General features: G+C 43.5%; 1 protein-coding gene across 1 annotated transcript; it reads right to left on the reverse strand.

Annotated features, from left to right (window-relative positions):
* Positions 1-16,048: 16,048 nt before the first annotated feature.
* ATP6V0C (ATPase H+ transporting V0 subunit c) lies at positions 16,049-48,871 on the reverse strand. Its single transcript, XM_089682978.1, has 3 exons — positions 48,541-48,871; positions 19,170-19,353; positions 16,049-17,035 (listed from the first exon to the last, which is right to left on the reverse strand). The coding sequence occupies exons 1-3, from the start codon at positions 48,617-48,619 to the stop codon at positions 16,831-16,833; spliced, it is 468 nt and encodes a 155-aa protein (XP_089539104.1). The 5' UTR covers positions 48,620-48,871; the 3' UTR covers positions 16,049-16,830.
* Between the last annotated feature and the right edge of the window lie 23,218 nt (positions 48,872-72,089).

Consider the following 72,089-nt stretch of genomic DNA (forward strand, 5'->3'; position numbering starts at 1 on the left):
GCAACACGCATTCTCCACACTTTCATCCAAAGTCAATAAAACAGTCCTTGTGCTTGTTTTTTTTTGTTTTATTGGGGGGTTAACAACGTGGATGGGGTCTAGGGGTATATGGTATGCCCAATGGAACTGTACAACTTTGGAGGACAATCTTCTTAGCAAAAAGGAAAAAAATCAGCAGCACACAGTCTTTGCAAGGAGCACTTGGTCCCCTTAGTGAACCTCCTCAGACTCCAGATGAAATCTCCTCCTCCACCTGGCTGTCTTGAGAGTGTCCTTGAGCAAGGAATTCCAAGATCTATAGATGAAGTAGTCCCAGGGAGAACTAGTAGGGTATTGCACCTGACCGCCCTCTGCATTCTTTGGCCCAGGGGGTGTAGGAGTATGCACACTGTCCTGTTCCTGTAGCTTAATGGGTTGCAGCTGCTTTCAGGCCTTATGCAGGGCTGGCTCCTTCCCTGCTGACAGGCTGTGTCTCCTAAGTAGACTACGGGACAGTGGAGGTCCTTCTGCACAGCTGCAGTCTATGGGCAGGCCCCACTCCTCTGGGGCCACCTCCCAGGCTCCACGCCAGCAACTCCTTCCTCACTCCATCTTCCATCCGACTCCAACTACCTCTTACTGATTAGGATCTCTCACATTTAAGGGTCGTCCTAGCCATCATGCCAGGCCCCCTGCCTGGGGATTGTCCAGGTTCCCTCAAACATGCAAATCTAGGCCTCCTCCTCCCCTCCTCCGCCCTGCTGAAAGTGCCAGAAGTTTCTAGAAGAGTGGAAGGGCTCCAGAAGCCCTTATCTGTACAGCCTCCCAGCCTAACCTGAAGTGACCTTGCTGACTCACTCCCAGGCTGACTTATACCCAGGTTTCTAGCAAGCCTCAAACTAACCATAAAAAACCCTACCTAAGCTAGAGGGCGCTACCCTACTATTACTGATATTTTTATTCTCATGTTAATTTAACATGATAAAAGGACTGTGGAATCTGAACACACACGTTATTATTAATATTAGTAATATTATTAATAGCATCCCTAAAAAAAGGGCAGTGGAATATGCACATACATTATTGAATGTACTAAGTAGAGAAAAACAAACAGAGGGTGCACCGACCTAGTGCATTACCTTAAAAATGTATTTAATAAATGATAAAAGTAGGTATTGTACTCACAAAATGACAATACAGTCAAAGGCACTTCATAAAAGAACAGCTCTGTCCAATCCCCACTACGTGTCTGTCCACAATGGGAATTCTGGACTTCCAACAGCTAACGCGCTTCAAGGAGTTGCCTCTTCCTCAAGGCTCTTTTATGATGTGCCTTTGACTGTATTGTCATTTTGTGAGTACAATACATGAGGAGCGAATGCTGAATTGTGTAGTCTGATCCTGCAACTCCAATTGCTGAAAAGGTAATGCTGGTACTGATAGAAAGGTATCAGAGCACGCAGTGCATCGCAGTTTGTTGTGTATGGGGCTGTGCAGATGCCGACTGGTCAGGGTGCCCATGCTCACCGCCAAAAGCACCTACATGTGACTACGTGAACATCAGAACTGGACCACGGAGCAATAGAAGAAGGTGGCCTGGTCTGATGAATCACATTTACATCATGTGGATGGTCGGGTGCGAATTTGCTTTCCATATCAGAAGGACGGCACCATCGCTGCTCAGCCATTATCCAGGGTCAACATCCACTTTTTAACTTGAGGTGGTGGTGCGGAAATGACACAGTCATGTGGTGCCTGTGTTCACAATTTTTTTTACACAAATCAACCCCCTGTGGCAGCCTCTCACCTTGTGGCTTGATAAGAAGTTACAATGGTGTAGAGCAGCCTTTCTCAACCAGGGTGCCCAGGCACTCTGGGATGCCTTTAGGCTTCTTCAGGGGTGCCTTCAGGCTTCGTCAGGAGTGTCATAGCAAAATGCCCACAAATTGTACACAACGCCACAGGTTTTCATTGTGCACGTTTATGACCTTCTAGCTGCCAGCATCCTAGCAACCAATGACATCATCAGTTGATAAGGAGGATGTCGGATGCATGTACATCATCATTGTTCAGCCCTCCCCTGCCCCTCTCCATCAGCACTGGGGTCACATTAGCAGAGTAAGGGAGAGAAAATGAGACACACTGGAACACTAGTCAGTACCAGTGTGCAAAGGTGTATTTGCTTTGGAAGAATAAATCACCTCTAATGTTGGGTGTACTGGATGTGTGTAGAATAGTTTTTTACATTTTAGTTTGGGGTGCCTTGAGATTGTGCAGAATTTTAAAGGGTGCCTTGAGATTATCCATAATTTTATAGGGTGCCTTGACTGAAAAAAGGTTGAGAAACACTGGTGTAGGGATCACTGGAGGAGAGGAGACTGAGGAAATGCTTGCTACTGATTTAGCAAGTTGATGACATTATCTCATTCCAATGAAAGGTGCAGTTTGTTTGTTTTTTGTTTTTGTTTTTTTTACAAATGATACTGTTGCTGAATATTTTGATATGTCAGGAATTTAATTGTGCAGTTTTGTTAAAGTGTTACTAAACCCAAGACCTTAAATTCACTCATGTAATCGATGCAACTAGAGTTGCATCTGAAATCGCACTAGCTTGAATGGAGCCTTATGTAGGAGGATTTGTTTCATCTGTGTATCACCTGAGGCCAGTCACTTCAGTAGTTATGTGTAAGGCTTTACAACCACTTTAAAGCATCCTCTATAGAAAATTGTGTACCAAAGTTTGTTGCAGTTTAATGAGCATGCACAATTAAAGTGTTACTAAACCCAGGACCCTGCATTCACTATCTGGTCTCCCGCAGTACACAACATGGAAATGCAATTATTTTAGTAAATATAAACTGCTAAATACCTTTACTCATCATCAGTATATAGCAGTCTTGTGACTTCTATCAGTGACCAGCAGAGCACATGTTAAAGCTTGTAGGAGGAGTTTTCTTTGTGCTCTAGGAGGATGCAGAACCCCAGGATTGTGACCTGGAATAAGAAAACAACTGCTGCAAAAGTGACTGAGCTCTGCAGTCCCTTTTGCAGTTTTTCCCTATTCCAGGTCACTATCCTGTGCAAACAACTACTGCAAAAGTGACTGTAGAGCTCAATCTCAGTCTTCATGGGACTGAGATTGAACTCTGCAGTTACTTTTGCAGCAGTTGTTTTCTTATCCCAGTCCTGTGCAAAGTCCTTGTTTCTTTTGGCAAGTTGACCGTGCTTATGCTTCTCAGATGGTTTCCTGGAAACTGTATATGCTGTCATAACCTTTGACTGTACCTCGCCACACGGCAAATAAATTGGCAACTTCAGTCACAGAAGCATGAACTATGCAGCACCAGTAAGCTCAGACATGACTCTGTATTACTAGAAGCGCGCGCAGTGAATGAGGAAAATGAGGGTTCCCACCTGTTAGCTAGGTGTCTCATCACACAGCAGAAGCAAAAGAATATTAGATCTCATCTGCGTTCAACAGGAAACATGTCGTCACTTTCACACCTGCACATCATGTAGTGTTTCCATTTTTTGTCTAACCCCTGTATGTGTACGAAAAAAAGAACATGAGTTTTTTTCCAAGCGTAGACAGACATTTTTGGCTCCACAGACTTCAATGTAAATGGCTTTAACGCAGCTACCCATGTTTTCATGCCTAAAGAATGTCTCTCCTTCTATAGAACTGCTGCTCTCCTCCCTTTACCCAGCCCAGGAGATACATTCTTGAAGGCTGATACATGTGCAAAAAGAACTCTAATATTCCTAAAAGTGCCTGCAAAATCTCCAGGAATACAAAAGTAGAAGATATAAAGCATGGAAAGGACATACCTTGGCAAGTAAAGCCCAAACCCCCAAATTGCAGCTTACCAACCATATGGGTGGTTGCATTTGTTTTCTTCCTTTTTTTTAGATTATTTCCCCTCTGTTTTCACCTGGTGATTTGGACAGTAACACCTCCTGTATTAGAGTGCCTCCACTTTGGATGAAGGAGCACAGGGGGCACCTTTGGACAGCAGCATTGTCAGTTTGGGGAGGAGTGTTAGATGTAGTAGCATAAAAGCTGATCATTGTAAGCACCCCCATCAGATCAGTGGTAAATGGTTTGTTGCACCTCTCTAAATGCTACATTTGCAAGAGAGCTTGTTCTTTATGAGAAACAAGACTTTCTGGTCAGATCACCAGGTGAAAAGGGAAAGAAAGCCTATTGGTGACATCACTGTAAAAAATGGCAGTGTGGGACTAAACACTGCCAGAAGAGAAGTTCTCGGCTGGATCAGCTCAGTGGTGGGTATCTGAAATATGCTACACACACCACCAAGTAAACAAGTGTTAGGAAAAAAAATGAACAATGTTATCAGTAATATGTAGCGTGAAGAGGCGACACAGTGGCTTAGTGGGGTGACACAGTGGCTTAGTGGTTAGCACTTCCACCTGGCAGCACTAGGGTCATTGGTTCAAATCCCAACCACGGCACCACCTGCCTAGAGTTTGCATGTAACTCCCTGTGCCTGTGTGGGTTTCCTCTGGGTGCTCTGGTTTCCTCCCACACAAAGACATGCTGGTAGGTTAATTGGATCCTGTCTAAATTGTCCCTAGTATATGGATGTGAGTTAGGGACCTTAGATTGTACACCCCTTGAGGGTTAGGGACTGATGTGAATGTACAATATATATGTAAAGTGCTGCATAAATTGACAGTGCTGTATAAGTACCTGAAATAAATAAATGTGCTGCAACTGGTCACTGATGCAATAGTGACCAGTGGCAGTTAATTAACCCCTTGTACTGTATTAGTGGCACCAGTGTCTGTGTTTATTAACGCCATCATGCTGCAGCAAAAAGGGGTTAATTAACACTGCGGTGGTTACACAGGTTCAGCCAGGCTGAAGCAATACTTTAGCAGCACTGTGAGTGCCCCCCCAAAGTTGTTGCATCGAGGGCTTCTGCCCCTTCTGACCCCTCCCTAGGGTCATCTTGCAAATGAACAGATAGGTAACAATGCTTGCTGCAGGTTGCTACCACTCAGTCTTCTGGGTCTCCCAAGTATAGGATATTGTATCACTTCTCACTGGTGAATCAAGCAGACAGCTGTTCATTTAAAAAAAAAAAACCAACTTTAACAAATGTAATTAGATTGTAGATTTTCCAGAAACCAGTATGTACAGTATTCTCCTACCAATAACTGGCCAGTGTCCTCAAACTCAATTTACGGGGCAGGGGTTGGCTAACTGAATTAACAGCATGGCTACCTAGTACCAGTACAATATTTGACCCCGGAGGACCACAGATAGACCCCTCAAAATAAAAAAAAAAGAAATATAGGTGTATGCTCTGTACATTATGGCAGATGTCCTGAACAGGCATTAAAGACTGTACATGAGCCAGATTTTATAACAAAGTTTTACAATTGTTGTAGATCTTTTCCAACACGTCATTGACGAGACTCTAAGCATATAGGAACAGTTACCGGTGACTTATTTTCTTTAAGCAGGATGTTTCAAGGTGTTCAAATTTATTCATGTTTCTTTGTGAAGCGCCTCCTTAGGTTGGCTAAACCCAGCCCATGTTTTCCTTTCCTTTCCTTTTGGTAGAAATGATATTTCTACATGGCAAATAATTTACTAGCAGGTGTAGTAGAGTAATAGAAATCCAACAGACCCAACAGTTATGACATGCATGCTGCTGATTCTGTGTCATTGAATCACTCATTGAAAGGGGCATGTTCAAAATAATAGCAGTGTGGAGTTCTATTAGTGAGGTCATTCATTCTTTGAAAAACAGGTGGCAATTATTGCCCTTATTTAAGGAAGGAAGGCAGCAAATGTCGTACATGCTGGTTACAGTGCATTTCTCTCTGAAATTCTGAGGAAAATGGGTCGTTCCAGACATTGTTCAGAAGAACAGCGTACCTTGATTAAAAAGTTGATTGGAGAGGGGAAAACATATAAAGAAGTGCAGAAAATGATAGGCTGCTCAGCTAAAATGATCGCAAATGCTTTAAAATGGCAACCAAAACCTGAAAGACGTGGAAGAAAGCGAAAAACTACCATTCGAATGGATAGAAGAATAGCCAAAATGGCAAGGACTCAGCCAACAATCAGCTCCAGGAAGATGAAAGAAGGTCTAAAGTTCCCTGTGAGTACTGTTACAATTAGAAGACGCCTATGTGAAGCCAAGCTATCTGCAAGAAGCCCCCGCAAAGTCCCACTGTTGAAAAAAAGACGTGCTAAAGAGGTTACAATTTGCCAAAGAGCACATTGACTGGCCTAAAGAGAAATGGCGCAACATTTTGTGGACTGATGAAAGTAAGATTGTTCTTTTTGGGTCTAGTGGCCGGAGACAGTTTGTCAGATGACCCCCAAACACTGAATTCAAGCCACAGTACACTGTGAAGACAGTGAAGCATGGTGGTGCAAGCATCATGATATGGGGATGTTTCTCATACTACGGTGTTGGGCCTATTTATCGCATACCAGGGATCATGGATCAGTTTGAATACATCAGAATACTTGAAGAGGTCATGCTGCCTTATGCTGAAGAGGAAATGCCCTTGAAATGGGTGTTCCAACAAGACAACGACCCCAAACACACCAGTAAACGTGCAACATCTTGGTTCCAGACCAACAAGATGGACGTTATGGAGCGGCCAGCCCAATCCCCGGATCTTAATCCGATAGAAAACTTGTGGGGTGACATCAAAAATGCAGTTTCTGAGGCAAAACCAAGAAATAGAGAAGAACTGTGGAATGTAGTCCAATCATCCTGGGCTGGAATACCTGATCACAGGTGCCAGAAGTTGGTTGACTCCATGCAACACAGATGTACAGCAGTTCTCAGAAACAGTGCTTATACAACCAAATATTCATTAAGTGATTCAAAGGAAAGCAAAATCTTCAAACATTTTTCAGTTTATATAGTGAATGTTTGAGTTTGTAAAGAAGAATACAAACACAATTTTTTTGAACAGTCTAATATTCATTTTTCTTCCATTTTTTTAGAGGAACAACACAAATGTGATATATTTTTCTTCATGTTTTGATTTGGAATAGAATGTGTAGTGTTCCCAATGCATTTGTGTGTATGGAAATAAAAGCTATTAGAAGGATTTTGAGCTTTATTCACTTTTTTCAACACACTGCTATTATTTTGAACACAACTGTGTGTGTATATTATACACACACTCACATACATACATACACACAGTTAGGTCCATATATATTTGGAACACAGTAAAAAAAAATTGGCCAAAACATATTCAAGTTATAGTTATACAATGGATATGGGCTGAAAGTGCACACTCTCATGTTTAATTTTGAGGGTATGTACATCCAAATTGGAGGAAGGGTTTAGGAATTACAGCTCTTAAGAATAGCCATCCCCCTTTTTCAAGGGACCAAATGTAATTGGACAATTTAATATAATCATAAATAAAATTTTCATTTTTAATATTTTGTTGAGAATCCTTTACTGGCAGTGATTGCCTGAAGTCTGGATCCCATGGACATTACCAAAGACTGGGTTTCCTCCTTTTTGATGCTTTGCCAGGCCAGGTGATTGACTCGGCCATTGCAGAATATTCCACTTCTTTTCCTTCAAAAGCGCCTGGGTTGCTTTTGCGGTGTGTTTTGGATCATTGTCCATCTGTACTGTGAAGAGTCATCCAATCACCTTTGCTGCATTTGGCTGAATCTGGGCTGACAGTTTATCTCTATAAACACTGCAGAATTCATCCGGCTGCTTCTGTGACATCATCAATAAACACCAATGACCCAGTGCCACTGGAAGCCATGCATACCCATGCCATCACACTGCCTCCACCATGTTTTACAGATGATGTTGTGTGCTTTGGCTCATGAGCTGTTCCAAGCCTTCTCCACACTTTTTTCTTGCCGTCCTTCTGGTACAGATTAATTTTAGTTTCATACATCCAAAGAATGCTTTTCCAGAACTGGTCTGGCTTTTTTAAATCTTTTTTGGCAAAGTCTAATCTGGATTTTCTATTTTCCAGGCTTATGAATGGTTTGCACCTTGTAGTGAATCCTCTGTATATGCTCTCGTGAAGTCTTCTCTTGATTAGACTTTGACAATGATACGCCCACCTCCTGCAGAGTGTCCTTCACTTGTCTGGATGTTGTGAATGGGTTTTTTTTTTACCATAGAGAGGATCCTGCAATCATCCACCACTGTTGTCTTCCATGGACGTCCATGCCTTTTTATGTTGCTGAGGTCACCAGTTGCGTTCTTCTTTCCTCAGAATGTACCAAACTGTTTTTGTGGCCACTCCTAATGTTGCTGCTATCTCTCTGATGGATTTGTTTAGTTTTTGAAGCCTTACAATGGCCTGTTTCACTTGCATGGACAGCTTCTTTGAACACGATATAGATTCACAGCAATAGATTCCAAATGCAAATATCACACGTAGAATCAACTCCAGACCTCTTACCTGCTTTATTGATGAAGAAATAACAAAGGAGTACCCACACCTGGCCATGAAACAGCTTTTGATTAAATTCTCCAATTACATTTGGTCCCTTGAAAAAGGGGGGATGGTTACTCTTAAGAGCTGTAATTCCTAAACCCTTCCTCCAATTTGGATGTACATACCCTCAAATTAAACCTGAGAGTGTGCACTTTCATCCCATATCCATTATAGAACTATAGCTTGAATATGTTTTGGTCAATACCTGAAAAAAACACAAAACATGTGCCTGTGTCCAAATATATATGGACCTAAATGTGTGTGTGTGTATATATATATAGATATATATATATATATATATATATATATATATATATACACACACACACACACACACATGCATACAGTTGTGTTCAAAATAATAGCAGTGTGTTGAAAAAAGTGAATAAAGCTCAAAATCCTTCTAATAGCTTTTATTTCCACACACACAAATGCATTGGGAACACTACACATTCTATTCCAAATCAAAACATGAAGAAAAATATATCAAATTTGTGTTGTTCCTCTAAAAAAAATTGAAGAAAAGTGAATATTAGACTGTTCAAAAAATAGCAGTGTTTGTATTCTTCTTTACAAACTCAAACATTCACTATATAAACTGAAAAACGTTTGAAGATTTTGCTTTCCTTTGAATCACTTAATGAATATTTAGTTGTATAAGCACTGTTTCTGAGAACTGCTGTACATCTGTGTTGCATGGAGTCAACCAACTTCTGGCACCTGTGAACAGCTATTCCAGCCCAGGATGATTGGACCACATTCCACAGTTCTTCTCTATTTCTTGGTTTTGCCTCAGAAACTGCATTTTTGATGTCACCCCACAAGTTTTTATTGGATTAAGATCCGGGGATTGGGCTGGCCACTCCATAACGTCCATCTTGTTGGTCTGGAACCAAGATGTTGCACGTTTACTAGTGTGTTTGGGGTCGTTGTCTTGTTGGAACACCCATTTCAAGGGCATTTCCTCTTCAGCATAAGGCAGCATGACCTCTTCAAGTATTTTGATGTATTCAAACTGATCCATGATCCCTGGTATGCGATAAATAGGCCCAACACTGTAGTATCAGAAACATCCCCATATCATGATGCTTGTGCAACCATGCTTCACAGTGTACTGTGGCTTGAATTCAGTGTTTGGGGGTCGTCTGACAAACTGTCTCCGGCCACTAGACCCAAAAAGAACAATCTTACTTTCATCAGTCCACAAAATGTTGCGCCATTTCTCTTTAGGCCAGTCAATGTGCTCTTTGGCAAATTGTAACCTCTTCAGCACGTCTTTTTTTCAACAGTGGGACTTTGCGGGGGCTTCTTGCAGATAGCTTGGCTTCACATAGGCGTCTTCTAATTGTAACAGTCCTCACAGGGAACTTTACACCTTCTTTCATCTTCCTGGAGCTGATTGTTGGCTGAGTCCTTGCCATTTTGGCTATTCTTCTATCCATTCGAATGGTAGTTTTTCGCTTTCTTCCACGTCTTTCAGGTTTTGGTTGCCATTTTAAAGCATTTGCAATAATTTTAGCTGAGCAGCCTATCATTTTCTGCACTTCTTTATGTGTTTCCCTTCTCCAATCAACTTTTTAATCAAGGTACGCTGTTCTTCTGAACAATGTCTGGAACGACCCATTTTCTTCAGAATTTCAGAGAGAAATGCACTGTAACCAGCATGTCCAACATTTGCTGCCTTCCTTCCTTTTATATATATATATATATATATATATATATATATATATATACACACATACATCCATACACACACACACACCTCAATAAATTAGAATATCAACAAATTAATTTATTTCAGTAATTCAATTGAAAAAGTGAAACGCATATATTATATAGATTCATTACACACAGTGATATATTTCAAGCATTTATTTCTCTTAATTTTGATGATTATGGCTTACAGCTAGTGAAAACCCAAAATTCAATATCTCAGAAAATTAGAATATTGTGACAAAATTCAATATTGTGGACTCATGGTGTCACTCTCTAATCAGCTAATTAACTCAAAACACCTGGAAAGGTTTCCTGAGCCTCTGGTTCAGAAGGTTACACAATCATGGGGAAGATTGTGGACTTGACAGTTGTCCAGAGGACAGTCATTGACACCTTCCACAAGGAAGGCAAGTCACAAAAGGTCATTGCTAAAGAAGCTGGCTGTTCAGAGTGCTGTAACCAAGCATATTAATGGAAAGGTGAATAAGCAACAGGGATAACCCCAGCCCTGAGAGGATTGTGAAGCAAAGGCCATTCAACAATTTTGGGGAGATTCACAAGGAGTGGACTACGGCTGGTGTCAGTGCTTCAAGAGCCACCACGTGTCACCACAGCAGTCATGTTAGAACAGGAAGAGGCCATCCTCAAACTGTTCTCACAAAGTTGGGAGCATGAAATTGTCCAAAATCTCTTGGTATGCTGACACCTTAAGAGTTCCCATCACTGGAACTAAGGGGCCAAGCCCAACTCCTGAAAGACAACCCCCAACACCATAATGCCCCCTCCACCAAACTTTACACTTGGCACAATGCAATTAGGCAAGTACCATTCTCCTGGCAAATGCCAAACCCAGAAACGTCCACTGGATTGCCAGAGAAGCGTGATTGGTCACTCTAGAACACGTCTCCACCGCTCTAGAGTCAAGAGGTGGCATGCTTTACACCACTGCCTCCGACGTTCCATTGCACTTGGTGATATAAGGTTTGGATGCAGCAGCTTGGCCATGGAAATCCATTCCCTGAAGCTCTCTAAGGACTGTTGCTGTGCTAATCTGAAGGCTACATGAAGTTTGTATTGGAGGTCTTTAGCTGTTGACTCTGCAGACAGTTGGCAACTTCTGCGCCCAGTGCGCTTCAGCATGCGCTGACCATGTTCTGTCATTTTACGTGGCCTACCACTTCAAGTTGCTGTTTTTCTCAGTTGCTTCCACTTTGTTAGTGGTATTAGAACAGTTGACCGTGGAATATTTAGTAACAAGGAAATGTCACAGATGGACTTATTGCACAGGTGGCAACCTATCACGGTACCACACTTGAATTCACTGAGCTCCTGAGAGCGACCCATTCTTTCACAAATGTTTGTTGAAGCAGTCTGCATACCTAGGTGCTTGATTTTATACACCTGGTTCCAATTATTTGGAGGGGTGTCCCACTATTTTTGCAAATATAGTGTGTATATATATATATATATATATATATATATATATATATATATATCTCAAATAAATCAAAAATTACCTTTCCAAGCTGCTGTGCTGTAATATTGTGTAAAATGCAATTTGGCTACCTGGAGGTGTTCTGTATACAAGAATGTGTACAGAACGCCCCCGAAAATATAATTTCCTGCCTGTGTGATTGACTCACTGATTTTACCAGAATTCTGTACGAAGTTACAAGTCAGATTCTTGGCATCCCCTTAAACAAAAATATATATATATTTTTTCCCCAAGAGGCTCCCAAAAGAAAATCAGGTCTAAAGAAATACAGACCCTGCCATTTTCTCAATAGAGGCCTGTAAGTGCAGCAGCTGATAATTAGAAGACCACTCCCATACAGCTTCGCTCTGCACATGGACACAAACACACCGCTATTTTTTTCAGAACAAAAAGGTAGAAATCTACAACAAACTTTGTTCAAATACTTGTAATGCTATAGTGCACCCAGAGGGAATTTTGTTTTTTTTTCCCCCTCAACAAAAATGGAGTTACTCTTTAAAGCAGCTGTACAGGAAAGAATAGGATTTCTACTTAACACTCCAATAGCAGATGTTACACCCCTTTTCTATTTCAGGGCACTTTAAAGTGATGTGATCATTTGACAGACATTTACTCAGATATGCAACCCAAGTGTAATTTTTGTAGACAGAATTTTGACACATAAATAAAAAAAAAATGCCAACTGCCTATTGGATCGAGGGCATTACATGACCTCTTTTTGAAAGGTGGACATCTCTGTGCATAGCAAGAAGCATGGTGAGTATTAGAGGGATAAGCTTACCTTTCACAGCATATTATTCCCATAATTCAGGTATGATATGCTATAATTTATAAAATTCTTTTTTTTACCCTACAAAAATATGTACGTTATTTTTTTTCCCCCAAAGGAAAACAGCCTTTAAAGATCTCATTTTGAGACAGATTCTTTGGGATGTTTAAAGACACTGCTGTTTATGCATGTACAGTACCTGTTTTGGTTACCAAGGATGGACTGGTTGCTGAAGTCTCCCTGCTGCCCATTTTTTTTTGTCCAGTGGTATTCCCCCTCTTATCTTCACACCGTGGACTATGATATTGACAATTGCTGCCTGTGTCAGGTGTACACTATCATTGTCAATCCTCCTTCCTCACACAAAGCAAGGGGAGGGCTAGTCTTTACCATTTGTGATTACTGCGATTTGTTCACAAAGCTGAGCCATTCTGACAGGTCAGATACCAGGCAAAAATCAAGAGGCACTGTGAACATATCTAACACACATGCTGGACAGCGTAGGATGTTTAAAAAACCACTCTTAGAATAGGTATTCCACCCGGCTGGTCAGGAGGTGGTTAAAATGCATTTTCATTCAAGAACATCCATTTTTTCCCCAAATGAAAGCGTACATTAAAAAGTCTAATCCCCCAAATTCAGCAGTAAAAGATCTCTAGAATTATAGGGGCTGGCTCTCTGCTGAAGATCTACTATTTGACCAATGGATTCAGGTTTTTCTAACTTACAATTATGTAGGTTAGAAATTTTGCCTTTGAAGAACACCTCACCCGGCCAAGGTCAGCCTCACAAAAGGAATGAAGGCAGAGCCCTTGCAAATTGGTACTTGCTCTGTGCTGAAGGATTGTGCATGCCATGCTGAAAACGGTTTCAACTCCTACACAGAAAGCATAAAACATGTGTACCAAACAGAAGTACTAGCAATTTCTGAAAATAGGGCAATTTGCAATGCATGGGATTATAATGTGATGTCTTGCCTTAGGCCTTGTTTTATACTCTGACTTCTGAAAAGCAATTCAGAGTGGATTGCTTTTTAGAGGGCAATTGACAGACATGTCAACTTCTAGATGCCAGTTTTAACCATCAAAAGCCTGCTACAACTACAAACATGCATTGCAGTAGAGCCTGCTGGTGAATGAGATACAGTATCTCACAGAAGTGAGTGCACCCCTCACATTTTTGTAAATATTTTATTCTCTTTTCATGTGACAACACTGAAGAAATGACACTTTGCTACCATGTAAAAGTAGTTAGTGTACAGCTTGTATAACTGTAAATTTGCTGTCTGCTCAAAATAACTCAACACAGCCATTAATGTCTAAACCACTGGCAACAAAAATGAGTACACCCCTAAGTGACAAGGTCCAAATTGTGCCCAATTAGCCAATTTCCCTTCTCGGTGTCATGTGACTCGTTAGTGTTACAAGGTCTCAGGAGTGAATAGGGAGCAGGTGTGTTAAATTTGGTGTAATCACTCACATACTGGACACTGGAAGTTCAACATGGCACATGGATCTGGAGAGAGGGGGGGGGGGGGGGGGGGGAGAAGGAATTGTTGCTCTACATAAAGATGGCCTAGGCTATAAGATTGACAAGACCCTGAAACTGAGCTGCAGCGCGGTGGCCAAGACCATACAGTGGTTTAACAGGACAGGTTCCACCCAGAACAGGCCTCGCCATGATCAACCAAAGAAGTTGTGTGCACAGCGTCATATCCAGAGGTTGTCTTTGGGAAGTAGATGAAATGATTGCTGCAGAGGTTAAATGGGGGGGTTGGAATCAGCCTGTCAGTGCTCAGACCATATACCACACACTGCATCAAATTGGTCTGCATGGCTGTCATCCCAGAAGGAAGCCTCTTCTAAAGATGACACATAAGAAAGACCGCAAACAGTTTGCAGAAGACAAGCAGTCTAAGGACATTGATTACTGGAACCATGTCCTGTGGTCTGATGAGACCAAGATCAACTGATTAGGTTGATGGTTTCAAGCATGTGCGGTGGCATCCAGGTGAGGAGTGCAAAGACAAGTGTGTCTTGCCCACAGTCAAGTGTGGTGGGAGTATCATGGTCTGGATGAGTACTGTCAGCTGGAGAGCTACAGTTCATTGAGGGAGCCATGAATGCCAACATGTACTGTGACATACTGAAGCAGAGCATAATCCCCTCCCTTTAGAGACTGGGCCGCAGGGCAGTATTCCAACATAACGACCCCAAACACACCTCCAAGACGACCACTGCCTTGCTAAAGAAGCTGAGGGTAAAGGTGATGGTCTGACCAAGCATGTCTCCAGACCTAAACCCTATTGAGCATCTGTGGGGCATCCTCAAATGGAAGGTGGAGGAGCGCAAGGTCTCTAACATCCACCAGCTCCGTGATGTCATGGAGGAGTAGGAGAGGACTGCAGTGGCAACCTGTGAAGCTCTAGTGAATTCCATGCCCAAGAGGGTTAAGGCAGTGTTGAAAAATAATGGTGGCCACACAAAATATTGACACTTTGGGCATGTTCACTTTTGTTGCCAATGGCTTAGACATTATGGCTGTGTCGAGTTATTTTGAGGGGACAGCAAGTTTACATGTTATACAAGCTGTACACTGACTACGTCACATTGTAGCAAAGTGTCATTTCTTCAGTGTTGTCACATGAAGATAAAATTTACTATATACAGTATCACAGAAGTACACCCCTCACATTTTTGTAAAGGCTTTTGCTGCAATATAAGTACCACCCCCTTCCTCGGCCACGTTATGTTAAGGTGGGAACCTGTGCAGTAATATCCCCATATAATTTTAGAGATTAGATAAGACATAAAATTGACTGCTATGGGCAAGTAGGTCTTTAAGATTTTACATAATTTTCACAAACAAAATCAGCAGCCTCACATTTGTTAAATCTGAACCACAGGCTACAATTTAAGAGCCGCGTGTATTCTTACTTTGATCCCTGGTTCACACCAGTACCACATGCCATTTACAAGTCACACCTGAAGTCAAAGTATTTCTATGGGCCAGTCTCAATCCATGCAATTTGAATGGCAAGATTCCAAAATTAGTTCAGGCAGTAACTCTCCCCCTACCAACTTGCATCGATTTCTGTTGAATGAAGTCACAGTGAAATCAGGAGGTACAAATTACAGTGATCTGCGGCTTTGAAATCACACTACTGCAAGTGAAGTAATGCAATTTTAAAGTCGCATTCAGTGTGAACCAGAGATGAATCTTTAGGTCATTTGTTTTTCTTCCAGATCTGTGTAATCCAGACATCTTTGGGTAGGAGCTCCCTGTAACAACCAGTCACTGTTGCTCTTGTGCCCATAGGTCTGCTCAGGCTGCTGCAGTGATGTCACTGCTACTTTGTAGCAGCCAAATTCCTGGGCAAACCCAGATATTGCCAAAAGAACTTAAAACCTTTCTGCCTGGAATTTAGCTTTACTAAAACCTACTGGGGCAAATTTTAGCAACATATGGCAATCATTCTCCACTCTTTATCAAGAATCCATGTACTTTCTGGCCACCTGAACACATTCAAGGTATGTAAAAGGTTTCTGCACACAACAAGGTCGGAAGCAAAACAGGCTTAAATCCATCAAAATTTTAAACAAAATGACAGCTTGTGTATTGGAGATGTTTTATTTGGAAATGTTCGATTCCCAGTAGTGGGTTCATCTTCACCATGTTAAGGTTTTGCTTTTAAAATATTCTGGTCACCAGTTGAACACGGACGGTAATCAATCTCTCTTTGTATTAAAACAAAAAAACTAGAACAAAAATATATATATATATTGAGACCTCACTCCAATGTCAGAACAGTACAGCAATCTCGAACCAAAGTACATCCAGGGAATTCTCAGCACTTACAAGGAAACCCCACACAAATATACAGCTATAGATTAAATATATATATATGCGCAGCAAAGGGAGGAGGGAGGTGGGGTAAGTTACAGGAGGAAAAGAAACAGCTGGCTCTGGTTTTTAAAGTATGAACAATGAAGATTTTTTATATTTATAAATAAAACATTGAATGGCAAGAGGGAAATTACAATTCTAGATCATATATTTTTACATGGAACTTTTGTTAGGAAACATCCAGAGAAGATGTGGGAAGAAAAATAAACACTGCACGCAGAATAGGGAGTCTTGTGATTTGTGGAAGTGATGCCGGCTTCCTTCCCACAACACTGGCATCAGGACTCCTTATTGCCCTGAAGTCCACCCAATGAATATAGCTAGAGGGTTACACACAACAGTCACTAACTTACAATTGCGCAGTTACAGGGGAGAGGAGGGAAGAGAATCTACTGAATCAGGGTGGGTGAAGGATGACTGTACACATGAGATAAAACCATTTTTTTTGTAAGTGACGATTTCTGGAACGCTGGGAAGAATTTCTTCTTTATTTTGTGGCGAGGATAAGGGCCACAATCAGACCGTACAGACCCAAGACTTCAGCAAAAATGAGGATCAGGATCATGCCTACGAATAGTCGGGGCTGTTGTGCTGTTCCCCGCACACCTGCATCTCCCACAATGCCAATGGCGAACCCAGCAGCAAGGCCACTCAATCCTACACTGAGGCCAGCACCTAGCTGTAAGAAGCTCCTAGACAAGGGTGGAAAAAAAAAAAAAAGTTAATATCAACTTAAAAAAGGACATCAGAAGATAAAGGCCTTCAGTAACATTCCAATAGAAACTTGTGCCATAAAGTACCACTTGTTAGCATTACAGAAAAAGGTCCTATACCAAGCACATTACTTTCCTGTAAATGTTACCCATATATTGCAACTTGAACACAACTGTGCAAAAGTAGTGCTATAATCTGTATGCAGTTCACAAGTTTAATTCCTGCTGCATTCGGGGGGGGGGGGGGGGGGGGGGGAGGAAGGAGGGGTGTCTCATTAAATGAGGAAGAGAACAAAGCTTGACAGTCTAAAACAGGCCAACCATGGATCAAAATTGGTCTGGTCCCTGCTGAACCAACCTGAATTTTGATCCATGTATGGGAAGGCTGACTAGATCCACTGATCAACTTGTGGATAACCAGCCTGTTAAAATTTACATGCAATCACTGCTAGTGGCTGCAGGTGCTGCCAGTAATCACTGTTCTGCTGACTGGGAATGTCCCCCCACCACCAGAAAATAGTACTGCAGGAGGCATTCCCCATTAATACTGACCATGATGGGGGCTGCCCTACCCACAAGAAAGGCAGGGAAAATCCCTAAAAAAAAAAAAAAAAAAATAATAAAAAAAATATAATGGCACCCCCGCATGTCTGCTGAAGTGCAGCATGTTTATCTGCAGGTCAGGAACACATGCAATTTGAGTGCATTCCCTGCCTGCAGAGCTGTGAATTTAGACTAAACTGTCCCCCCTATTGAAGACAAAAAATATTTACCTAGAGATACATTAAGTCTACATAAACGAGTGATGACAGCTGCTCAAACAATGATTTCATGTCTATCAGGTAGCTTCAGGCATTCCGGGTTACTGTTGACCAAGGCTTTTCTTAACTTGCATTCTCTCCTTAAAGTCAGCCATAACAGCCAAAATAAGGTAGGGATGCACCGATACCAAGTATTTTTATGAGTACTCGTGAACATGCCCTTATACTTTACAGTGTTATCTGCATCAATACAAAAAGTGTATGGAAGCACCAGGATGGTACTGGCCAAAGCAGTTTTGCAGGGATGACTGTACAGGCTAAGGAAAGGAGAGAAAGCCACGGGGGATTTCAAATTCTGTGCCTTTCTCCTCTCCCTCCTACAACTGAGAATCCAGAGCATCTGCCTCCATCCTCCGATGGCTGACACCAAGGTATACATCCCCCACATACCCTTCCTCTCCCACTCTGCTCAGCATGGGATCGGTGCAGGGAGGTTTCCTGCACCGCTCCTGCGTGAACTGATTTAACAGAGAAGCAGTGGAGAAACCACATGCAATTTGGACAGGAATACCCTTTCTGTTCTAAATCACAAAACATTTGAACGGAAATTGTACCGCAAAGAATAGCATGTATTGATGCAAATAGCAAAGTATCAGTACTTTTTAAATCTAAGAGTACCAATACTTTTGGTCAAGTACTCTCCAATACAAAGAAAAAAACCAAAAAAAAAACCCAAAAAAGAACAAACAAAAACTGGCGTCGGTGCATCCCTACTTTAGTAGTTAAAGCACAACTAAGCCCAGAGATTTAACGGTTTCCCAAACCAGTTACATTCAAGACATGTCAGTTGCATGTGCTCTCAATTGAACTGTCAAGCCATCAAAAAGCTGGTGTCATAACTAATCACATGTGCAGTATCATGGCAACTGTAGATCAAAAACAGGCCAAGATGGCTACTTCCTTGGCTATAAAGAACATTAGGTTTAGTTCCACTTTAAGGATTACAAATACCAAGTATTATGGGGTCATAAGTCATGGAATTAAAAACCCAAAAACCCTACAAACCAAGGTTTTAACTACTCTATTCAAAGCCATGGCAGGGAATGGGCACTTCCACTAAAAAAAAAAAAAAAAAAAAAAAAAATTAAAAAGGCAAAAAGGAGAGATGATTAGTGCTAGACATCTAAAGCTGCTAGTGTCTTCACTCATTTAGCATGTGCAAGCGCTACAGGTTGGGGAAACAACTCCCGTCCCATAAGAAGAGAAAAAAAAAAAAAAAAAGGCACACATATACCCATTTACTAGGGAAAGGTTTGAGCACCTTGTATAAACAGACAACCGTAAAGACTCACTTGTATAATGAGATGTCCAATGTGAGAGAGTTTGCAATAAGCACTGCCACTACCAGTCCATAGATAGCTATGATACCAGCCATGACCACAGGAATGATAGACTTCATGATCAGCTCAGGCCTCATGACAGACATCGCAGCGATGCCTGTGCCACTCTTCGCCGTTCCATAGGCTGCCCCCAACGCTGTGTAGAGATTAAAGGGAAAAAAGTCAGTATTTGCACAGAAAGGAAGACACCCACTACAATTCACTCATGACATGTGAAAGGACAATATGCAGAGAATGCTACAGTGCCATTTACAGCCTTTAAATCAATCTTTACTGTCATTGGAAATGAGCACAAATACAACTGTGCAAAGTGCATGCAACATAATGGAAGTTGCAAGATCTGTTTGTGTACAATAGATATCAATCCACTGCAAAAATGATCGCGTTATGCTACTATAAACATTTTCTACAAAACAAATAAAATTTCCATTTGGACAATGCTTCACCCAAAATTGCTTCGAACGTGTAGAAAGAACCATTGTTTAGTTTAGACCATCCTGATTTTCTATCACATCAGAAATGGACAAGAAAAACAAACACAAAAAAAACTGTACATGTGCTGCAAATGGTGCAAATTGCATAGTAGATTCAACTGACCATACACCATTTGTTTTTTTGCTGAGCCTCTGGGCTGAATGGAGGGGGGAAAGAGAAAAAAAATAAATAAATAAATAAATAAAAAAAAAGTGGGTAATTAACAGAATCCACCATCCATGCTATACAACAGACAAATCTCCCACTGTGGCTACTTTATTCTGTCAGCACCAGTGGTGGTCAGAATACCAGAAATGCAGCTGAATTGGCTTGTTTTACAGGTACTTCTATAGCGCTGTCAATTTATGCAGTGCCTTGCATATAAATTGTAAGTGCACATCAGTCCCTAACCCTCAAGGGTGTAAAATCTAAGGTCCCCAACTTTCATACATACAAATACTAGGGCCAATTAACCCTCACAGGCACAGGGAGAACATGCAAACTCCAGGCAGGTGTGGTGCCATAGTTGGGTTTCTAACCAATGACCCTAGTACTGCCAGGCAAAGTGCTAACCATTGTGCTGCTGCAGTAGCCACATTGGCTGACCGTTTTCCATCCAGTTGCTTAGATTTTTCCAACCCAAGAATGCCTGGCGGGAGATGGGTGATGGCCACTTGAAGTGAATTTCAGCTTGGCTATATTCTGGCTGGCTCTTAATGAACAGCTTAAGGCACAGGTATAGATACAGGCATTTGACAAAGTAAAATTGTACTGAGGAAAAAACCCTAAAGAGAATCTGAAACAGTGTGCTAAAGTTGGAATGATACATTTTAGGAGAAAAGTTTGGTGAGAAAAAAAAAAAAAAATTCACACATTACACCCAAAAACCTGTCTACGCAAACTACTGCTCTAAAACCTTTAAAAATAACTCCCAAACAAACATGATCCCTCCTACACCCCCCCCCCCCCACCTTTAACCTTAGGGTCCACTTTCATCAGCCCAGTACACTGTAGTGCATTATTGTGCAGTTTTAAAGGCAATCCATTCAGATGGGCCACTCAAGGCACCGCACAGCTATACATCATACACTAACACTTGATGCAAGTGGTCTCTAAAAAAAACAACAAACACCCACACACCTCAAAACGGAGCTTAAAATATGCCTCCATACAACCTAATGTTAATGGGCACAAAGGATAACAGTTGTCTATACAGGCAAGCTGTGTGCATGAACTAAGCAAGATAATGCAAGTTTCCCTGCTCAGCGTCAGAGCCTCACACTTGTCCATGTCACTACTAAAATAAGGATCAGCCAGGCAACTAGCATATCCAGGTAGTTAAAAAACAAACCACAGGCTGCATATATTTCTCATACAACCCCAATTCCATAAAAGCTGGGACACAAATCTAAAAAAGCAGAATACAATGGATTTGCAAATCTCAAACCCATATTTTAATAGAAAAAAAATTATATCAAAATGTTTAAAATGAGAACATACCATTAAGGAAAAAAAAAAAAATTAATTTTGAAATGGATGGCAACACATTAAAAAAAAAAAAAGTTGGGACAGGGCAACAAAAAGCTAGCAAAGTGGTACTAAAAAGGAAGAACAGTTTGCAATCAGGTTAATTGGCAACAGGTCAGTAACATGATTGGGGAAAAATAAATAAAAGCATCTTAAGAATGAGTATTTCAGAAGTAAAGATGGGTAAAGGCTCACCAATCTGAAAAGCTGTCAAAAAGTGAAATCCAGAGTTATGTGAACGTAAAAATTAAAAAAAAAAAAAAAAAAACTGTGAAAGGGGCAAGGCCAAAATGAAATATTGGATGTCAGTGATCTTCTGGCCCTCAGGCAGCAATGCATTAACAGGCACGATTTGCCTAGTCATCCAAAAATGCAAGGTAAAGTTCCATCATGGAAAAAAGAAGCCATCTCTGAATGGGATTTAGAAACTGTCTTCTCTGGGCCAAAGCCCATTGGAAAACTGTTCTGTGGTCATATAAATTTAAATTTTACATATGGCAACCATGGGCACTGCTGTCCTCTGCTGACAGCCAAAAATGTCCCTCTTTGCCCAGTTCAAAAGTCTGTATCTCTAATGCTACAGGGGTGCATATGGAATGTGAAGCTTGCACATCCAGAAAGGCACCATAATGACGACATTCAGGTTTTACAACAGCATGTGCTCAGGCAAAAAACTGGAACACCACCCCTCTCCCAAAACTTAACTGTAGAATGCATGAAGTTAAAAAAAACTTGAGCCTTAAAACCACTTTATGCTTTTTGGAACAGCCAGATTGAGATTTAAAGGTTTTAATTGCTTAAAAACAGACCTAATCATGGCTTGTGACGTAGAATACACATTTAACCTACTCACATGTGAATGAGCCCTAAGTGTACAGAAAGTTTAAAGATAAAAATGGCTTTGAGACAATTCACTTGTACCAGAACACCCAGAAAATCAAAGACGATCAAGTCCCAAGTGATATCCTAGCAGAATGGTAGATCATGTGTCACATTCCAGGAAGGAAAGAACCACGTGATTGCTTTAATCACCTATATGGTAAATTCCTGGGCTTGCGAGAAGCTACAAATCACAAGACATCTAGTAGGGATGACCTTACGGTTTAGAGTGGACAAAAAAAAAAAAGTCTGCACTGCTCCAACTATAGTAGACAGTCTTAATTGGCATGAATTTTTTTTTTTCACTCCATCCATCTTTAAGTCTGCTCCCATATATGCATTTAATGCGGAGTTCCACCTGAGGGAAAAAAATAAAAAAGTCAGCAGCTAGAAAAAAAAAAAAACTAGCTACTGACTTTTAAATACAGACTTACCTGTCCCTCAATCCAGCAATGTCCTCACCACCTCTGGTTTCACCGGCTGTCTTCACTGGCAACTTCAGTGTGGGCACCCGGCTGTGACAGCTTGCGGCTTCACATCCGGGTGACCACTGCACATGCACGAGAAGCGCTGCGCTTTGTGAATGGCCCGTAGTCTTCTGGGACCTGTCAGGTGTCCCAGAAGACTACGTAGAGGGACAACTTCCGCTTTCGATCGCCCAGGCCAGGGGTAGGCAACCTACGGTTCTAGCTGTTGTGGAACTACATTTCCCATGAGGCACTGCAACAAAACTGACAGTTACACCTATGACTTGCAGAGGCATGATGGAAATTTTAGCCCTGCAACAGCTGGCACAGCAGAAGTGGGTACCTATCAAATTTGGGTACCTGCCCCCCCCTTGAAGGTGCCAATCCTTAATGGGGAGTGGGAGATGTAGGCTTAAAGCAGAACTTCCCCTTTTGAGTTATAAAATCTAAATTATTCATGTACCTTAAAATTGCACTATTACACCAAAAGCATTTTATTAAAAGAAAAAAAATTGCCTTTTTTCAATAAAAAATTATCCACCCTGTCCTCAAGGCTCTGTTCTATCAGGAGGCGGATAGGGGACAGTAGAAGGGGAGGATCAAACTGCCTTACACAATGCAGAGGATTAACCCCTTAGGTTCCACAGTGAGTATATCAAGCATGCTTTACTGCATATACAGACTGATTCTACTGTTGTGGGTTTAGTCTCTAAAATGGAGGAAATTCCAATTAATGTCACAAATTAGCACAGTTTTTCAAATGCCAACTTTTCAAAGAAACAAAATCCACACCACAAATGAAGGCTTTATCCATTTACACTTGCAACCTCTTATAATAATTTTTAATTTTAAAGTGTTACTAAACCCACAACTGTAAAATCAGTCTGTATATGCAGTAAAGCATGCCTGATGTACTCCCTGTGGAGCCGAAGGGGTTAATAAGCTGCATGTGTAAAATGCTGTTTGATCCCGACTTCTGATCCTCCTCATTCCAGTGCCCCCTCTCATCTCCTGACACTCTGCACATGCTCAGTTTGGTGTGTATTGCTAGGCAGGTTTTTTTTCTTGGGAGTGCATGTGATTAGTAGAAGGACCATCAGCACTGTGCAGACAGGCCAGGGGTCCTACATCCTAGAGCAGATAGAAAACACAGAAGTCATAGGCGAATGAAAACACCTCCAAGCTTTAACCAGTTCTTAGCTGGAGACTGATAGAAGTCACTAAACTACTATATACTGCTTATGAGAAAAGGTATTGTGAATGCTCAAGAAACTGCAACAAACTTTGTTACACAATTTATGGGGGATGCTTTAAACTGGTTATAAAGCCTTACACATAACTGGCTTCCATTCAAGCTAGTGCGATTTTAGATGCAACTCGAGTTGCATCAACTACAGGACAATGGAAACCGCATTTGTTTCAATGGTTCCTGTTCACATCAATGCAACCAAGCACAGCACGATTTTGGAAAAAGTTTCCTGCACTACTTTGGCAAGATTCCAGTGTGATTTTGGCCCCGAAGGTCAAAATCTATTGTAGCAGTGTGAACCTAGCCTAATTTGTACCTGTTTTTCTGCAGCCATCTGTCCTGTACAGCCTTCTATACCACACAGATGAAAGTACTCAGCAGCAGAATGCAGGTGGCAGGAATCCGATGTCAAACTGCAGAGCTAGACCACAGAGCTGAGTGTAATCAGTTGACCCTGGGAAGAAGGGGTCGCTTACCTCCAGGAGAAAGGGATGGTGGGATTGTTAGTGGGGCATTTTTAGCCTAGGAGGCCCTTTCACACAGTTGATCCAATCAGGGAGGACTGCATCCTCCAGCATCTGGGTGTAAAAAACAGACAGCGGAGCCAGTTTACTCTCAGCCACCCTAAGACCAGAATGGGGTCTGCCTGTCTGCATAAACAGAGTGGACATTGACTAGTCATCCACCCACTCCAATCAGCCGGGATCAGCTCACAGATCCCCTTGGTGAGCGAAGCAGAAGGCAACTGTGTGAAAGGGCCCCTTAGGGGTTCTAAAGTCTAAATGCATTCTTTACATTAGGTTTAGAAAGCCTACAATAAAGGGTAGATGAGGAGCCAATTTAAATCTGTGCCGATGTGCAAGTGCCAGGCAGTACTATAACCTCTTCCCGCCCGGCCTATGGCCAAATGGCAGCCAGCAAAAACCCTCACCTTTCTGGGTGGACGTCATATGGCGTCCTTTCAGGCATGCGCAGTTTGCACGCCTGCAAAGCTGCGCGATCTGTCACCGGCCGTGTACCTTGGACACGGCCGATGACAGATCTGAGTACCGGCCCCATGTCCGATACCATGTGACCAATCACAGCAGGTCACATGACAGTTGTATACAATGGATGACTTCATTCATGCTATCCATTGTATACTAGTGTGTCTAGCTGTGAATGGTCACAGCGATCACATGCACAAGCTGGGCAAATCACAGCCCGGCTGTGTCATGAGATTAGCCGTGGTCAAATCACAGCTAAGCGCAAAAGGGAAAAAAAACACCCTGAATGAGCTGACGTCATTCAGGTAAATGCTTGCTTATAGCAAAGTAATTCTTTGCTATAAGCAAACTGTGTAAAAAAAAAAAAAAAAATAATAATATTGATCACTTCCCCAAAGTAGTACCATGTTACTATGGTAACATGGTACTACTTTGGTCATAGAGAAATATGGAAAAAAAAAAAAAAAAAACACCACACACACTTGAAAAAAACTCGCCATGCCTCTTATGAAGTACGTCGGACTGTCTACTCTGCAAAAGGGTAATTTGGAGGATCTGTACAATTCTGACATTCTTGGACCTCAAGAAATTAGATTGGCTGTGAGTACTTCAGGATTGATCAATATTCAGATCTATACCATAGTTTGTGAACTCTATAACTTTCCTACAAACTAAAAAATACATCCTAATTTGGGTTATTTTCACCAAAGACATGTAGCAGAATACATCTTGGCCTAAATTTATGAAGAACAATTTGCAAACTTTTATAAACAGAAAAAAAAAAAAGTTTCTTCAAAATTTTTGGTATTTTTTTGTTAATTTAGCAAAAAATAAAAACCCCAGTGTTGATTAAATACCACCAAAAGAAAGCCCTAGTTGTGTGAAGAAAACAACATTTTAGTTTGGGTACAGTGTTGTATGACCGTGCAATTGTTATTCAAAGTGTGAGCGCTGAAACCTGAAAATTGACCTGGGCAGGAAGGGGGTAGAAGTGCCGGTATGGAAGAGGATAACATACCCACAAAACTGCAAACAGATTTGAAAGCTCACCACTGAAAATCACAGCACAAATACTGCAGTGCAAACAGACTTATCCCCAAATAGGCAAAGTGCATCTCAACTACTACTCTGAAAATAGATGAGTGATCAAGAATTAGTCCATCTTTGTGATCAGGTTTCATCAATATTAAGTTAGTGTCCAATATAACTACATTCCCCAACACCCAACTTGCCCGAATTGCAAGGTGCTTCCCCCCCCGTAGCGTCTGAATTTAGCACAGCTGCATGTGGCCCCACCTGCACAGCCATGTTATCCATTCACAGGTATCTGAAAGGAAGACTACCAGTCCCATTTGCCACCATGACGGAGGGACTTCTGGAGAGTCAACATCACTGCACCCGTAGTTCATGGTTTACTTCCTTTAGCCCAATAACTGAAGCTCTGTACCTTCACATGAACCTGGAGTTGTGATGCAAACAATACAGAAGCCTGTGCATTGTCCCCGTATAGTTAAAGGTTTTAGTGCATTTAAAGAGATACCTGAAAGGCAGGCCATACATTTTTCAAAGAAATTGAACAGAAAAAAAAAAAAATTATCCAATTCAACCATTGGTACATTCAATGTGGGTGAGAGTCCTCCCACTGTGCCTTTGTGTTCTGATGGTGGGAAGCCTTCCACTATGGAGTACAACGACCAGAGCTGCCGACTATAGCCAGGAAATCAGGAAAAAAAACACAAACAGGCTGCCCGTGGGTCCCTGCCAAATTTCAATCCATGTGTGGCCCCACCTTATGACGAAGCTATAACAAATCTTAGAGAAAAAAAAACAAAACTGTCATAATTAAAATTAGGACTTGACAATGCATGGAAAGCAGTGTAGAAATTGATGGTGTTCACTGGGTCATGGAGACCTGACCGCCACATAGAAAGCCTCAGATACTGTAATGCACAATATAGTATTATCCTTAAACTTGGTCACGGGGAAAAACAAAAAAATAAAAAACTACAAAAAAATAAAAAAAAAAAAAAAACACACCACACTAAGAAAACCCTGTAGATGAAAGTTTAAAGCAAAACTTCACACTGTCCATTTTATTTCTTAAGCTGCTAGCATTAGTAAATAGATAGGAAATTATATTTTTGTGCATTAAACTTATTTTTTTACATTTCTTTAGTTGGGCAAATGTCCTACATCCCAAGAGTCTTCAGGAAGGGGGTTTCACAGCCAAGCACATCCTCCTGCATGCCTGCGGTAAGGGCAGATGGATTCCAGGAAGTAAATGCTACAAGAAGTCACATGCCCTTATTCAAGATGGCCATGTCTAGAAATGCTAGAAGACGTTTTCCAAAGGGATTGTCCATCAAAATAAAGCATGGAGACATGGATGTATGAAGGAGTTCCCTTTAAAATTTAAAAAAATTAAATAGCAATTTTGGTTTATGGTGCTCAGACGCAGTATAGTTCTGCTTTTAAAGACATTCACCTTAGTAAATGCTCATAATCTCTTAATTTTTTTTTAGCCTGGAAAGCACTGCACTCACAACCTGCAGCTCGAAGGTACAAAGCAGGGCTCCTGTAGACTGTCCGTGTAAGTGGTCTGCTTTTACCTCGTACGGGCAGGCAGTTCCACAATGACAGGAAGAATCTGTGAACTACCTAAAGCACTCGACAGCTCCCTGGTAGTTCACTGAGAACTACAACCCATCAGCTGCAATGGCTGTCAGTACTTGCGGTTCATTCATTCACAGCACTCTGGCCCCAAAATTTAAATAGCAGCTGAATATGACTGGATGACAATGCTCTGCATTGCTCCATCAATCGTCAGTTGAAGGATGTCAGGTGGTAGGGTGGCCACTAAAAATTATCAGCTGGATCACCAGAACCTGGTCAAAATTTGCAGCGTATGGCCAGAATAATATTCTTTTAGTGTGCAGCATCTTTACCACTGAAGAGCTATGGGTGCCGCTGGTATCAAGGCTAGGCATGTAGACCCCAGGCTTCCACCGAGCATTAGCACAAAATACAACAGTGATGAAGAAGCCAAGAGGAACCACAGTGCCCAGTTGGAGACCTGGCAAGTCAAACATGGCAGAGATACCTGTACAAAGATTTGACTCACTGCAAACCTATATAACATCTGGGTACCTTTTGGACTTTAGAACCACTTAAGAGCAACTTGCCATTACCAAAGTTGCTGCAAAAAGCTCACTTTAAAAAAAAAAAAAAAAAATTAAAAATGGAATATACTGGTCTCTCCTGCTGCCCTATTGTGAAGACATTCTTGAGGCATTTTCCAAATGGGTTACCGCTGCACAGTGATTTTTACCTTCTTGCATAGAATGCATGAAAGTAAAAAACCTTGAGCCTTTAGAACCAGTTTAACAACCCATTTCGTTGCAGTGGGTGACCTCCTGCTAGGGTCAGTTTTACTTCTATTGAACAATTTCAGTGTAAAATATCTTCACCAGTCAAATTGAAAAATGTTAAATCTATGACCAGACTCTAGCCCAGCAAGTACAGTAATGTAGGCATTAGTTGGGTGGAAATCCTTTACTCCCTATAAGGCCAAGTAGCTGGGAACCCCAATACAGATGAGGCATTTCCCTAGGATTATATTTGGATCATAAAAACCGCAAAGTAATACAATATTCAGTTGTCTTTAGATTGGTCCAGCTTGGTTACTGCTAAAACTGTATACACTCCAAATCAAATAAAGCTGCCGGGGTGCTTAAAAAGGTACATCAGTGCAGTATGTGCAATGATCCCTAAGGACTGTCTATTTGCACAGAGCTGTGACTGGATCATCTAGAGTGGAAAAATGCCAGTCAAAATAAAAACGGTTTTCCATATGCCCCATTCACATCCCAGGAGGTGTGGCACAACTAGCACTTTTAAAAATGGAGAACAAACATCACTGATCATCATCATGGCTCCCTGCATGCTAAAACAGTGTTTAGGCATACACACTGTTTTAGTAGTATTCAGGAGTGTTCGTGCTGTTACAGCACATGTAGATTAAGGGAAAAAAACAAAAACCACAAATAAAACGCTAGTGTACATGGAGCCTTAGCCCAAGTTCACACTGATGCGGTGCGAAATTCGCACTGCGGGTGTGTATATCAACACCCCAAAATCTGAGTGAAAATGCAAGCGCAGTGTGGTTCCTGTGCAAATCACATGCTATATCAGTGCATACCATAGCAGTGCAAACCCAGGCTTAGTGTGCAGGATTTGTTAAGACTCTTGTGATGACAGTTGTATCCTGGACCACACAACTTTACAAGTAAAGTTTGGCCAAAAGCAATGCACCACTGCTTCTCAGGGTCAACAAGCAGGCCTCATTAATGGGCAGGGCAGCCAGAGAACACAACACCTGTCTGTAGTCCAGCAGTAATGACCAGCAGGTTGCCCTTCCTGCCACATACACCTGCGGTCAATATTAAGGCTGCTGTTACCAACCTCCATGTATAAAGCAGTGTCTGCTTGTGGAAAGAGGGGGGAAGTCACAACTTCAAAAAAGTTACTTAGGCAAACAGCAGATTTGCTAGCGCTAGAAATTTTTCTAACTGTTCACTCACAGCTTTCACTTCAAGAATGAAGTTGTTCATTTCACATTTTAGGTCTCCAAAAGCTTGCTGGTTGCCTACCCTGGCTACACATTTTTATTTCACACCATTCTACTCTGGCTCACCTACCAAATAACTGACTAGGGCCAATACTCCTATTTAAACACATTCAGGTTCAATGAAAACCATGCTGCATGTTCCTGCTCTGCATCTCCCCCCCCCCCCCCCCATTTTGTTCATCTAAATAGAGGCTTTGTACGACAGTCCAAGATGTTCTGGGTCAAATAATTCTGCCATTTCAAAGCACTCAGCTTTATGGCTACCACATCCAATAGACAAAATTAATCTAAATCAACCAAACATTGTGTGAAATTGCTAGGCAAAATTTAAAACTAGTAAATGTGTGAAGGGGGGGGGGGGGGCATAAAAATCTATCCTGCACAGTTGTGGACCACTTTCTGAGCCACAAAACTAACGAGTAACATTTTCAGCAGGTATACTGCAAACTGCCAGCACATGAAAACCCAAGCACTCTGCAGTGAGACGTATGAAGGACAAAATGCTTATTATACCAGCATAATCAACACGGTGTTCGGCTGCTTGCATGTAGTGGTGAATACTACAGCCATGAAAAAGTGAAGCTAGCATTGTCAAAAACAGTTTTGATGCAATTCGAGTGGCTCTACATTCTTAGTGAAATGGTTAAACCACATGCACATAAATTCCTGTCAAGTCTGTATACCATACAGACCTGACATCAGGGGGTTTTATACACAATCCAGAGGCTGCAGCCATTTGGATTGTGTATAAAGCAGATAGGCATACTCCTGCCTATCAGGTGGCTCTGCTGCCACCAATTTCTTCCGCAGCCCCTGGTTCCAGTGCCCCGCCACGGGCATGCAAGTGGGCTCTGCTTGCCCATTTGTGGGCCCAGGGAGAGCCATGGTGGATGCTGGAGGGGAGAGGAGTCTTTTATACTGTGTCCCCTTATGTGAGGAGGAGGGGGGGGCACATGTGGAAAGGAGAGGAGAAACCCCCCAACCCTATCGGCCGATCTTGGGGGGTGGGTGTGGAGGGGGAAAAAAAACCACACACACACACACACACACACACACACACACACACACACACACACCACCCCCCCCCCCCCCCCCAGCAACCTCTAATCAATCATAGCGCTGGGCATAGAGATTAGTGAAGGAAAGCCTCCACTCATCTATGCCCTTGTAGAACCAAAGCAGTCACTTCTGGCCCTTTTTTGCAGAGGAGAGATGTGAGGTTTTGTTGACCCCATGTCTCTCTCCATAAAGAGGACTGGTCACCAATTTCTATAACAAAGGATGCATGCATTCTGTGATAAAAGGGATTTTTTTTTTAATTTAAAAAAAAAAAAAAAAAAAAAAAAAGTTTAAGAGGCAGTACAAAAATTAAAGAAAATAAAGTTTAACGTGCCCCCATCCCCGCACGTAGTGGTGAACACATACATAGGTCACACTTACATATGTATACTGTGTTCAAACCACACACGTGAGGTATCTCCACGAACATCAGAGCAAGAGCAATAAGTCTAGCACTAGATCTTCTCAAAACATTACACTAACCTGTAGACAAGCATCACCCATGAGTATGTGCACTTTTAAAGCAAGACATGTTGGGTATCCATTTATTTGCCGTAACATCCTCTCATATTTTACAACAAAATTGGGGCATATATTGTGGTTTTTTTTTGTTAAATCAGTGCTTTTTTTTATCCTCGGCCAAGTGAATTTTCAGAACCAGATTTCTCATTCTGGTGCACCACTAATTCATCATAGTAACCCTAGTAATCCAGTAATTTATATTGCTATATAACAAAAAAAAAAAAAAAAACACCCTTATTGGCCTCTTCCCTACTTTACTCTACTTCAGAGTGACCAAAAATCATTTGACAATGTGTTGGACTTTAAAACAAAAACCACATATGCTACATTTTTAAAAGAGCTCCGCAGATACAAATTTCTTCTTTACACGAATGAACCCAGAAACTAGCAAATGACTTCCTATTTTAAAAAACCACCCCACAACTCTTTTCCACTTTATTTGCAGACATTTAAAAAAAATGACATTCAAAAAGTAAAGACCCTCTTCTAGGCTGTTTAAGAAACCGGGCCAAAGGTTTTTTGGTCACTTGTCCTGGGGATCACAGCAGTGCACTTCGCTCTGTACTCCTGTGACTCGTATTAAAAACAACAAAGGACTAAAGTCAGCTGTAGGCCGATGTGGCCCAGTTAGTCCAGGCTCTGGAGAGATCCAGACTAATGTCAAAGCCAGCTGTCAGTCCAGATGTGGGTGGATCCTCAGTGCACCACTGAGAGCCCAAGCAAGCTGCTCCCCAACCACAGCACAGCCTGGCACTCCAGTGAGCACTGGAGGGCCAGGGCAGACAGTAGTGACTGTGCCACTAGCTCTCTGCTCAGTGAAAACTGATCAGTCTGATCACTCAGTTCTTGGTCAGAAGGTGGAAGGGGACAAATGCAGTGTCCCTCTAGATCATTGACTTACATTCCCGAAAGTCTCTTAAAGTGGAAGTAAACCATTTTACATATTTTACCTACAGGTAAGCATTTAATAAGGCTTACCTGTAGGTACTGCAAGTCTCCTAAATACGCAACATTTAGGAGAGGTTTACTGTAGATGCACTGGTGAAATCACAGGCGTGCCGTCCATTGAGAAAACCGTTCTGCGGTTGAAACTCCCTTTGCACATGCGCTGCAGAGAAGCACTGCAGTTTGGCCAATCAGATGGGTGTAGTTCACGAACCCAGAAGGAAGACCGGGTGAAGACTGAAGCATCGGGGAGCAGTTTTCAGGCAGAGGTTTTTTTCACGGTTTACTACTTTAAGGCCTCATGCACATGGAACTGTAAAACCGGCACTTATACAGTCAGACATTCAACTTTTTATGCCTCTAAAAGCACTGCAAAAAAAAAAAAAAAAAATCCCACACAAAAAAAGGCAACATTGAAAGGAGCTTTTGAGCAGAAATATCAGAAAATGTGCTTATGTCAGAATACACACACTGATCAGCAGAATGCATTTGTGATCAAATGCCAAGTGCACATAAATATTGTAACAGAGGTTTTTCCTGCCAAATTCTGCTTTTCATAAGCCCGTGTGCATGAGATCTTAAATGCTTGTTCCTGCATAAAATGTACATTCTATAGATACATAACCTTTCACTCAATGTACATGTAACTTCTCCTTTGTACTATAACTACAAACACTCCCCATCAAAACAGATATCCAAGAGCACACCATAACAAAGGCTCCTGCCTCTTGGGACACTAGACGGATTAAGCAAGTGTTTTAACCTAGAAATGATTCTAATGTTTTGCCCAGTAATTGTATGAAACACTTTCAAAACATTCACTTACATAATTTAAATGGTGTACAATTAACTCAGAAGCATCTTCCAACAGTAGATTTAAAAACTGCCATTAAGAGATAAAATTACAGCTTAAATGACCAAACTGCTTTGTCTGGTTGCAAACCTCTAGCCCAAGGGCCAAAATGGGACACTTACCACTGTCTGACCCCATCCAGTGTCGGGATGGGGTCCATAACGGGAACATTTAAATTGTGAGTGGACTGGAACACGGAACTCCAGCAGTAACATGGCCAGTCTGTCAGTGGACCAGAGCAGTCACCAATCACACCTCCACAGGGTCTGATTTGTTCTAGAAATGCCCAGTCTTTTAGTATTATACATATCGAAGGATAAGTTTACATTAGGATCATTTTACATGTTCCACCTGGATTTAGGGTGGAACATGCAACATCTCCTGCTTCCTTTTCACCCAATCTTCCCTCTCCTTGTGACAGCAGGCAGGGGATCTTCTACCCACTGTCAGAATTTGAATGTTGTGGCCGTGTGGGCAGAGCCCTGCATGGCCACACTGTTTTCAGAGTTCAGTGAAGGAACTAAAATTACCATTGGCGGCAGTGGCCAAAGTTTCAAATTCTCAAAGAAATTTGAGGTCGCTGGTGAACACTCGTAGTTTGACGATTCTTACCCTATGAGCTAAGGCCGACTGAGCGTCTGCAGGATTCTGCTGATCCTTACATGGAGTCCTCACTTGATCCAGTGCTGTGCTCATCTGTAGCAGCTCTCCCAGACGGTCAGTCAAATCCTGGTGACAAGTAGCAGGGACCAAGCAACACTGTCTACGCATATGCAGCGAGGCTCGGGATTGAGCCTACAAGGTGTGCCACACTGAAGTGAAGCCAGGAGCACTGACCCCCATGGCGGGGGGGGTTGGGGGGGCGGCAATACAAGAGGTGAACCTGGCTATTCCATTCTATTGCACAGAGCAGGCAAGTATACCATGCTTGTCATTTTAAAAAAATGACTTTACCAATCACTTCAATATCTGCCTGGAGCTCATCTAAACCAAGAGCTGCTAATGCAGAAAGGAGGTGACTAATCAAGGTCAGCAGTTTTGTTTGAGGCTGAACTATGCTAGGAAGAACTAGTTTGCCTGAAAACCTTATTTACTACTAGCACGATTGGTTGGTTTGTTTTTAGTTTAAACACCAACCAGCATGCCCAGCATCCGCAAACCAGAGCACAAAAAAGCAAACTAGTGTTTAAACCAAAAACAAACCAATCATGCTAGCAGCAAGTATGTTTAATGTTAACGAAAGGGGGAAAAAAAAAAAAAAAAAAAAAAAAAAAGCCAGCCAAAGATCACATTTCCACTTACAACCAGGCTTCATTAAATAAAAAGCTAGTTTGCCTTCTAGGCATAGGGCGAATAACCCATCCCAATCAATTCGGAGCTTACACTGAGTGTTAGACAAATGTAGTCTTTATTTCACAAGTGGTCTTTTTGCCACATTCATGTTGACAATTTTGCTTAAAAAAAAAAAAAAGCCCACACTGGTGGGTTACTGTTAACGATTATTGAACTGTCTGTTTAGCCTCAAAGAAGAAATGTCCTCAAGCAGTGGTGTTCTGCCTGCACCATACAGTTCACTGCTCATTTCCTCCTAGATTGTGAGCTCGAAAGAGCAGGGCCCTCAATCCCCTCATGTTTTGCATTGTATTGATATTGTTCAATCACATGTTCTGTCCCCCTTTGTAATGTACAGCGCTGTGCAAACTATTGGCGCTTTATAAATACTGTATAATAATAATAATTTCTGTCTATGCAGTTGGAGAGCCGAGATACACCCACAAGATGCTCCCAGCGAAAAACTAGTCCCTGTCACTCCTAGCCCCCTGTAGTGGACTGTTCCTGACATCAGGCCCATAGATTGGGTCTGGACCTGAAGAGGGGAAGAACAGCCTGGACATGGGGGAGAGCAGTCTTCTGGAGAAGCAAGGGATTGGGCAAGTATAGGCTGTCTTCATCCATAGACAAAAAACAGGCAGATAACGCATGCAGTGCAGGCAAACCCCACTGTATGGGAAAAAAAGTTCTGCTTTAAGCAAGCCAGAGATTGTACATTTCTTTCCTTCCACCGCAGGTGGAAGGATAGAAAATTGCTTGATCCCCCCCCTAGAGTCAGCGTTTATAGCTATGTGAGAGGGATTCCCCATAGTGTTCCGTCAGCAAGGAGACTTCCCTGCCGGCAGAAAACCATGATCACTGCTAGCAGCTACAGTAAATCACAAAAAAAAAAAAAAAAAAACTGGACAGGCTGGTTGCACTGAAGTCGACTGAAGAATCAACTTCTGTACATCCAGCCTGCCCATAGATACTCAATGCCTTTGTTAGTTTTAGGTGGTTTCTTTTTTTCAAAGGATAGCAAAAAGGACAAAACCAGCCAGAGCCTTCCCACACTAAAGCATGATTATTCATGAGAAGCTCCCTACAACAATCACCTGAGCCCTCACTTGTTCCACATACTGGTCCAACGCATGAAGACATCTGTTTTGCTCTCACCCATCTCAAATCAGTATTAAACTAAAAAAATATTAAATCTTACTAATGTTTAGATGTGAAGGCTACAGACATTGCTTTTTTTGTTCAATACCACTTTAAATTGGACTCAGGATAGAATATGCCAAAATACAAACATGCCAAGTAATGCATAGATTCAGCACTTGCAGGCATTACTGAGTTCCCAGTATTCCCCCCCAACTATGCTTTCCTTCTGCTTCTATCTGTAGGATGCCGCCATCTTTGTTCAGGCCTTACCCAGATCAACATCTACTTTCTGGACCAAGACGCTGACCCAGAGGTGACAGCCTTCTGCCTGTGTTCACAAATCTAAAAAACACAAGATCAGTTACCTGCTGCCTCCTATAGATACGAATGGCTTTGTGCTGCTGTACTTGGTTATATGCCGGTCTAACTCAAACACGAGAATGGTGTACAGCAAAGAAAATATAAAAAGAAAATTGAAAAAGCCTATGAAAACAAAAAAACAACTTTAAAATTCTCAGGATTACAAATGTTTTCTAGCATTTAGCTTGGTTTTGGGCAGCTTTAGTTTGCACATGATTAAAGCCCCAGTTCACACTAGAACATGTGCAGGAAATCTGTGATGTGTACATTTCCCACACCATGTTCAAATCGCACTGCCCTTGATCTGGTGTCAGTGCAATGTTTAGGACACCTGAAACACAGGTCACAAACCTGCCAAGACCGGATTGCATAGTACAAAATGACTACGATCCAGTTGCAGAAAGTGTCTAAAAACTGGTGCATGCACTAGTTTAGTGCGATGAGATCGGAGGCCATTCAAAATGCGTACCACACTGAACATGAATTGTACAGGAATGCGGTGCGCTTCCTGTGTGAACCTAGGCTGATTCAGTGTGTAGAGCAGTTACATTATATTTTTTGTACTAGTGCGAAGCATCCTACATATGCAAACGGATATAGACCAACTGTATGGACTCACCCACACAGCGGAGTCTGACAGGTGCACAATGTAGGATGCACAGGCTTAACAAGAGCACAAACCCCCCCCCCCCCCCCAAACATTGCAGTGTATCACACCAAACCATAGAGAACAATGTACATCTGCTGTGTGAATGGGTCATAAACTTTGAAACACCTGCTGAATCAATGCAGAGATTAGAGATAAAATATCTACAGCATGTTTCCTAATGTGAACAGGACAAATATTTTAGTTTGAGACAAACATTTTTCTACCCTTTGCACCAAATGTATGTTCCATGGGCTCAGCTTCCAGTGTGCAAGTGCCCTTAAATTCAGCTAGACACCCTAAAGAATTACATTTTCCTCTATTTTTAAAATCACTTAGTTGGATGTAAAATTGATCCGATGCTGCATCTGTCCCCTGCCAGCTCTAAGGGTGTGAACAGAGCGATCTGTCAGTCTTTGGCGCTCTACTCCCCTCAGCAGTGGAGGGGGAAGGAGCAGCTGGCCACTGAAAAGTCAAGACAGATGTGCGGGGCTCAAACATCTGGGTGAATTCCGACTTCAAAGTTCAGATCTTTCCGCAGCTGAGCAACAGCCGATAGCCCACAGTCAGCTGAAAAACACAGGATTGCAGAACACTCCTGTGATCCACAGGAAAATTACAGGCAAACAAGCTTTGACTGTATTCTTTAATCACTTTTATTGCTGCCTGTAGAAACTTCCTGGGCTTAGTGAATTTCCAACTAGATGAAACAAAAAAAAAAAAACCACCACATTGAGAAACCAAAAACAGGATTTTTATTTTAAAAAGCAGATACTTTGTTGTACTATACTGTCCAAGTCTCTGCATATTTGAAAGGTCAATTGGGAAAAAAATAAAATGGAAGTACTTTCAGTTGAGAAATTTGCCATCTTCTCATTTCTGCAGCTGAAAATGAATGTCGATTTGACCCTTAAAAAAATGAAGTGTTCTAAAAAATGAACTTCAAACAATTTTCCATGTATAGCCAGCTTAAGAGGGGATTTTCTACGCAGGTTATTACCTTTATGCATAAAATGCATGAAGGGGGGGGGGGGGGAAGAAACAAAAAAAAAAACCAAAAACACACCACACCTTTAGAACCACTTCCCAATTATAAATAGAAGGCATTTGCTCTATTCAGTCTCATCACTGCACCACTAAAGTTCAACCCTAAAATTTTATTGTCCCAAATATTTCACCATCTTGCAGTAACCAGTTAGTCTTAAAACCTAAAAAAAAAAAAAACGCAAGATCAGCAGGCGGTCTACTGAAATGAAAAAGATCTACTCTTCCAAACTTAAATCCTGTATTCTTCAAAACGCAGTACCTACTAATTACCAAGTAGCAGAAGATACATAATCTCTCAGAAGTGAGTACACCCCTCACATTTTTGTAAATATTTTATTCTCTCCTTTCATGTGACAACACTGAAGAAATGACACTTTGCTACAATGTGACGTAGTCAGTGTACAGCTTGTATAACAGTGTAAATTTGCTGTCCCCTTAAAATAACTCACACAGCCATTAATGTCTAAACTGCTGGCAACAAAAGCGAGTCCACCCCTAAGTGACAAGGTCCAAATTGGGCCCAAAGTGTCCATATTTGTGTGGCCACCATTATTTTCCAGCACTGCCTTAACCCTCTTGGGCATGGAGGTCACCAGAGTTTCACAGGTTGCCACTGCAGTCCTCTTCCACTCCTCCATGACGACATCACGGAGCTGGTGGATGTTAGAGACCTTGCGCTCCTCCACCTTCCATTTGAGGATGCCCCACAGATGCTCAATAGGGTTTAGGTCTGGAGACATGCTTGACCAGTCCATCACCTTTACCCTCAGCTTCTTTAGCAAGGCAGTGGTGGTCTTGGAGGTGTGTTTGGGGTCGTTATGTTGGAATATTGCCCTGGGGCCCAGTCTCTAAAGGGAGGGGATCATGCTCTGCTTCAGTATGTCACAGAACATGTTGGCATTCATAGCTCCCTCAATGAACTGTAGCTCCCCAGTGCCGGTAGCACTCATGCAGCCCCAGACCATGACACTCCCACCACCATGCTTGACTGTAGGCAAGACACACGTGTCTTTGTACTCCCCACCTGGTTGCCGCCACACACGCTTGACACCATCTGAACCAAATCAGTTTATCTTTGTCTCCTCAGACCACAGGACATGGTTCCATTAATCCATGTCCTTAGTCTGCTTGTCTTCAGCAAACTTTGTGGTCTCGTATGCATCATCTTTAGAAGAGGCTTCCTTCTGGGAAGACAGCCATGCAGACCAATTTGATGCAGTGTGCGGCGTATGGTCTGAGCACTGACAGGCTGATCCCCCCCCCAACCCTTCAGCCTCTGCAGCAATGCTGGCAGCACTCATGCAGCCATTTCCCAAAGACAGCCTCTGGATATGACGCTGAGCACGTGCCTTTTTCCGTCGACTATGGCGAGGCCTGTTCTGAGTGGAATCTGTCCTGTTAAACCGCTGTATGGTCTTGGCCACCATGCTGCAGCTCAGTTTCAGGGTCTTGGCAATCTTCTTATAGCCTAGGCCAGTGATGGCGAACCCGTGGCACGCGTGCCACAGCCGGCACGCCGAGCCTCATCTGTGGGCACGCCAGGAGAATCCAGCGGCGCGCTGTCTTCCCGGCTGTAGTGTGCGTGACAGCCGGGTCCCAAGTGCGCATGCACAAGAAGCAGTGCTCTTTGTGAATGGTAAGGCGGTACCTGGGACACATGACAGATCCCAGAAGCCGCCGGACCAATCACAAAGCGCAGCGCTTCTCGCGCATGCGCACTGGGCATCCGGCTGTCCGCCCACACTACAGAAGCCGGGAAGACAACGCGCGGCTGGATAAAGGAACAGGTAAGATTAAAAAAAAAAAAAAAAAACTCTGCGGAAGTAAGAGAGGGTACCTGTCAAATTCAGGTACCCGCTCCCCCTCCCTCCCCAAAGGTTAGCAGTCATCCCTGTACTGTGTCCGCAGTCTCTGGTCATCTCCTGTACTGTGTCCGCAGTCTCTGGTCATCCCCTGTACTGTGTCCGCAGTCTCTGGTCATCTCCTGTACTGTGTCCGCAGTCTCTGGTCATCCCCTGTACTGTGTCCGCAGTCTCTGGTCATCCCCTGTACTGTGTCCGCAGTCTCTGGTCATCCCCTGTACTGTGTCCGCAGTCTCTGGTCATCCCCTGTACTGTGTCCGCAGTCTCTGGTCATCCCCTGTACTGTGTCCGCAGTCTCTGGTCATCTCTTGTACTGTTAATTAGTTTGCACTACTGTACGAGTTGTTTTTTCTAAACCAAAAGCTCGATATTCAGGTTTCATTGCAGTGTTGGCACTTTGAAAGAAATAAGTTGGTTTTGGGTTGCAGTTTGGGCACTCGGGCTCAAAAAGGTTCGCCATCACTGGCCTAGGCCATCTTTATGTAGAGCAACAATTCTTTTTCAGATCCTCAGGGAGTTTTGCCATGAGGTGCCATATTGAACTCCCATTGACCAGTATGTGAGAGTGAGCAATAGCACCAAATTTAACACCTGCTCCCCATTCACACCTGAGACCTTGTAACACTAACAAGTCACATGACACCATGGAGGAAAAATGGCTAATTGGGCCCAATTTGGACATTTTCACTTAGGGGTGGACTCACTTTTGTTGCCAGCGGTTTAGACATTAATGGCTGTGTGTTTAGCTATTTTGAGGGGACAGCAAATTTACATGTTATACAAGCTGTACACTAACTACGTCACATTGAAGCAAAGTGTCATTTCTTCAGTGTTGTCACATGAAAAAGATTTAAATAAAAAAAAATGTAAAAAACACACATACCAAGTTAAAGTGGTTATAAAGGCTCAAGGTTTTTTACCTTCATCCACTCTATGCACAAAGGTAAAAAAACCTGTGTGCAGCATTGCCCCCAGCCCCTCAATACATAATGGAGCCCCAGTGCAATCCATCAGTGTGCACAACAGCCTCAGGTCTCTGCCGCCTTAGTCTGCTTGGGTGCCCCTATAGCAAGCTGCTAGCTATCGGGGCACCAACAGGAGCCAGGAGTGCCATCAGGGGACCAAAGAAGAGGATCCAGGCTTCACTGGAAAACCACTGCACGCAGCAGGTAGGTATAACTTAAAAAAAAAAACCCCACACAATGAACCTTTAGTATCACTTTACTATCCAAAGCACATTAATCCATCAAGTTTAGCACATCTCATCCATCAAAGCTTCAGTACCAAAACTGTAGAGCCACAGCCATCAAGTTCACGCGTCCCAGAAATAATTTGAAAACAATGCTGCAGGACCCATAGATATTCACCCACCCCGATATGCAGACTGTCATGTTCAGTAACTTTACCAACCCAAGGGCAGCACAGTGGCTAAATGGTTAGCACTTCCACCTGGCAGTACTAGGGTCATTGGTTCGAATCCCAGCCACGGAACCACCTGCCTGGAGTTTGCATGTTCTCCCTGTGCCTGCGTGAGTTTCCTACGGGTACTTCGGTTTCTTCCCACACTCCAAAGACATGCTGGTAGGTTAATTGGATCCTGTCTAAATTGGCCCTAATATGGCTATATATGAATGTAAGTTATGGACCTTGGATTGTACACCCCTTCAGGGTTAGGGACTGATGTGAATGTACAAAATATATGTGTAAAGTGCTGCGTAAATTGACGGCGCTATACAAGTACCTGAAATAATAAATAACCCACTGAGGAGCACAGGCTCAAGTCTGGTCAGCATGGACAGCTGGCAAACATGAAGATAAGATCCCTTTTATGAGCACTATTGCTGTTTTTCAGATATCGTATTCAGTATGATCACAAGTGACGACTGAGCAGGAATTAAGTAGATGCAGAAAGTGTGCTTACTAATGATGCATTTCTCCCACACCAATTTGCAGTGTGTTAGCATGAAGCATATATGGGGGAAGGAGGGATGTGATCACACCATCTGTCAGTACACAGGATTTTGCACACCTTCACCGATCAGCAGGAAGAAAAGGAAACTGCAGAAAAGATTAAGCCAGGCAAGGACCGTTCCAAAAATAGACGTCTCAAATCTACAAGACTGATGGTGCCGTCTTCTATACAGGAAAAAGGGAAATAAATCTAGCAGAATTACAAAGGAAACTAGAACCTCTTGAAGGTCACATGCCAATTAATTTAGTTAATGATCTTCCAGCATGATCAAATCATGCAAGTTAAGCAAAATGATATTTTTGTGTTTTGTTAGAGATTGGAAAAGACTAGCTAACGATTTGATAGCAGCTGTAGAAAACAGATGTGCTGCTGTACAAATGACCTTGGCGTGACAGTAAGGTGGTGTTACAGACATAAGATGAGTGGACAAGTCAAAGTGTAAGAAACAATGATGAAAATCTTACCCTGAACCCCCCTCCAAATATAGTATAGCATAGGCCTTAAGGCTCACACAGGCGCAAAATACACTTCATAGGATGCATATTGTGGTCACTGATCTGGCTGTAGCTGTATTACGATCCAGGACCGTGCACCCAGCTTCATAATCTGGACACACCATTTGTACTACTGCTGACAGTGAATATATACACCACTGGCCACGAATACCAGTGACATGTGTACAGTGAATATATACACACCACTGGCCACGAATACCAGTGACATGTGTACAGTGAATATATACACACCACTGGCCACGAATACCAGTGACGTGTGTACAGTGAATATATACACCACTGGCTACGAATACCAGTGACGTGTGTACAGTGAATATATACACCACTGGCTACGAATACCAGTGACGTGTGTACAGTGAATATATACTCCACTGGTCATGAATACCAGTGACGTGTACAGTGAATATATACACCACTGGCCAGGAATACCAGTGACTCTAGGCGGCAGAAACACCAGTGTCCTCATCTGCACAAACCTGCTCACAGTACAGACAAGAGTCTGCATAGATCTTGCTGCCAACAAGACCCTATGCAGTCATACAGATGTGTGCATGAGCCCTTAACCACCACATCAGTCAGAACTACTCTGGTCCTACCAACTCTGACATCTGGCAGCCATTAAGGAAACCAATAAGCAGAACTTGACCAATTCTTGCAGGATCCACATTGTTTACAAAGGGAAGGGATAAACATTACTTTAAAACCCATCAAAATTTTAGAATTGGGTTGCTTGTATTTAAATATTGTATTAAAGAGTACGTAAACCCAACATTTCATATTCCTGATGTGTCTGCCGTACCATGTACTTGTATGAAAAAGTATCCTGTTCTTGTATTTCTTACTTTGTGTGAAATCCCTGGTGATCCTGCCAATCCCTCTGCTTCCCTATTAAAAACTGACCACACCAGGCAGGAGAGCAAAGCATGGTCAGTTTTCTAGCTGTGCCCTCTACAAATGATCAGCTTGCCTTGACACGCCTCACCCCTGCACAGTCATTCACTGGGAAGAACAGCATGATGCAGTTTCTCTTCCTGGAGCTCACGTAAGGGGTCAATCCACCAAGATAAACACCACATGAATTTTTGAGTTAAAAATAACTCATGCAGTATTTGAAAAGAAGTAAATTCGTTAAAAAATGCGTAATTTACTAATGTGTTAAATATTTGTTTTGCACCGTTTAGCAGTTAAAATCTGCATTTTTGGTGTTCTCATTTTTTTTGCAGGCCAACACTGCACCAGAATGCACACAGGAATATTGTGAAACTAAGAAAACATTGTTATGTGCTTTCGTTCTCAAAAGTGAGCTCCCTCTGATGACATTTTACAATTTATTATCATTCCTGAGCTCAGGAGAGAACATTTTTACACTGATACATTGTTTACTTTCCATTTTCTGCCCAGTGCAGAGTTCCTTGAATTGTTATTTTGTACATTTCGAAAATACTGCCAGCAGACACCAGGTGATAAGGCTCCATGCACTCCGGGCATTTGAAGAAGGCTGGTAGCGTCAGCTGTGTAGTTGTGATAGTGTGCACGTGCCAGAGAATGATACCCCAAATACATCTCACAAATGCAGTACATTTACAGGCATCGAGTCACATAATACTGCAGTGCCATGCAGCGTCTTCTCAAAGAGAAAGGCCTGCACTACTTTTTCTGCATTCTGGTGTTTTGCAGCCCATTCAAATGAATGGGCTGCAAAATCTGACTTTACAGGAATATGTGTTCTGGTGTGAACTGGCCCTCAGTATCAAGACACAAAATACAGAAAACAACAACTAAGGGCCGGCCTAGTCATTAACAGGACTCTAATGTACAACAAAGATTAGAGTGGAGTGCCAAAGATGTAAACTATCTGATCATTGCAGAGTGGCCATAAGAAATATACCAGCGATTGTAAAACCAGTGTTGCAGTGCATTGTCTGCGTTGGCACAGCACATACAGACTACCACAAATTAAACCCATGTGCAGGAATGTACCACAATGCAGCATAACAGGCTTAAGTGGCCATATGCAAACCTAAAGATTGGAAAACAGGCCAATATTAAAAGTCAGCAGCTGTAGTATTTGCTGAACTGCTCTGTGTAGAGTACCCATGTCCAGGCACCACCAGCTTCACTAAGGGAAACAGCCAGTGAAGCCTTGCAACTCCACAGCTGGCTTGCTACCGTGCTTTGAACAGGCCAGTCTTCTGGGGCCTGTGAAGGTGCCAAATGTGGCAGCGGAGGGGGTTGGGGGGATAAGGCAGACAAGCGGAGCTTTCCCTTTTGGGTGGAGCTCTGCTTTAAGTAGTATTATACTTAATTTTTAAAAAAAATAGTCAATGCTTCCCCTGGCCTGTCAGCTGTAATGAACACTGAGCCACGCATGCACAGCTCAGTGTACATTTATAGCACTCGCTGTGCCACTGATACATCCTCGGAAGGAACATCATTGTGGCCTAGCCATTCAAATGGCCGAACAGCCCGAACCCAGAAAAAGAGACTGGGGCAAAGATGGAAGCGCCTGGATTAATGCGATCAATGGCAGCAAGGCACTGGATGGCTTATGACAGGCAAGTGTCGTATGTGCCAATATGCAGCGCATACTAGATTATGGCAAAGCCCATCTTGGGGCTCATGTTAAAAAAAAAAAAACCCCAAAAAAACACAACTACTGTTTTAAGGTGGAAGTCCACTTTAACCTGTACCTACAGGTAAACCTATAACAAGGCTCACCTCTAGGTACAGTGAGCATCTCCTCAGCTGGCATCGTTCAGGAGATATTCACACAGCAGGTGATTTCACTGGTGCATGTGCACCGAAAGGACAGCACCCCCGCGCACCGAAAGGACAGCACCCCCGCGCACCGAAAGGACAGCACCCCCGCGCACCGAATGGACAGCACCCCCGCGCACCGAATGGACAGCACCCCCGCGCACCGAATGGACAGCACCCCCGCGCACCGAATGGACAGCACCCCCGCGCACCGAATGGACAGCACCCCCGCGCACCGAATGGACAGCACCCCCGCGCACCGAATGGACAGCACCCCCGCGCACCGAATGGACAGCACCCCCGCGCACCGAAAGGACAGCACCCCCGCGCACCGAAAGGACAGCACCCCCGCGCACCGAAAGGACAGCACCCCCGCGCACGGCCCCGGCCAATTATACAGCTGGAGTCCACGAACCCAGAAGGAAGACAGGTGAAGATGGATGGTCCCAGGAGCCTAGACAGCGCTGCACTGGAGGGCTCAGTGTCCAGGCAGGTCAGTCATATGCTAGTAGGTGGTGCACACTAGTACATTATGACAAACCTGCAGGGGCCCAATTTTTTTTCTGGCGGACTACCACTTTAAGAGAACAGTCACAGCGACTAAAGCTGGCCATACGCTAGTGAATCATCCATTTACCCACCACAGGATTGCAAAGTTTTCTTGAACAAATTAATCTGTTAACAGTTTTTAGTTGAGAAATTACATTCACCCTCCAGAAAAAAAAACAAAACAAACTAAGTTTTGCAGTTTTGAATGACATTAGTCCAGTCATGGAATGTACCGATATTTCATACAAATGCTCATGGGAATGTCCATTTAAAAGTCCATACACACACTAGTGTATAGCTAGCTTGAGGTGAAGTACTTCTAGGCCCAGTTATCCAGGAGACTAGAAAAATAAATGCCCGAGCATTCATACTTCTGGACTGCACTGAAGTCCATGGTTTCACCCCTACAGCCACATCAGTTTCCAGTGAATGGAAAGACTACAGGTACTGTCAGGCATTGCAGTCGATTGCTTGTAGTTCTCAATGAACTACAACGGCACTGGTGTGCACTCTTGTAGTTCAATGATCTTCCTGCCCATGCAAGATACGGGAAGACAGCTATCCTGAGTCTGCAGGAGCCTGACATTGCACCTGCAATCTGCTGAACACGGGTGCAACGCTCTGCAGACACCTTAGGGGAAAACAAAACAAAAAAAAAATCCCCACAGCACTTTAACCTTCAGAAAAAAAATGCATTTTTTTATTTATTTTTTTTAAAAAAGGTGAGTTTCGTCTTTAATTGGTTCCCATCTAAAATTGAGCCTAGTGTGTATGTGTGAATCTGTAATAGGGACCTTAAATTGTCAGCTCACTGAGGGCAGGGACTGGTGATGTACAGAACGCAATCCTGCCTAAATTGCTGGTGTTGGATAAATGCCCATCAGAGAGCTTGTGCTTCTACTTCACTATTTCAGGAACGGGTTTCTAATAAATGGAAGTTTCACTCCATTGTACAAAAAAACCCTGAAAGGTTTCATGAACAGTTCCTGACAAGCATGTGATTTTCACGTCATTGCAACACAAGTCTGTTTCTTCATCTGCAGCAATTACAACACAGCAAGGACAGCACAGGGTTTTACAGCTGAGGTGGAAAAAAGCCATTTGTTTCCTTGTCCCCAGCTCATGGACAGCCAGCAAGAAAGCCACAGGACCTAACCCAGCTCACAGCGGACAGCTCACCAGTCCTGAACAACCCCCCTCCCCATCAGTAGTTCTTCCCTCTGCAGTCATGTGACAATCTGCTGGAATCACCCGAGTGTCGTCACACACCGGGCTCCCCCACAGGAAGAGACATACACCCCAATCATAGGACGGGCGTGCCATTGATCTGTGTAAGGGGAAAAAAAAAATCCCGAGAAGGCTCAGGCTGTGGAAGCGGAAACAACCGAAGTGTGACACTGAAGGAGGAGACTAGTACAGGCAGCCAGTGAACCCAGGAGAGGAAAGATGGCAGGACAGAGCCGGGTCACATGACAAGGAGGAAGAAGAGCAGGCTATACTGGAAGGGAGAGGATCTACATATATAACACACACTTTAACCCCTCAGTGCACAAAGACATCTACACACTGTATCCCGACACTGAAATACGTGGACGTGAAGATAAAACACCCTTGTTCTTTGTCAGGTTATTCTACGGCCCAGAGACCAGATACTGCAGGCTGCCCATAGCTGACATCACCTCGCCCGTCCCTGATCAATGTCTGGAAGCCCCGTGTGGGGAACATACAACGCTGCCAGGAAGAGCAGCCACTGCGTCGTGTCATCTATAGGCTGTCCAGTCTATACAACACGGGGGTAGGGATTGTCTACAGCTGCCAATATAGAAATCATCCCATCTTATACACAAACATCTCCCCCCCCCCCCCATCATATACAGTGATGACACCACACATCAGCCATAAAGCAAGCAGATATCGTCAGGGCGACAGACTATAACCCCCCCCCCCCAAATAATAGACACCCCTTCTATACTGGAGTTCCCCCATTCTGTATAGGAGGCTTCCCACAATAACCCTCCATATACAATGTAGGCCCCCTTTCTATGACAACCCCCCTCCCATTCTATAGTGAAGGTTCCCCAATCTACTATATTAACACCCCCCCCCCAATAATGTAGTCCCTCCACCTCCATGACAACCACCTATCACCCTATTAAAAACCCTCCCTGAAAGATGGGGATTCCCTATAATGAAGGCCCCCTCCCCAATATAGGATGTGTCAAATAATGAAGGCCCCCTCCTCCTATAACATAACGAGGTTGCCTACAATGATCTCCCCCCCCACCCAATAATGGATGTGTCCTACAATGAAGGCCACCTCCACCTATAATAACCCCCCCAAAAAAAAATGGATGTGCCCTATAATAAAGGCACCCTCTTCCTACAACCCCCCATAATAAAGGTTACCTACAATGATAACCCCCCCCCCCCCCAATAATGGATGTGTCCTACAATGAAGGCCACCTCCACCTATAATAACCCCCCCCCAAAAAAAAAATGGATGTGCCCTATAATAAAGGCACCCTCTTCCTACAACCCCCCATAATAAACATTACCTACAATGATACCCCCCCAATAATGGATGTGTCCTACAATGAAGGCCGCCTCCACCTATAATAACCCCCCCCAAAAAAAAAACGGATGTGCCCTATAATAAAGGCAGCCCCCCCCCCCCATAATGGAGATTACCTACAATGATACCCACCAAAAAAAATGGATGTGCCCTATAATAGAGGCCCCATCTTCCTATAACCCCCCATACTGGAGGTTACCTGCACTGACACCCCTCAATAATGGATGCAACCTTTAATAAAGGCCCCCCTCTTTGTATAATCCCCATAATGGAAGTTACCTACAATGATACCCCCCAATAATGGACACACCCTATAATAAAAGCCACCCCCTCTTCCTATAACCCCCCCCATACTAGAGGCTACCTACAATGATACCACCCCGCAAAATGGATGCACCCTATAATAAAGCCCCCCCTTCCTATAACCCCCCCATACTGGAGGTTACCTACAATGATACCCCCCAAAAAAGGGACATGCCCCATAATGAAGGCCCTCTCCACTAATACCCCCCCAAAAAAAAAAAAAAAAAAAAAATAATATATATATATGGATGTGCCCTATAATGAAGGCCCCCTCCTCCATAATGGAGGCTACCTACAATGATACCACCCCCCAATGATGCCAATAAAGACCTTCCACCTATAATACCCCCCTCCCACTCCAATAATGGATGTGCCCTAGAATGGAGCACCCTCCCCACACCATAATGGATATGCCCTGCAGTGAAGGCCCCCCTCCTCCTACAATATCCCCCCCCCCCCCATGAAGTCTTTCTATAATGAAGCCCCCATTCCTAAAGTATAACTCCCATTAATAGGCACTCCCCATAATAAATGCCCCTCCTATTGTAATGGTACCCCCCCCAAACAATGGAGGAGCCCTATAATGAAGCCCCCCCAGCAGAGGCTCCCTATAATGCAACCCTCTAGCTATGGCCGCTGTGGGGATGGGGAGGTCGGGCCGTAAAGCAGCGCTCTCTCACCGCTGAAAACCATGGCTGACGAGGCGCCCATGACGGCGAAGAAAGCGGAGTACTCCGGAGGGCTGCTAGTAGAGGACATTGTGCCGTCTGGTCCGGGCTGTGTCCGCTGACTGAGGGAGTAGATATAAACCTCCGAACGGTGGGGAAGCGAAGACAGAGAGGCCGGGGGAGGGAGCTGGCGGTGCCGTCGATCTTTGGGAGGAAGAAGGAAGAGGAGGAGGGGAACGGGCTGGTCCTGACACTCGGTGCGCCTCTCACACTGGAGGAGGTGAAGCGCCGCTCTCTGCTCTAAATACTTCACCGCAGCACAAAATGGCGGCCGGCCGGGGCGGTCACGTGATGCGGCGCTTCCCTGGTCCTGCTGACCCCGCCCACCGGCGGACCGAGCCGTTCTGTGAGAGAGCGGTGGCAGTCGTAGAGGGGGTCAGCGGTGGGACGTGAGGAGTTAATGAGGTCCGCCGGGGCTGTTCCGGGTCAGGCCTCGCTGAGCAGGCAGGGCTGGCCCGGTGTGCTTCGAGGGCCCGGTGGGGTGAGGCGCAAGGTGCGTCAGGCAGGTTGATGAGGGAGGGGGATGGGTTCTCAGCACTGGATCTGCTGACTGATAACAATGGCAGGTCAGCCTCCAGGTACAGAGGACACACAATAAACATGAGATTATAAAATCACAATACATTTCCTGGTGATTGGAGGGGTTAGGGCCCAATGAGAACACACCTCTGGTGCACACGTTACCACGCGCTCGCCAATGTTACCTTCATCAGGACCATTCATAGTCAATAACACCCGCAGGTATTAAAGGGTTAATTCACCTTCACCACAAAACTGAGCAGCTCTGACTACAGCCGAATAATATCTGGGACCAGGGGTGGGCAGGAGGGGCGGTTGCCCCGCACACTTTTATTTGAATGGGTCATTCAACAGGAGGTACTGTTTGCCGAACACGACGGGACATCATTGTTCCTGCACAGCATGGGATTGATTTACTAACACTGGAGCATTCAGAATATGGTGCAGCTGGGTGTGGCAGCCAATCAGCTTATCACTTCAGCTCAGGGGCGGACTGACAACTCATGGGGCCCCCGGGCAATAGGGGATCATGGGGCCCCTGTGTCCTTGCCCAAACTCAAAAAAGCCTATGAAAAAGGTACCAGGGGCATCTCATGGGGCCCCCTGGCAGTGCCCGAGCTTCCAAATGGTCAGTCCGCCCCTGCTTCAGCTTGTTCAGTTAAGCTTTGGCAATAAAACCTGGAAGCCGATTGGTTACCATGCACAGCTGCGCCAGATTTTGCACTCTCCAGTTTTAGTAAATCCCCCCCAATGTATTGACCCTGTACTCTTGCATTTACAGCCTAGGGGGCAGTAAAACATGGCTTCCTGATGAGTAAGTTTTCCACCTCATCCGTTAACCCCTTCGCAACGGCGCCTCCTGGCCCTTTAAGAGTTTCAGAAGGCGGGGTTTAATGTCATGTGACGCACCGTCACGGCGGTCACGTGATCGGGAAAGGTCCCGATCGAAAGAGGAGATCGGGACCTTTCCGTGAGTACTGGACATGTGTTCTGGGAGTGCACAGGGCGCGCGCTCTCGGCACATATGTCCTTTTTTAATAGAACGCAAATGTGCGGCCGCTCAGCGCCTAGGCCCAGAAACCGAGAGGTCGCACATTTGCGTTCAGAGGTTAAAACCGAACACATTAATGACACGCGTTCTGAGCCCAATTTAATGCAGATAGGCACCAAGTGAGTTTTATTGCCACCTTAATCAGCCACAGAACCTGTGTAATTAATGTGTTCGGTTTCTAAGGCCGGCCACACATGGGTCAATTCCTGAACAATTTTTCTTTCGAAAATCGGACCTAAGAATAATCGGCCGATATTTGCTCCATTAGTGGGGCAATGGCATTGGCCAATTTTCGTGGTTCCTCCCCATTTCATTTATCAGGCATGCTGGAAAATACGTGAAAAATTACAGATTTTCGAAATCATTGGTGGCACCATCGGATTACAGAACGAATGATGTTTTCAACTTTCGATCAAAAAATCGTTCAGAATTTGACCCATGTATGGCTTGCTTAAAGTGATGGGGTGGCAACCCTACGGACGAGGCGCTGTAGGGTACTCCAAGGCCTCCTGGGATGTGTGACGTCAGTAGCCCAGGGGGCATCTGGGACATCAATCTTGCCTAGGAAAGAATCCTGGAGGTGCTGGGAGGGGTCACAAGAAATCAAAGTGTTTGGAAGAATAAATATCAGATTGTGAATGAAAAGGATGGAGGGATTTAGGAGTCCGAGTGCAATAAAGGGAAAGTGGGTTGGGGTGGAAGAACTGCCACATTAAAGGTAAGTGGCACACTTACCTTCCAGGCATCCCCTCCTCCTGCACTGACCAATCAATGCTGACCTTTGGTTCTTGGTCCCCTACTGTCACCATCTCCTTGGCTGCTACTTCTGGGCCCTCCCTTACCCTAGGTTCACATCTGTGGGGGTGGTGCCGCTACGGATCCGCATGAAAATCCGTGCAGCTGCACCACCCGCACAGAGGAATGCGAACCGCTGGCAGGTGCCATTAGTTCTAATGGCACGCCACCCGCACTGGAAAATGCAACTGTACTGTGAACCGAGGTTCCCGTGTGGGCTGCGTTTTCCAAGGAAGTGCAGGGACTTCTACCCTGCGTGTCACAGGCACGGGAGTCCATTTAAATGAATGGGCTCCCACGCCCGTGCAAAACACGGCCCGCACGGCCGCATAGATGTGAACCAGGGGTTAGTCTACTTCAGCAGTCAGGCAGCCTCTGATGACATAATGGAGTTTATTTACTAAAGCTGGGTCACTGAGAATCTTGTACGCTTCTGCACAGAAACCAATCGGCTTCCAGCTTTTATTGTTAAAGCTTAATTGAACAAACTGAAGTTAGAAGATGATTGGCTGCCATGCAGAGCTGCACCAGATTCTGAGCGCTCAAGCTTTAGGGTCCTTTTACTCAAGCGTACGTTTTTTTTCATCAATTCAGTCATGTTTTTTCAAAGAAAAAATGGATCAGTTTACATCCGTTTTTTCTCAGTTTACATCCGTTTTTTTCATCAGTTTACTTTCATTTTTTTCGCGGTTTACATCCATTTTTTTCATCAGTTTACTTTCATTTTTTTTTCTCAGTTTACATCCATTTTTTTTCATTACTTTACTTTCATTTTTTTTTCTCAGTTTACATCCATTTTTTTTTCATCAGTTTACTTTCATTTTTTTTTTCTCAGTTTACATCCATTTTTTTCATCAGTTTACATCTGTTTTTTTTTTTCTCAGTTTACATCTGTTTTTTTCATCAGTTTACATTCATTTTTTTTTATTTTTTTCTCAGTTTACATTCGTTTTTTTCATCAGTTTACATCCGTTTTTTTTTTGTTTTTTTTCTCAGTTTACATCCATTTTTTTTCATCAGTTTACATCTGTTTTTCATCAATTTTCTTCCATTTTCAGCCATTTACATCTGTTTTTCGTTCGTTTCTGTTTCTTTTTTACAGAAGAAGAATAGGGTTTTCTTCCGTTCCAAAAAACGGATGTTAACAGATACGGACATTAATGGATGTAAACAGATGATCATCTGTTTACATCCGCTAGTCCATAGAAATACATGGGTGTCCGTTTTTCATCCGTAAACAGACAGATGAAAAACGGACATACGGAGCGCCTGTGTGAAAGAGGCCTTAGTAAATAAATCCCAATGGGCAGGCATATACACAGGAATTACATCGCCCCCAGAACCTAGTCCATTTATCTTACAGATGCCAGGAAGTGTGCATTGCACAGCACAGCCACTGTACAGTGAACACAGAAAATAAAATCAAGCCAGGAGAAGCAGAAGGTTTGGTAGAAAAGGCTTTGCATGTCTCTTCTTAATAAAAACATTTTTTATTTTTTGATGTTACCTCCGCTTTAACCCAATGAGCCTTCGATGCAAATGCGTTGCAGCACACCAAAATGCGTCTAATAGTAGTAAGTCATGTTCAGCTTTAATGTTGAAGACATTTCATATCTTCTCCAAGCCACATCTTCAGTTCTAATGAGTGTCGGTAGATACCCAGCATTTATATCCACACAGGTAGCACCAACGCCTTAATCCAGCCTTTCTCAACCAGGGTTCCTCCAGAGGTTCCTTGGGCAATGAGCGATTTCTGACTCTCAGATAAGTAACCGCTGACACCAGTAATCTCTTTAGCTCTGCAGGAGGATGGGAGAAATTTTCCAAATGACCACCAATGTAGGGATCATTCATTCCAATGACCATCACAGTAATGACTGTAAGCTGCAGATAAAGGTGGTTATTAGCAGGTGTTCCTTGAGGCCCCATAAGTGTTCCATGAGACCGGGACATGAGACAAGTGATTCAAGGGTTCCTCTATGTTAAAGCGATACTAAAGGTTCATATTTGCTTTTTTTGTAAAATAAACGTTTATACTTACCTGCTGTGTGCAGTGGTTTTGCACAGAGCAGCCTGTATCCTCCTCTTTTAGTGTCCAACACAGGCTCTCCTGGTTCCGTTGGGACCTGGTTCTGTCGGGTGCCCCCATAGCAAGCAGCTTGCTATGGGGGCACCCGCTGCTCCATGTGTCCTTTCACACACAAAGCCATGGCCCCCCTCTCTCCTCATTGGCTGTCAGGAACATACCCCAGCATTTATATCCACACCGGAAATGCAGAAACCTTAATCCAACTATCATGGAATGAGGGGATGTTGATTATCCAAGAACAGGATGGGGGATATACTTACTTCACTTGCTTGCCTTACTTCTGCCCATGGTCCAAGGTGAGCATGACTTATGGATCTTCTGGGGAGATTCCAGGGAAACTGAGGATACCAAATCCTGTAAGAAGATGCTCCTGTGAGGATATATTTCCCAGGATCACCAGGAAGATTCATTGGTATCACTCTTGCTTTGTTGCTGCACACAGAAGCTAGGTTGGTAAAGTAGGTATATTTATTTTGATAGTGTGTTACCATGTATTATGGTGTCTGTGAAGGTCATGGTATATGTAGCTAGTAGTAGTTAGTCACAATTCAGTCTGGCTTGTTCTGTTAAAGATGTTTCATAGCTTTTCTAATCCTCTTCTTCATTTCTAATGGATGTCAGGAACATACTCCAGCATTTATATCAACACCGGAAATGCAGAAACCTTAATCCAACTATCATGGAATGAGGGGATGTTGATTATGCAAGAACAGGATGGGGGTTGAAAGATCCACCAAATGGAAAGATCCATTTGGATCCGCCTTGTCCTAGTTAAGTTGCCCATCCTTGGTGTCCTGAAGGCTTCATATCTGTTAATCCTTTGAGAGCCATTGGCTCCTGCTGTTGTCTTAGCCAATGAGGAGGCAGAGACCCAGGACAGCCGAGGCTGTTGTGCACATCGCTGGATTGCGATGGGGCTCAGGTAAGTATTGAGGGGGCTGGGGGCACTGCTTCACACAGAAGGTTTTTTACCTTCATGCATAGAATGCATAAAGGTAAAAATCCTTGAGCCTTTACAACCACTTTAAGTTTGAGAAAGACTGCCCTACTCCAAAGACAGAAGTTATTGTCGAAGAGCAGCCGTCAGAAATATAAATCGAAGGATTAACAGATATGAAGCCTTCAGGACACCAAGGATGGGGCAACGTAACTAGGACAAGGTGGATCCAAATGGACCTTTCCATTTGGTGGATCTTTCACACCCCCATCCTGTTCTTGGACAATCAACATCCCCTCATTCCATGATAGTTGGATTAAAGTTTCTGCATTTCCGGTGTTGATATAAATGCTGGGGTATGTTCATGACATCCATTAGAAATGAAGAAGAGGATTAGAAAAGCTATGAAACATCTTTAACAGAACAAGCCAGACTGAATTGTGACTAACTACTACTAGCTACGTATACCATGACCTTCACAGACACCATAATACATGGTAACACACTATCAAGATAAATATACCTACTTTACTGACCTAGCTTCTGTGTGCAGCAACAAAGCAAGAGTGATACCAATGAATCTTCCTGGTGATCCTGGGAAATATATCCTCACAGGAGCATCTTCTTATAGGATTTGGTATCCTCAGTTTCCCTAGAATCTCCCCAGAAGACCCATAGGGGTTTATTTACTAAAGCTGGAGAGTCCAAAATCAGACTCCCTTCTGCATAGAAACCAATCAGCTTCTAACCTCAGCTTGTTCAATGAAGCTTTGGCAATGAAACCTGGAAGCTGATTGGTTTCTATGCAGAAGGGAGTCTGATTTTGGACTCTCCAGCTTTAGTAAATAAACCCCATAAAGTCACACTCACCTAGGACCATTGGCAAAAGTAAGGCAAGCAGGTCAAGTAAGTATATTTTTCTCCAGAAATTTGACTTTTTTAACTTGGCCTCTTTACATAGAGCCTGAAAGTTAAACAGGCCTTTGCATTTTCATGCAAGATCTGCTTTATTAAGTGTTCTTGCATGGAAGACCACTTACTGTTATCTTACATATATATTCTTATTATTATAGCCAAATTTACCACTCTAACTCCTCCCACAGTTTTTACACTACATAGACAGTAATATACCGAAACGTGCGGATTGTTCCTGATTGGTGTGCTATTACTTTGTGGAAGGTTTCGCCGAATGGTTCACGAAATATCGGCGTTTTTGTGGTGAAATTGGTCCCATAGGAATGAATGGCGGAATGTTCAAAACTAGAGTGGGAGCTGACAAAAGCTAGAGTGTGAGCTGAAAAATCAGGACATGATTTCTAAACTGCCATCACTCCCTCATTTTCAAGCCCACCTACACACGTTCAGCTATCTCTGCTGCCATTAAAATGTCCACGGCTAAGCCATACTCCTGACAGTTTTCACAATATGACCATTTGTTTGCAACTCACGCCACCCATTGACATTCATTGAAACTCCACTCTAGCCACCTCAAATTTGAAGGGCAATTTCTAAACTGCAACTGTGCCTTCATTTTTAAAATTTCAGAGACATACTATGCATCAAAATGTAGGTCTGGGTCTTGTGATTCTCACAACATAAAGCTCTTCGGTGTAGGATTTAAAATTTTTAAACTACAACCGTTTGAAGATGGTACCGCCAGTGAAGTGAGCAAGTTGGAGCAGTTTGTTTTTAACCGCTCTTCTCTGCCCTTGCTGTAGAGTGAGTTGCCATAGGAACCCAGGTGTGTGAGCAGGCAAGAACACTACACAATTTCCCCAGAAATTGTAGCTTTTCTAGTTGTAATTTGAAATGTAATTTTCTATATTTTTAAATCGGTAGCTTTCATTAAATCCCCCCTAGTGATTCTCCCCCTTTTTCAGGCTCCTCCTGTTATAGGGTGACAACACTGTCCCTGTCTCATAATTATGCTCCTCTTTTGTCATGTTGTCACCTAGGCTGCTGAAGAAAACTGCAAGTGGCTATTTCAACATACATTATGCAGACACGGTCCACTGTTGTCACCACCAGGAGAGCTGCCTGAAGAAATGCCATGTAGCCATCACTGGACTGCATGTAGGCTGGAAGGGGCTGAAGCAGATCAGCAGCATTGAGATGCAGCAAAAGGATGAAAACCATTTCTTGTCAGTGGTACCAGTAGACAGTCTAGGTCAACCTACCCTAGAGACAGAAAGGACAGGCTGGTAGCCTTGTCTGATCACTCTTGCTCCATGTGATGTAAGCCATAGCCATCTCCTTTCACCTTTATCAGAGACATACTGTAAATATGAACGCTTGGCAGAGCCAAGCCGTTCCTGTATTTGTGCACATGGATGCAGTCTGATAAACTGCCTGTCCAAGTGGCCCCCTATATCCATGGGCACATTTAGTTTCAAACCTTATTTGCTAGCCTAAGTATCATGAACAGTTTGTTCAGTTGCTTGACGAATGTCTATGGCATTTGAAATGTGCTCAGAAGATGCTGGAAATGCCAGCAACAAGTTCCAGTAGAGGAAATAAAAAAACAATGGTGGACCTTTTTTTTTAAACATTTGAAAACCATCCATTAACTGCTCCTATTATTTGGAAAGTAGACAGTTAGCATGAGCTCAAGCAGGTAGGATCTGTTGCCACCTGTGGAATCCTGCAAAGTGACTTTGTAAGAGATAGAATAGGAGGCAGTCAGAACTTCAGTTGGTTTTTTTTATTCATATCTGTGTTGTGTTTGGAGAGGAGGTTCTCTTTGTTTGTCATGGTGACCATTATCATTGGAACAGAATCATGGAAAATCCAATAAAGGGGTTAAGGGGAAGTCCTCATAGAGTGTCAACTGCCTAAGAGAAAATTGAATTTTGAATGACATCCCAGTGCACTAGAGGAGATCCCCTGTTCTCAATGATACCTTGACATAAAGCAAGGAAAATAAAAATTAAAAAGGGTCTGGTGTAATTTTGGCTGCCCTGGGGTGCCTTGTTAGCCTATTCAAAATAAACAGAATGCCTTAACATAACCCATGTTATTCCTTGTGTGTGTTAACACCTTAGAACTGTGAACCTGGCCTTAAGTGACCCTTATGCTTCTAAAAAGCCTAGATTTTAGTGTGTTTGTATACTCTGCAATAAAACCAAGTGTACTGATCCAACTTGAATTACTTCACTAGATCTGTTTTGAACTTTTAGGATCAATTCCTCCACAAAGGATGTAGCTACAAAGGTCAGTGATGGCTTATTTTAAAATTACTGAATGTTAGGAGTATGTAAATATTTGAATCTCCATAGCTTGGCTACAGTTCTGTTTTAGGGGGTCATGTAACTCCACTCTGACTGACCTATATTTTTAGTAATGGTGTATTATCATACCATTGTACTGTATATCTGACCTTTCTTGTCTTTAGAAAGGCAATAAATATTATATGATTACAGTATGATACTGGAAGAAACCAGTGAATCGGCCTTGCCTCTGAATTTGTTGCTTAGGGTAGGGTAAACCGGTTACAGCACTTCAGTTTTAACAGCTATAAATACATAAAATATAGTAGGATGTTTAAAACTTGTCAGAGTTATAAAAACAGGTTATTTGACAGAATCTAATTTATTTTCGCATAGCTTAAAAGAAAACCTAGCAAAATCATAGTTCAATGATCAATAAACCTAGAATACACTTCGGTCTAACAAAATATTGTGTGTGAGTGTATAACACGAGGACATCCTCTTGTTACATTAAAAAGACAAAAAAAAAGGTTGGGAGTTGTTTTTAATTTTTTAGTTTTTTTCTATACATTTTTTTTCTAGTACATTGGATGCCTAAAATATGTGTATAGCCAAAACATTATTTTCTTTTTAGCTGGGATAAGATATGGTTAGAACACCTATTGGGTTTTTTTCTGCTGTCTGGGAATGTTTTACTTCATCTATTTCCTGGAGACAAAACAGGAGATGGGATGAAATTTTCCCAAAGTGTATGGATTTCTCCTTTTAGACAGTTGTCACAGGAACAGGTGTCCCATGGACGATTTACTCTAACCTCTTACTTCAGTGACAGATCTAATTCATTAGATTTTCCTTACTTTCTGTCTCAGTGACAGTGGTCACCCAGACAAATACAGGGGTGAATCTCCCCAGCAATAAACATTTTGTGAGGGTCTAAATCTTCCCAAATCTATCTAATACTATGCCTTTACATATACTATAAAGCAATTTGTTCTGAAAATGTAAAATGCCCATAAAAGCTGTAAATGTAAAGATGCAAATAGATACTTACCTCTTCTGCCTCCAATGCCAATCCAAACCAGAGGAATACAATCCTTTTGCAAAAACTTCCAGAAATGTCAATCTCCTGGTCAGGGGCGGACTGACATCTCATGGAGCCCCCGGGCAATAGGGGATCATAAGGCCCCTGTGTCTTTGCCCAAACTCAAAAAAGCCTATGAAAAAGGTACCATGGGCATCTCATGGGGCCCCCTACTGACCCTGGGCCCTCGGGCAGTGCCCGAGTTTCCAAATGGTCAGTCCACCCCTGCTCCTGGTGCCTCCCAGCACTCAGCAGTTCCTTCCCCTGAACTTCACATCATTACTGTGGAGGTCGACAAGAAATGCAATTTCCTGCAGAAGACTTCAGTTAAGTGGCACAGGCGGCAGAAAAGGTAAGTATCATGCATCCCTTTACATGTGTGTAAGTGGGTTAGTTAGGTGCTGCCATGGACGGGAGGGTGGTAATTAAGTCTGTCCCCAGGTTTTTCATTTTGGCGATCTGGAGAGAGAGTTCCCCCGTGGGAGTCGGAGAGCCTTGCTGCTGATCAATCCGTCGTACAGCTCGAAAGATGTGAGAGCCATTCAACTTGGGGTTTGACCCAAAGACACCAGCTGCTGGGGAATGCCTAATAGACCTTTATTCACATGGACTCTACTTTTGCAGGTATGCTGGGGCAGCACATAACCTGAGTAGGAATAGGTATTAGGGACTTAGGAAAAAGACTGTTCTTTTGCTGGACTTTGTACCGTTTTGCACTTTGTTCAGTAAAGCAATAAATAAATTGCCTTCTGCCTAGTCTGAAGTTCTTTAAAGGAGTGTAATGCAAGTTACCGGCACGGTCTAAGAAAGGGTTGTCACGTCATCGGGGGCGGACTGACCATTTGGGCCCGAGAGCCCGGGGTCAGTAGGGGGCCCCATGAGATGCCCCTTGTACCTTTCATAGGCTTTTTTGGGTGTGGTTTGAGTGTGGGCAAGGACACAGGGTCCCCATGATTTCCTATTGCCCGGGGGCCACATGAGTTGTCAGTCCACCTCTGCACCTCATCCTTTTAAAACGGAACACATTAATTACACAGGTTCTGTGGCTGATTAAGGTGGTAATTAAACTCTCTGAGTGCCTTATGTGCAATAAATTAGCCTTAACCCCTTCATACCGGCCGCACGCAAATGTGCGGCCTCCCGGCGTCTGGGCCTAGACACCAAGCGGCCGCACATTTGCATTCATATAACAAAAAACATTTGTGCTGAGAGCGCCTGCCCTGTGCGCTCCCAGCACACATGTGAGGTACTCATGGAAAGGTCCCAGTCCGCTCTTTCGATCGGGACCTTTCCCGATCATGTGATCAGCCGTGACGTCACGGCGGCCACATGACACTAAGCCACGCCCCGTCCCGCCCACCTCCCGACGCAGGAACTCCTCTTCACACCGGGATGATCCGGCGTGAAGGGGTTAATATGTGTTCGGTTTTAAAGGGATGAGGTGACAACCCTACTGTAAACATCAGAGACTGCACCTGTGCTACTGTGGTAAGTTAGAAGCTGGGGTAGGGGGCTTTATTGTAGGTTATTTCAGGAGGGCTAAGGAGGGTTACAGTAGTTTTTATTAAAGGTGGTAAATAAACTCGCTGAGTGCCTTATGTGCAAAAATTAGCCTTAACCCCTTCATACCGGCCGCACGCAAATGTGCGGCCTGCCGGCGTCTGGGCCTAGACGCCGAGCGGCCGCACATTTGCGTTCATATAACAAAAAACATATGTGCTGAGAGTGCGCGCCCTGTGCGCTCCCAGCACACATGTGAGGTACTCACGGAAAGGTCCCGGTCCGCTCTTTCGATTGGGACCTTTCCTGATCATGTGATCGGCTGCGACATCACAGCGGTCACATGACACTAAGCCACGCCACGTCCCGCCCACCTCCCGGTGCAGGAACTCCTCTTCACACCGGGACGATCCGGCGTGAAGGGGTTAATATGTGTTCGGTTTTAAAGTGATGAAGTGACAACCCTACTGTAAACATCAGAGACTGCACCTGTGCTACTGTGGTAAGTTAGAAGCTGGGGTAGGGGGCTTTATTGTAGGTTATTTCAGGAGGGCTAAGGAGGGTGGGTTACAGTAGTTTTTATTAAAGGTACAGTTGATCTTTAAACTGAACCAGGGGCGGACTGACAACTCATGGGGCCCCTGGGCAATAGGGGATCATGGGGCCCCTGTGTCCTTGCCCAAACGCCTATGAAAAAGGTACCAGGGGCATCTCATGGGGCCCCCTACTTACCCCGGGCCCTCGGGCAGTGCCTGAATCATGAGGCCCCCTACTGACCCCGGGCCCTCGGGCAGTGCCTGAGTTTCCAAATGGTCAGTCCACCCCTGAACTGAACACTTTCACATACTACATATACTATCTATAATTTCAGTGAAAGTAAAGAGTAAATGAGCTAGAAGCAGGTCACGCCTAGGAAGGGGTTTAGGTAGGTGAGAAGGAATTGCATACAAAAATAGAAAGCCATGGCTACATACATTGGTTTATGAGATGATGGTGCGCAAATGACGTAATTGTCACGACAAAATGACGAAAGAGCATAACTGTTAGGGAGGATGTTATGTTGCATTCCTAATAAGAAAAAGAGAATGATGGCAAGAGACGGGCCAAGAGAAATGTTATCATGTAAATGCAACAACGTGATGAAATTCAGAGAATAGGAGGAAAGCATGGATGGATCTGATGGAAGAGACAAGAGAATAGGAGGGGGGTGGGGTGAGCAAACCAATGACTGGAAAGGGGGTTGTCTGCAGCCTGTATGATACACACAGTCACTGTTTTATCAATGGCTTTCCCTGCAGTATTAGGCAGTAAGGGATCCTCTAACAATTGCTGCAATGTCAGTAAACCAGTCTGGGCAGACTAGGAGGCTTCTATTGGATAGAAGAGCAGCAAGCTTTGTACAGGATCCCTAACTACAAAGGCACCTCCAACCTTTCGCTCAGGATGGGCTGGGCAGTGGCAAAAGGGTTAACTAAACATCCTTTTATTATTTTACCAACAGCACCGCACATTATTTCCTATAGAGGAAGCCAATGCACACGCGTTAATAAATACCCATTGATACGTTAAAACATTTCAGCACCCTCCTATAAATACTGCTGCGGTCAGCATCATTTTATTCCTGCTGCCTGGTGGGACCGGAGGCGGTGCATGTGCTGCACATCCCAGCCAGTCATGCTTACACTAAATGCAGCAATTTAATTTCTGAAATAATGTTTAATAATTCAGTATCTGATAAATATGTAACATGTTAAATGTCCCACAAGCCCTGGGTATTAATGCTTGTACATCTCAATAAAAGACACTGGACTTAATGACAGATTACACTGCTATGAATATTGTTTGCAGGATTGGAGGAAGAGAACGACAGAACATTGTATGGCATGTGATGCAGTCACAGCATAACCTCAGGGATGGGGAGAAATACCAAGAAGAACGACGGGAGGGCCTAGTATATACAATACAGGCAGCATATGAAGGCTTTTTTTTTAAGAAAAGCATAGGGGTACTAAAGTAGCAACCACTGGATCAATTTTTTGGAACCACATAGGATTGCGGACACAATGATCGGATTAGTTGCTCTGTGTTGTTTTTATTTAACTACATGTAAATCCCCAAATGGATGACTGTGTAGCCTTTATTGCATATCACTTCCTTTCTATATACACGCTAGCAGTGGCTACGTGGCCTGTCTCAGGGCAGGTTTTACGATGGTGACAACAATGGACCATGCGGAACTGGTTACTTGTAGATTCCATCGAAATCCCATATAACAGGGTAACAACGTAGGAGGAGAAGTGCAAAGCAGGACCAGAATGTTGCGACCCTATAAGGCTTCATGTACACGGGACGTTTGGAAAACACTTCTGAACGATGGAAACTGACTGCTGGAAAACGTAGGTTAAAAAACGTCTGTTTAGCCGCGTTTGCATACCGCATTTATGCGCGTTTGCGTTTAGAAGCGTTTATTTAAAGATAACCTCAGGAGACCTTCCAAAATGCCCAGAATGCACTGAAAAACCGTAAATAATTAACTATTTCAAACATTTTGAGAGGAATACAGAGAGCAGAAGCAGTGGACTCCAACCTATCCTTCCAGCCCCAAGTCCAATCTTTAACAAACTCGTGCAGACTCCACCTCCGCAACATCGCCAAAATCCGCACGTTCCTAACCCCAGAAAGCACTAAACAGCTCATCCACTCCCTCATCATATCACGACTCGACTACTGCAACTCCCTCCTCACTGGCCTGCCTCGCCACTGGCTATCCCCGCTTCAGTCGATCCTGAATACGGCTGCCAGACTCATTCACCTTTCCAACCACTCCGTTTCCGCCACCCCCCTCTGCCAATCCCTCCACTGGCTTTCGATTGCGCAACGGATCAAATTCAAATTACTAACATTGACGTACAAAGCTGTTCATAACACTGCCCCAAACTACATCACCAACCTGATATCCATATACCACCCAAAACGCACTCTCCACTCCTCACAAGACCTTCTACACTGATGTACAAAGCCGTCCACCACACTGCCCCGAACTTCATCACCGACCTAATATCCAAGTACCACCCAGCACGCACACTCCGCTCCTCACAAGACCTCCTTCTCTCTAGTTCCCTGGTCTCCTCCTCCCATGCCCGCCTCCAGGACTTCTCCAGGGTGTCACCCATCCTCTGGAACTCCCTGCCCCAACCCATCAGATTATCACCTACTCTCCTCTCCTTTAGGCGCACCCTGAAAACCCATCTCTTCAGGGAAGCCTACCCCACCCCCTGCTAACTTGCCGTCCTCCTCCACTCTTCCTCCCACTCCATCCCCCACAGCTATCTCCTCCTGTACCACCATCCCCTCCCTCCTAGATTGTAAGCTCCAAAGAGCAGGGCCCTCGATCCCCTCATGTTTTGCATTGTATTGGTATTGTTCTGTCACATGTTCTGTCCCCCTTTGTAATGTACAGCGCTGAGCGAACTATTGGCGCTTTATAAATACTGTATAATAATAATAATAATAATGTGTTGGGATAACCTGTCTTTTCTGGTTGTATTCACTATGGATCCCATCATGAGCATAATGCGGCATGTTCTACCATTTTTTCCTTCACGTGAAACCTGGAACTGACTGCACTGGTGTACCGGATCCATTTGAATACATGGAAAACGCTTTGCATTAATTTATGATGATGAAAAAAAGCTCTGGACAGCATTTGGATATGGAACAGTTAAAAAACGCTTCTAAACGCAAACGGCAGTGGTTAGCCGCGTTTACACACATTTACAAGCGTTTGAAATGCTGATAAAATCTACTCCTGAATGCAAGTTTGGTGCGTTCAAAAAAATGACTGTAAACTCAACTGCCTGTAAATGACTGTAAACGACATACTGTACATGGACACATAGGAACACATTTGGGAGAGTTCAGGGGCTGCTGAAAAAAATGCAGAAAAGCTCCTTAACGTGAGTTTATCAGCTGCAGTGTACATGAACCGTAACAGTAAGTGTTTGCACCAGGTATTATTTTAATGATAGGAGCAGTTTTAGCATACGCAAGATCAAGCGCAAATGTCATTGGTGGGATGGAATAAAAAAAAGAAATCTGACCGCCAATTATGCTTTAAAAAAACAAAAAAACAAAACAGCACATGCAGGGGGAGAACAGACCATGGCATTGTAGAAGACATCAAAGAAAGAGGTAAACAAGTAATACTAATTGTATTGTTCTGTAAATGATGATTGCATTGCTGTTGTCAGTTTTATTAACCACTTGTCCCCCAGAGGATTTACCCCCCTTCCTGAGCAGGCCATTTTTTGGGATACGGCGCTGCGTTACTTTAACTGACAAATGCACGGTCATGCAACGCTGCACCCAAATTAAATTTACATCCTTTTTTCCCACAAATATAACTTTCTTTTGGTGGTATTTGATCGCCTGTGTGGTTTTTATTTTTTGAGCTATAAACAAAAAAAAAAGACAATTTTGAAAAAAAACAATATGTCTGACTTTTTGCTATTAAACGTGTCCAGTAAAAAAATCTAATTTCATCATAAATTTAGGCAAAAATGTATTCTCCAACGTATCTTTGCTAGGAAAAAAAAAAATCTCAATTTGTGTAAATTAATTGGTTTACGTGAAAGTTATAGCATTTACAAATGGCGGTATATATACTGGAATTTTTTTGAATTGTTTTTACTAGTAATGGCGGCAATCAGTGACTTATAGCGGGACTGCGTAGGTCTTTCTGACACTGGGGGGAACTGACTTGCTGTCATTGACATCCCCAGTGACACCAATAGAGGGATCAGTGCTAATAAAATGCACTGACTCTGTACTAATGGCACTGAGCAGGAAGGGGTTTACATGTGGGGTGATCAAAGGGTTAACTGTGTGCTGTGTGCTGTTTTACTATGTGGGCTGTGTGTGTGTTTTCACTGTAAGCACACTGCTTTCTATGGCTCTGCTATGCAGAGCCATACAAAGCTGTGTGCAGGAGCTGACAGGGGAGAGATCTGTATTGTTTACATACAGGTCTCTCCCCCGTCGGTAATGCTCGGAGATCGCTGGGTGCCGGCGGGCAATCTCTGGCCAGGACCCTGTGATAGACAGCCAAGGCCGCGAATGACGGTGTGGGTAGGACGCGTATGCCCTCTACCCGGAACTGCAAAATCATGTATATATACACGTGATTTTGCGCACCTGTGCCGCCCTGTAGCAGTATTTCTGCTATAGGGCGGCGCAGAAGCGGTTAAAGTGGTTGTATACCCTTACATATATCTATGAAGTAACTGGCCTAAGGTGATTACGATTCAGATTATGTGTTGATTTCTGTGTTTTAACATGAGCTGCATTAATGAGGCCTATTCCTTCAGTTGGGGCTGGAAGCGCACTGTAAAGAGACCTTGTCACCAAGTTCAAAAATTACAGGTAAAATTTAAAGCTTACTTGTTTTTCATTTCTAAAATTATGTTTCATTGACTTGCAAATTGCCACTGAACTTGCAGCAAATTTGACTACTGCCCCGGCAAAGCCCCCTCTCCTTGCAAGTCATAGCCCTCTCCTCCTCTAGAAGTTTGAGGGTATTGTCCGTGCTGGCCCAGTTCTTCTGCCCCTCCCTTCACCTCCCTACATATCATTTTACTTAGTGACTGGGAGAGAAGTGAAATGGAACATAGGGTGTTTTTTTTTCGTGACAGCTCTGAGTCTGCTGGGACTGCTGATATCACCTCCAAGATGGCATTGCAGTGTGATACAGTAAATGGGTAAGATGCTCATTTATGGTGCTTTACCATTGTAGTGCCTGATGAGTCCTGATTGATAGAGAGGAGGGCTGAGTAGCAGCCTGGATGTAATATCGAGAACGTCAAACTGTGGTCAGGAGCTGAGAGGCTCTGCAGCCCCTCTGGAATTTCCCCCTGCTCTAGATCTTTGGAGGAAGGCCTAGAGGCAGTGGGTGGATCTGAGGAGTGGCTGGTTTGCACTCTTGAGGGATCTTAGCCAATCCCCAACAGAAGGCTTGGCAAGGGGTTTTGACACCCTTAAAAGTGTTGGAGCCTGCTCAGAAGTAGGAGAATTCAGGTGGAAGACAGTGAGGAAGATGCGAGGCTGAAGGAAGGAGGCTGCGAGGAGACCCAATGGGATGGGGCTTACCTGCAGGCCTGGAGCTGGGAAGGAAGAAAGCTCAGAGTTTCATTGCCCCCAGAGCAAGGACCACATGTATGGCAGGGAAGGAGTGGCCCAGCTGATAGGCCTGGTAGCAGCCACCAACCCACCATTGGTACAGGAGAGAATATGAGTGAGTATCCCTGCATCCCCTGGGTGGATAGGGGAAGGAGCACTCTGGTGTGAAACCTATTTGGGACTGTCCACTTTTAAAGCAGCAGCCACCAGATCCCCTGTTCAGGGATATCTCCAGACTGCTGGGTGAAGCAGAGGAGTTCATCTAGGATCAGGGGTGATACATTAAGAAGACACTGGCTAGCTCTCCAACAGAGACTATGCTGCAGTGAAGGCTTGTAAATAGTTCCAGAAAGTTGTCCTCAGTTTATGAGTTTCCTTGGGCATCCTGTACACCCCTAACCCTGTCTCAGTTCGAATCCCCTAAATAAACCAATAAAACCAAAACTCAAGGACTGATCTCTGACTCTGGATGCAAGCCTGTGTGAAGATGAGTGTTGCCTAGCTGTGCAGGACTAAAGGGGGACCCAAATCTCCAAGTGACTCGTAAGGGGGTAGTGCTATACCATAATGCACCTACTGTTACCTGACCAGTCCTCTCTAGTGAGGATTGAACAATAGGATTTGTATTAGTTTTATAAAGGATTATGGTTTGCAGTCTATCAAAGCCTACAGCCTGGATTTGTGTGTATAAGTTCTTTTAATACTGCCAATTTCCTCTTGCTGGTAGATACACCTTTTTAAAACACAGCTGGCTCTTTTTTTCTGTGGACTGTTAAACACACATGACAAATGTACTTGTGTAGGCTGAATCTATGTGTCCCTTCAGAACACTCATCTCTGTCCATGGGTTGTCATTCATCTACACCAGCCAATCTCAAACTGCATTTCTCCAGAGGTTGCCAGGGGTTCCTTGAGCTGTGGCTGATTAACCCTCTATCTGATGGTGCCTAGGTAGTACCAGGCCCAATGCCACTTGGCAAAGTCAGCAGGCTAACACCAATGATATTCTTAGCTGTCTGTGAAGGGTGCATAAAGGGGGGTATTCTTCACAATGGCCACCAATGTACGTTGTAGTAACGGACCACCTCTGTAATAAGCATTTTTCCCACTGACCACCAATGGTAGGCCGGCCATAGATTGAGCGATTTTCTTTCTTGCAACCACAGGTGATTGACAGGGGAATTTCTCCCACTGAGACATTGTGTTCTCCCGGCAGGGGGCTAGAGGCTATAACAGCCACTAACAATAGTTGCATGTAAAATCCAGCAGGCTGGTTGTACCCAAGTTGATTGATGAATCAACCTGGGTACATTCAGCCTGCCCATACATGGTTCGAATATCAGGCGCTTCCTGCTGAATCGGCCTAGTTTCGTACTGTCTATGTCAGGCTTAAAAGGCATTCTTTGTACTAACCACCAATGTAAGGGGGTAATTCTTCCCACTGACCACCAATGTAAGGGGTATTCTTCCCATTGAACCTGAATTAATTAACTTTAGCACTATAAATCCTTCCAGGATTGATGGGATGGGATGATACTCTTATACAGGCTGTTCCAGAAGGTAGGTGTGGATCTATGGGGGTTCTCCTGTTCTCTCCTTTATCCCCTTGTGCAGCTGCTCATGAATAGATAACCTGACCAGCTCTCTAAGGATCTCCTAATTCCCCTCCTGGGGTTATCACCTTCTCCAATCCTCCTTATACCAGCTTGAGGAGTGTTGGTCAATTGAAAAAGAGAAGAAAACAGACCATGGTGCCTTATCTTTGTGCACTTTACTTTGAAAGACTTGAATGTATTTATTGGTCACAGAGATTTATGAATTGTTATAGATAAAATTTCATGCACCTCTAGGAGTAAGAGATATATATATGAGTTAATAGGAGCGCGGCACTATTTATTTATAACATTCCTCCTGGAGTTAAAATGTTGAGAAAGGCTGATATACTAATTTAAAAATCCTTTAAAAAAAAATATTAACGACCATAAAACTTTTTGTGTTATATTTACAGCTCAGCCAATCCTATGGCTATCACAAGTTAATCTGATGCATTATTGAAGAGTTCTGTGAACGTTATCTCCCAAACATTAGGAGGTTTATCACTGTGTTAGAGAACACTTTATAGTGTGAAGCCAACTTGCCTGAGTATTGTTTCTGTTATACAAGGCAAAGGGGCAATGCCATTACAAATATGTTGCATATATATTATTAATTATGCAATTTATATGCTAGTCACGAGCCAGTCTCCTGCTAACTATACTCATACTAATCATTTTCTGTTCCTCTCTTGCCCCTTTATTCCCTTTTTTTGTTTTCTCCTTTTCTCCATGTGCTTAGTCCTACCCCTTCCCTTAATTTTCCCCTTCCCATCCTCAACCAATACTTCTAGTTAGGAACTTGACCCCATAGTTAAATTTCAGGTCTGAATGTTTGTACAAGATTTCAGCCCAGGAGCAAGGCATGGACCCTTAAAGACAAAGTTCACCTTTTCCAGAAAATAACCTTTGCAGTCAAGGGGTCTCAGTAGGCATTAAAAAAAATGTGAAGCTTTGCAAATTTTTTAACTTTATTGTCATACCTGAAGGTCATTTCAGCACCCCCCCCCCAGAAGCCTGGACAAAAAACTCCCAGTAAGCCATCCCCACGTCCTGCCTTACTAGGATTTGTAAAACCATATGTCTTCACTCTGGTAATGCTGGGAGTGAACGCCCAATGGTTTTCATGTCCTAGCAAAGCTACACACATTTTTAATGTCTACAGGGGCCTCTTGATGACATGGCTACCCATACATGAAGTCAAGCTGTTGTACAATCTGTATGGAGTATATGCAAGACAGTTGAAAATTGCCAAGGCTGGTCGGATGCGAGGTGGAGAGAGCATAAGACCACCAAGGTTCCCATATTTTGAGAAACTTGGAACATTTTTAAAAATGTAAATCTTTATTCATAAATGTATCTTCACATAAAAACACGGGAACTGGATAGCACCAGCTTTAGACCTTATTAAAAAATTAAAGAATTTATTTCTAGTTTTGTTCTTATTTTTAGAAAAAAAAAAACTTACAGAGGTTTGTTTAGTTTCAGGTTTGTTCTGGAATGTGTTAACAATTCACCTACTTTCTTTTCTTCACAAAGTTGAACTGAAATGACAGAAAGCCAGAAGATCCAGGAACAGACCTGTAGGCTTTGGCCTGTAGGTCTAAGCAGAAAAAGGAGATGTATGATGGAACACATTAACATCACAATAAACTGGGTGCTCTTTATGTGGTTTGTCAAAATATAATCTATTATGTAGCGTTAGTCCTGTATTTCTACCATTATTCAATGCTTTGCGTTGTGGTTACAGCAGTACAAAAATGTGTTTCTTGTTTTTCCTGATTTTCTTCTTTACTGAAGATGTCCTTTAACCATGTATGTACTTAAAGCAGACCTTTTCATCTACTTTCCACAATAATATACCTTTTTCCTTCTATCCTTTTTTTTTTTTTACCTTTTTTTTTTGTTTGTGTCTAAACAAAAGTTGTGTACTCCTTACTTCCCACAGCCTCCTGGAATACTTATGTATAACACTGTGCATGCGCTGTAGCCTGTTCACAGGGGGCTGGCTGCAAGAACAAAGAAGAGATAGCGATTATCAATCACTGTGCCGTGGCTCGGTAGGGGGCAGGGGCGGACTGACCATTTGGAAACTCGGGCACTGCCCGAGGGCCTGGGGTCAGTAAGGGGCCCATTGAGATGCCCCTGGTACCTTTTTCATAGGCTATTTTTAAATTGGGCAGGGACACAGGGGCCCCATGATCCCCCAGTGCCCGGGGGCCCCATGAGTTGTCACTCCACCCCTGGTAGGGGCCAAAGACTTCCTCCTGCTGGGTCATGGTCTCTTATTTGTTCTGACAGCCAGACTGTTGGAGCAGATGGGAGCCATGGGTCTTGTACTTCTGTTGTTTCCAGGAGTGGGAATGGAGATATAGGGGTTCTTCTGGCCAGCTCTGGCTGCCCTGGGCACCTGACACCCCCCCGTAGACTGATGCATGCTCCAGCCTCCTTAGGCTTCATGTACACGAGCAGCTCCTAAACTCAAGTTTTGGAGATTTGGGCATTTTTTTGCCAAAGCTCCTAAACTCAACTCCATAAAAGCCAATGTGTCCATGTACACATAGGCTTTTAGCAGAGTTTAGGAGCTGCGGCGTCTAGGGGAGATTTCATGTACACGGGACGTTTGGAAAACTCTTCTGAACAATGGAAACTGACTGCTGGAAAACGTAGGGTAAAAAACGTCTGTTTAGCCACGTTTGCATACCGCGTTTATGAGCGTTTGCGTTTAGAAGCATTTTTTGGAGACCTTCCAAAATGCCCAGAATGCACTGAAAAACAGTAAAAAATTAACTATTTCAGACATTTTGAGAGAAATAGAGAGAGCAGAAGCAGAGAGAGCAGTATGTGTTGAGATGACCTGCCTTTTCTGCTTGTATTAACTATGGATCCCATCATGAGCATAATGCGGCACGTTCTACCATTTTTTCCTTCACGCAAAACTTGGAACTGACTGCACTGGTGTACCGGGTCCATTTGAATACATGGAAAACACTTTGCGTGCATTTCTGATGATGAAAAAAGGCTCTGGACAGCATCTGGATATGGAACAGTTAAAAAAACGCTTCTAAACACAAACGCTTATAAATGCGGTTAGCCGTGTTTACAAGCATTTGGCGTTTGAAACACTGATAAAATCTACTCCTGAATGCAAGTTTGGTGCGTTCAAAAAAACAACTGTAAACTCAACTGCCTGTAAATGACATAGTGTACACAGACACATAGGAAAACATTAGGGAGAGTTCAGGGGCTGCTGAAAAAAACGCAGAAAAGCTCCTGAACGTCAGTTTATCAGCTGCAGTGTACATGAACCCTAAATCTCCCTCTCCTGAACGTGGAAGAATCACGTTCAGGATAAGAACTTTTTCACTGTGGGAAAACACAAAACGTGGCAAAAACGCAGTTCTGCGGTTGCTGCATTTTGCTGTAATTTGCGTTTTCCCGTGGCCAGCGGACAGGGTGGGCTTGTGTACATGAAGTCTTACTAGTACAGAGAAGTAGCCAGAGCTGGCTGAAAGGAGCCTTGTGGCTTTGCGCTTGTTCTAGGGCCAGCAGGAGTGCAGGATAGTTCGGATCTCTAAGGGCTCGTTCACACTTGACTGTTTTTCAAACTCTTGAAAAACGCCCCTATAGCATTTGACAAGCGTTGGTCCGGCGTTTGCGGACCATTTTCAGCGCTCCGCAAATGCCACATGCGCGGTTTAGCGGTGGTTGCTAGGCATTTGCCAAGCGTTAAAGATGGGCCACAAACGCCTATAATGAAGTTTGAACGGTGTTACCACTCCGCAAATGCCTCGCAACCGCACCGCAAACGCTGGCCGGGCGTCTGCGGAGCGGCACCATAGACTTGAATAGGAGGCTTCAACTCCTCCTGACTCAACCAGAGGTGTCCGTTTTGCTGCAACGCGACGCTAACGCACCCGTTTGAACAGCACTATGTGCTGCAATGTGCAGAATTTTCCCAGGCGTTTGGGAAACGGTAAAAACGCTTCCCAAACGCCTGTCTGCCGCTTGCTAACAAGGCTAGTGTGAACGTAGCCTATGTCATGTAAAATTTTGGTGTATATGCTACCAATGTCTATCTGTGCAATCCCAATTCCATAGAATGCATGAAGGTAAAAAAAACTCAAGCCTTTATAACCACCTAAATTCATTCATGTGAAGTTAGAAGTTGATTAGCTACCATGCACAGCTGCGCCAGATTCTGTGTTAGTAAATAACCCCTATGTCTGTACTTGATGACCCAGTTGGCTTGTATTCATCAGCTCACCACAAAGACGGGACCCCCAGGAACGCAAGATCCATGGGTCAAATTAAAAATCCTTTGGAGTTCAAAGTCTATTGTTCAACTGGGTACAGCAAGCAGGTTCTAATGTGAACACCAGCACTGGCTGATAACATCCCTAGCCTGCACATTAGTCTGCTTGGGAGTACTTTTGAGTCTATTTAACATTCTGCCAGTTCACCCAACCCTGACGAAGGGGGATGGTGTGACCCCAGAAATGTGTTGGCTGTTGTTTGCCCAGATGAACAATAAAGACTTTGGACTCCTAAAGATTT

The sequence above is a fragment of the Staurois parvus genome, unplaced genomic scaffold (assembly GCF_062004578.1).
Source record: "Staurois parvus isolate SC_StPar_1 unplaced genomic scaffold, SC_StPar_1.0 ptg000018l, whole genome shotgun sequence".
Lineage (NCBI taxonomy): Eukaryota > Metazoa > Chordata > Amphibia > Anura > Ranidae > Staurois > Staurois parvus.

Coding starts and splice junctions, on each gene's coding strand:
- ATP6V0C (XM_089682978.1), bottom strand. CDS start 48,619: ATGTCCTCTACTAGCAGCCCTCCGGAGTACTCCGCTTTCTTCGCCGTC. Junction 19,354..48,540: donor GTCAGCCATGGTTTTCAGCG/GTGAGAGAGCGC, acceptor ATCTCTACACAG/CGTTGGGGGCAGCCTATGGA. Junction 17,036..19,169: donor TTGGACATCTCATTATACAA/GTGAGTCTTTAC, acceptor ACCCTTGTCTAG/GAGCTTCTTACAGCTAGGTG.